General features: G+C 41.3%; 2 protein-coding genes across 3 annotated transcripts in view; one reads left to right on the top strand and one right to left on the bottom strand.

Annotated features, from left to right (window-relative positions):
• Positions 1-7,840: 7,840 nt before the first annotated feature.
• Positions 7,841-50,288, bottom strand: LOC5579924 (endoribonuclease Dicer). Of its 2 annotated transcripts, none has more exons than XM_001652162.2 (10): positions 50,082-50,288; positions 49,107-49,154; positions 48,880-49,031; positions 32,845-33,022; positions 32,130-32,781; positions 31,749-32,071; positions 31,431-31,685; positions 30,919-31,366; positions 21,694-22,366; positions 7,841-10,829 (listed from the first exon to the last, which is right to left on the bottom strand). In XM_001652162.2, the coding sequence occupies exons 2-10, from the start codon at positions 49,119-49,121 to the stop codon at positions 8,549-8,551; spliced, it is 4,977 nt and encodes a 1,658-aa protein (XP_001652212.1). In that variant the 5' UTR covers positions 49,122-49,154; positions 50,082-50,288; the 3' UTR covers positions 7,841-8,548. The 2 variants fall into 2 exon arrangements, with proteins under 2 accessions (XP_001652212.1, XP_021705915.1); XM_021850223.1 differs by lacking the exon at positions 50,082-50,288 and adding an exon at positions 49,260-49,278.
• Positions 50,289-63,604: 13,316 nt separating this feature from the next.
• The window catches only part of LOC5579922 (vang-like protein 1), a 3,605-nt gene continuing 3,204 nt past the window's right edge, over positions 63,605-64,005 (top strand). Inside the window, exon 1 of the mRNA XM_001652161.2 lies at positions 63,605-64,005. This exon is cut by the window's right edge and continues 3,204 nt beyond it. The gene's annotated coding sequence lies outside the window, so the exon portion shown is untranslated.

Genomic DNA, 64,005 nt, shown 5'->3' with positions numbered 1-64,005 from the left:
GCATATAGCTTTTTGGCTATTTTGCCCCAATTCCCCTAAAAACGATTTAGTTCAGAATTAAACAGATATCTCAAAATGAAATTTATTATGTACTGATTTGTTTATTCTGTATCTAATACAATATTTAGCCGCCCTCTACAAACAGATTGCTTGTTAGTTTACATTTATGTCCCTCTTGGTGAATCATACTGTGTAAATATTGTAAACAGTTATTATGGTTACATCTGTTTGACTGAATGTTAAGCATGTTCAATAGCTTTCTAAAATGCATAACATAAAGAAATTATTTTCTTGTTTTATATGTTTTCATAAAAGAGTACGAACAAACTTGAATAACAAAAAGATAAACGCTGAGTCACCAGATAGCATGCATTTATATATTTGTTTGTTTTCATTTCGTTGAATAAGCAGGCCACATAACAAACAAAACATAAATTATACTAATGAAATGGATAAATGAGTTTTAAAAATATTGAGAATTGGGCATTGCAATTACTACATCTTATACAATACAAATGTGCCATATTTAAATATATGGAAGACTTTGTTCACTTTTATGACCACTATTTCTGTAGTAAGGTGTAGAGGTACATAGGCACTTCCAGGATTCACTTTGGCAAGGGGGATTTTTTCAGTTAAATTGTCTGAAACTTTGCAATAAGAAACACTTTTTTACGATGCATACTCTTACCAAATATGAGCTTTGTAGTTTTCAAAAACCCCACTGCCGAATATTGTTATAATAAACATTTGTAAAAAGACAAAATTATTTCCCAAATAATTTCGTGTAAAATGCAATTTTACTCTCATCAAATTTCTACAGTTATGCTTGTGTAACTAACTTAATCCTGAGTGATTTGTTTCAGTCAGAAAAAAAACTGCAGAAGGTTTCTTAGTGGATTCATTTTTGAGTTTTTTACTTGTTTTGTTTATTTTTTTTTTTTTTCAATTTATGTGTAAAAATCTCCTATGTTTTATTATTGAAATACTGTATCATCCACTGAATAAACAATTTAGTAAATAATAAATTTAATTCGGAGATATCTGTTCAATTAATTATGAAACAAATCGTTTTTAGGGGAATCGGGGCAAAAATAGCAAAAAAACTATATGCTCCCACTATCTGCTATCAATGAACGATCATTTAGATCAATATCGTGTACCCAAACTATCGCATATCGTTTGGAAATGTTTGCAATTTGTGATATAAGAAGGTAAATTATTCACAATCCTGTGCAAAGAGCATAATTAATTATCATATATTTTCTATAAATTTCACTACAACTTTTTTTTTGCAAGCTATATTTATGGTTATTTTACTATTTTAGTATTTATTTCAATAAAAAAAAAACACGTTGAGAAAATGAAAAACAAAAAATCCTCCTCAAAGATATTTTACTGTTCATTTGGCCCCATAATCCCCTAAATTTCCATTTTTTTATAACGTTCTCTGTTGAACATTGTTGAATGGACTAGAAATGACGGAGTTCATCGGAAATAATCAATTTCCGGAAATAAAACAATTTAACACAAAACAACATGAAAATCAAAAATTTCCAAGGAATCAGGGCAAAACGGGCACCATTGCTTATCCCAGAGCGATCACACGTTTATGAAACCATCACCAATCGATTCCTGAGAAAATTTCCTTTCGAACAAGCTATAAAACTTATTTTTAGTCTTTCTATTGTGAAAGTTATCAATTTTTTCCACCTTTGGGTTCGGATTTCCCCAATGTGCGTTCGTTGAAAATCGGTGGATCACCTGTGCTACCATGGGAAAGAGAGGGTTAAATGTATAAAAATTGTGTAGGAACCAAAAAAAAACAGTCTTCCAAGAATTATGCTAATTTATAGTTGAGCTGAAAAGTCACCTGAAAAAATCAAATCAAAACGACCGAAATGTCACTTACACCGCTTTGTGTTTGAGCCCCTCAAATATAGTAACTTTTAATTTTCAGCCCAGGATTAAAGTTTTTCTTAGCTTCACTGCACAAAAAAAAAATTGCTAACGTTTGTCCGAACGTGGACGCGCCTCTGATTGAAATAGAAATCGTAATTATCTCCCTTCATCTGTACGAGATATGTCAGGAAATAAATATCTTCCATCTATGAAAATATTTTACAGGTTTTTAAATGATGCTTCTTTTTTGTATGATACTGTTGTTGTTTTTTGTTCTCATTTCAGAATTGAAGCAATTGTTTCCCTGACTGATTTACATTTTGATGATCTGAAGTAAACCATCCGTCCTGGTCCTTATTGAAGATTTTGGCTCTGCCATGGATTGATACCGCTTGAGTATTCAGCATAGTTTTATTTTATAATGTTATTCGAAAAAATAAAGAGGTTTTATGCCTATTTGAGAACGATTTGTAAAGATAAACACTCAAAGTGGCTTTTCCCTCTTTCTAAATTCAAAATTTTAAAAAATAAATTAATACCTTAAATCATTTCTGGTGAAATTCCTAGTGAAGATAATGAAACAACATATACGGTAATACTTGTCGTAATATCACGAAGAATTCTCAAATAACAGTCCTTGTCTGTAATCTGCTCTGATTGTATAAAGAATCAAACTCCTATTAGGTTTCGTTTTGTTTTCTCGATTCCTAATTTTGTTCTATTTGTTACGATGGAAAATAAGGCGGAGAATTATGACTCGTAACAAACAATAACTTTATTTTAATAATTAACAATTAAACGAATTAAAATGTACATGCTCTGCACACAGGTGTACTGCTACTCGTATATGTACGAACTGATGACAGACTTCTTCGGTGACGTAGCAGTTGGCACTGCCGATAGGCGACAGCGTAGAAGAATGTCAGAGTCAGAGCGATAGGGGTGCCCAACACCTTCCCTGTTTAATAAAGCTGATACGGCTCGTAGCGGATCGGTGCACGTCGTTGCCTCGATGATCGTCGCTGAATAACTTCATCTAACTCAGGTTGCCTAACCGGAGTTCTCTGTCGACGTTGCTGCTGATCTGGTTGCATCAAGTTCCGTAGGAATTCCAACTGTAACTCGTTCAATCCATCAGGCTCAGTTGGCGGTTCTACTGCTTCTACAGCAGCTTCGGAGTTTATTGGATTTAAACTCCACGTGTCCAGCAGAATATCGAGTGGAACATCTGGATTGGTTACTTCTGGGTTGCTTTTGCTGCCGTAGCGGTTTCGTAACTGGTTGCTGTGACAGCGGATGAGCCGTTTACGATCAGACAGCCAAATGTTGTACATGACTTGCCCAATACGTTCCACTACTTCTCCTGGTATCCAGCTCCACTCGTTTCCGTGGTGTACTTGCGCATACACTTGTTCCTTGACATCGAAATACTTGGCTTTTGCTCCATGTTTTTCGTTGTACTGGCTGTCTTGTTTGGAGTTCACATCCTTGAAGAATTTGCTTGGTGGTTTCATGAGCTCAAACGATGTTCGAAGAGGTTTGCCGAAAAGAATCTCGGCAGGTGATTTTCCTCCTGGCGCATTTCGACTGGGTGTAGAGCGATAGCAGAGCAAGAAAGTGTCTATGGCTTGGTCTATATCTTCCCCTCCTGCTTGAATTTTCTTAATTGTCCTTTTGAAGGTATCGACAAACCTTTCGGCTAATCCATTGCTCTGTGGATGGAATGGAGCAATTTTCAGATGCATGATACCGTTGGACTCGCAAAATCTCTCAAATGCATCGCTGGTTAGTTGGGCTCCGTTGTCGGAAACTAAGACTTCCGGCATACCAAACCGGCTGATGATTTTACGAAGAATAGCTATGGTGGCTGCTGTCGTGATTCGCTTTGTTGGAACTACCTCGGGCCATTTGGACAGTGCATCAACCAGCAGAAGATAGTAAGTATCGTTGACGGGACCTGCGAAGTCCACATGAACCCTCTGCCATGGCTTTTCAGGCACTGGCCATGATTGCAATTTAGTTTTGGTGTCTGTTTTGGCCACCGCTGCGCATTCATGACAATTTCGAACCAGAGCGGTGATGTGGTCGTCGATATTTGGCCAATAAACGAAATTTCGAGCTAAGGAGCGCATTCGTTCGATCCCCGGATGTCCCTTGTGCAGCTGCTGAAGCACCTTTTGTCGCAGCTTCTTGGGGATAACCACTCGGTCGCCGTACATCAGGACCTTCTGCGCTTCATACAGCGAATCTCGACGTGCGAAAAACTGTTGTACGCTTGAATGCTCACTGGTTGCTTCGGTAGGCCAGCCTTTCCTGATGAAGCTCGTAACTTTACGCAGTGCTTCGTCCTGTGCTGTCTCTTCCGCTATCATTTTGTATGAAACGGGAAGATGTTCGATGGACTGGCCTACAACATTGCAGATAACCTTTTCGATCTCGATGGACGCAATTACGAAATCCTCATCTGGCTTGATGTGAGAATTTATCAGGCGTGACAGAATATCTGCGTGACCAAAATGGTCCGTAGAAATATACTCGATTTGAAAGTCGTATAATAACATGGTGAGCGCCCATCTCTGTAGTCGGTTGGCTGTGTATGGTGGAATACCTTGTTTCGATCCAAAAATGGCCAGCAGCGGTTTATGGTCGGTCTGGAGAGTGAAGCGTCTTCCATAGATCATTCGATGAAATTTGGTGACCGCGTAAACCAATCCCAACGCTTCCTTTTCAATTTGGCTGTATCGGGATTCTGCTGGTGTGAGGCTTCTTGATGCGTGATACACAGCCTTTTCGGAGCCGTCTGGAAATCGATGAGCTATGCGGGCGCCAATGCCCACATTTGATGCGTCGGCTGATACTACTATATCCAAACGAGGATTATAGTGCGTCAGCATGAGAGGAGATTGCAAGATTTCCTTAAATCGATCAAACGACCGTTGACACTCATCTGTCCATTCGAAACTGGTTCCTTGCTTCAAAAGTTCATCCAGAGGGTAGCGAAGCTTTCGCATTTCTCGAATATACTTCCCGTAATAATTTATCGCACCTAAGTACGATCGCAGCGTCGAGACATCGCTAGGAGGTGGCATGTTCACTATCGCTTTCACTTTTTCAGGATCAGGGCGGATGCCCTCCTTGTCTAGAAGTTGCCCCAGATAGTTCACTTGGCGCATGAAGAATCGACATTTATCGATCTTAACGGTGAACCCATATTCTTGAAGGCGTTCGAGTACTTTATATAGGTTCTTCCTATGTTCCTCCTCTGTGCGACCCCCAACGAGAACGTCGTCGAGGTATGGGCAAGTGCAGTCCAGCCCAGCTAACATCGCATCCATAATTTGTTGGAACGCACCCGGGGCGCTTTTGATACCGGGTGATAACCGGTTGAACTGGTAAAGGCCCTTATGCGTATTGATGTTGATCAACTTCCTGCTTTCGTCATCCACCTGGACCTGAAGGTACGCATCTGATAAATCGATATGGCTGAACACTGTACAGTTAGCCATTCGATTGAAAATATCCTCCGGGAGAGGCAATGGGTAATTGTTTGCCTCAAGTGCATTATTCAATCCGGTGGAAAAATCGGCGCAAATTCGAATGGTGCGATCTGGGTTACGCACCACCACAATTGGTGCGGCCCAATCTGCGTACGTTATTGGCGTGATGATACCTTTATCTTGCAGGCGTTTCAATTCATCTTCAACGACGGCCTCCATGTTGTACGAAACCGGTCGCTTTGGCTTGAATACCAGTTGAACGTCTTTTTTGAGCGACAAATGCATCTTTGAGCACAACCCCAACTGATCGGTGAAAACGGTCGGGTACTTGGCTTTCAATGCAGCGACTTGGTGGTCTTCTTGCTTGGCGTCAACCAACTTGCAGAACGACGAGAATGGTACGTCCCACAGCCCAAACTTATCGAGTAGGTCTGAGCCTAGAACGTTAAGAGATAGATTAGTTCTACATACGTAACAGTTACCTTCTCTTTGATCGCCGCTGATGGAAATACAGGCACGGAACATAGCAGCGATTCCCAATTTATCGCCAGATGCGGTCTGAACTTCACAGTCCGGTGGCGATGTTTTCGGTGCTCCGATTTTGAGCCAGTTTTGTCTGGATATAATGGTGATATCAGAACCGGAGTCTAGTTGAAGGTTAACCGGAACTCCGTTGATGGTTGTCTCGACGTATCTTCTGCTCCGTGTGACGTTTTTCACGACGACAATCTTGCTTGAAGGTTTGTTCCGATTCGCTGGTTTTCCTTTTCCTGACTTTGGACGTGATTTTGACGAAAAACAGCTGCAATAGCCTTCCTTGTGGCCCGTTCTACCGCAATCTCGACACTTATGATCCTTGAAGTTGCAGTGGTTGGCAAAGTGCATGCCACCACAAGACCAACACGGTGTCTTCGGTGCCTGATCTTTTGAACGGTTTGATCTCTCCTTTCGATTTGGCTGAGAGTGCGTTCGAACGGCATTCGTTGCAGCCACGGCTGGCGTGGGGGGTTTTCCTCCAATGAGCACCGTATCCTGCTTCAAATTGATCAGACTCTAGCACTCTTCGACGATTTTCTCCAGGGTCATATCGCTGGTCTCGTTCATTCTCGAAAGAAGGCGCATTCGTATGTCCGAATCCTTAGGTGATTTGAGCCCACATACGAAGATAAGACATTTGAATTGATCTTCCTTTAGCTCTTGGAGCTTAAAATCAACACATGCTTTGTTGACTTTACACGAGTAGCTGATAAAATCCTCATCTTCGTCCTTCGTCGTCTGAAGGCACTGATAACGTCGATGGAACGTAGATACCGGTGTACCGAAGATGGTCCTCAGTTTGGCTACAGTTTCCTCAAACGAAAACTCCTTCGACAGTTTGGGGAGGATGAATGACGTGTACCGTTCGTGTGCAGAAGGACTCAGTTTTCGCAGTAACAAGCGCACCTTGGCATCGTCCTCCAGCTGGGCGGCATCCTTCTCAAAAAGATCCGCATACCGTGAAAACCAAGCATCGAACGAGTAACCTTTTTCAAGGTCGTATGCAAATTTCGTGATATTCGTCGCTAAGGAATCCAATATCAACTCGTTGCGGTTTGCGTTTTGGATATTTCCTTCGATTGCCGCCACATGCTGCGACAGCTTTGTCATCAGCGCCTGCTGATTGCTGAGAATTTGCAAAATTGTGTCTTTGAATGGTTGTTCACCACTGCCGGCCAACGAAGATGGCGCCTGTGGCTGCGACATTCTCACACGCGGTTTTCGGCGGCGCGATACTTTCGACCCGAAATTCGATACTCCGCGAACTTCCGCAGACTCGTCGCCACTTTGTTACGATGGGAAATAAGGCGGAGAATTATGACTCGTAACAAACAATAACTTTATTTTAATAATTAACAATTAAACGAATTAAAATGTACATGCTCTGCACACAGGTGTACTGCTACTCGTATATGTACGAACTGATGACAGACTTCTTCGGTGACGTAGCAGTTGGCACTGCCGATAGGCGACAGCGTAGAAGAATGTCAGAGTCAGAGCGATAGGGGTGCCCAACACTATTTACCGCCCTATTTTTGATTCCTCTTAGGATTCTTTATTTCAGGCAACAGGTCTTTAATATCATATGTTTAAGGTACTCTGTCGCTACCAGCCGAGTAAAAACGGAAAGCTTTCTTAGTCTTGTGATAACGACTGACAGACACCCTTTGCTTTCAATTTTCAGCTTAGGAATCCATTGGGTTAAAATTTTTCTTTGCTTCACTGTGCACAAAATATTAGCTAACGTTTGTCCTACCCATGGTTTCGAACGTGGACGCGCCTCTGATTCCATTTGTCCGATACTGTGCGCCTGGTAGTGATGTCTGAGGGGAAAATTCTAAAGAAGTCAATTAACAATCAGGTGGTGTATGAAGTTCGGATACTAATAAAAATGTTACCACGAATAAAGGTAATATAAAACGTGCATATATTCAATCAAATAGCTTTTCTTATTATTGTTCGTGTTTTCCTTCTGAGAAGAAAAACATTTCTTTGACAATCTTAAGCACACTTTGCCTAAATGCATATTCGCAGTTCCGAAGATCATAAACGACCAGCACACGTAGACAAGTATTTGCTTTGACAGCGATTTACCGTTGGCTTGATCCGATATTCAAATTGTTAGATAATGATCTTCTCCAAACCCGCCCTCTTAGAAGCTAATAACAAAGCATGGAAGCCAATCTGAGATAACCTACTGCCAAGTCTTCAATTCTCTTCTATCACAAAAGAGAGTCAATGGTTTCAAGTAAACAGTCAGATTTGGAGTTTCATTCTATTTTTTTTTGTATAGGTATTTCTATTGGAATTTTATTAAAACTATGTTCTGATTCGACTCAAACGACTTAGTACACATTTGATGAGCACTTCCACAGTTTTTTTTACATTAGAGTATTGTAGGACGATTAGAGTATTACAAACACTTGAAAAATGTCGACATTTTGCGACATTGCCTCCATACAATTATGTTTGATTTAATACTCGATAAATCGTTCAAACGCTTTCTATAAAACATTTTATCGCCATTTAATATTAATTCACGTGCGAAAACAGTTCAACAACTCCCATCTGTAAACGACACTAGTACAAAGAAAATTAAACAAAACGAAACATTACTTAGCACTGCGGTAGTGCTTGCGCAACACTTGCAGTGCCGCTTTGGCCGCTGCCCTCTTTGCGTCGTCCTTGTTTTGACCAAAACCATACGCTTCGTGTTGTTGGTTCCTTATCTCGTACCGCAGCTTAACAAGCACCGTGTCCTCGTCCGGGATGGCCCTGCTGAAGGTTGGCTTGCACGACGGCTTGAACTCATACAACTGTCGCACGATCTGGATCGGTGTGTTCTCGGTGAAGGTCAATATTTCATTGCCCATCATGCCGTAAATGACTTGCCAGGTGGCGGCAAAGTCGTTTCCAGAGTCCAAAAAGACCGCAGCTACCAGACTCTCGAACACATCGCCCAGCGCCTTCGGAACGTCTACGAATTCGGCCATCTTCCGGTCTGATTCTTCGACGAGCAAGTTCACCTGATCGGTAATTTCGTGTTTGTTTTGTTCTTGGAACAACACAAACTTGCTAACTGTGTCGGTGAAAGATGCCGACTCTGCCAGGATGTACAAGTGGAGACCATGGCGAACAAGTATGCACGCCAAAGTGACGTTATTCACCAAAGCCGAGCGCAGATCTGTTAACTGCCCGGGACTCATGGTAGGGTTCTGCTCAAAGATGTACATCGAGATGAGGAAATCTAATACCGCATCGCCGAGGAATTCCAACTGTTGGTAGCTTCCCGTAATTCTGTTGGTAGGGTATGACGCATGGGTGAGTGCTTGTAGGAGATAAGTTCTATCCTTGAACTTATATCCCAGAATACTTTCAATTCTTCTGTAGTTCTTGAGGAATGCATCTACTTCACGAATATCAATATGAGTTTTCAGTCGTTGGTTTTCGATCTTGTCAGCAAGGAGCTTCAGGACATTGTGCGTTTTCGGCAGGATTCCGAAATGTGGCAACAGTTTGAAGGAACGCTCGATGCCAACTGATTGCACACAGACGCCTAGCAATGCTTCCATGGCATCCGCCGGTGTCTTGTCCCCCATGGTCTGCTGTGAGAGATAATTTGCCATTGGCGAGGGATCAGGCATGTTGCCATGCAGCTCAAGCTGAGCAATAAAATCATCACTGTTCTTTGCTGTCACCACACCGGTTTTGATTTCCTCCTCTGTTAAGGTCAACCGATATAGCACTCGGGCGGAATGATTCACAGATTGCATCGTTCGTTTGATGTTCTTCGGAACCGTTGCTAGAGGTGGTTGCCAGTCGTTTTTGGGATCGAATTTGTGAATTTTTAGCATTCCAGGTAGTCCGTACTTTATCGCACAATAGACCAGGTTGCGATTGCTTACAATTTGGCCCTTAACTGCAGTGAGGAAGCCTTCGTGCCATTCCTTGTGATATTTAACAAGGTAGAGAGAGATGGAAAACTTCAAAAAAGCATCGCCCAACAATTCGTAGCGTTCCAGGTCAAAAACATCGGACGATGATTTCGTCGTCAATGCCTTGATTATGTTCTTCTGTTGAAGATTGACATTGACCGTATTTGCTGGGGTCAACTGGAGCAGTTTAATGGCAAATTTCTGGTCTACGGGTACATCCAAGATTGCCATAGCTTCTCGCTTCGGACTACCAGCAGCACGTCTATATACGGCTGACGTGTATGCATTACTAATACGCTCTGCGGCCTTTTCACGCATCGACAGATCGGAAAACTTATTCACAAAGACATTGTAGTAGTCCAGATCAAGTTTCGACACTTGATCCCAGTTTCGCTCAATATCCACCGGTTCCTCGTCCTCCTGCCACGGCAGAGGTATATCGCCGGTAATGGAGCACATTTGGTTTCGTGCCAACTCGCTCAAATTCTCTGGAGCCACCAATGACCTCTTCGCTTCTTCCAAATCAAATTCGTCGTCTTCGTCTTCATCTTCTTCAAATTCCATCAGCTGTAGTTCCTCCAACTGCTTTCCTTTCCGCTCCTTGTACTCAACGTCCACGTCTTCGATCGTGTGATTCTCCAAACAGCCAACATTTGCACCCGTTGCCAGATCCACGCGAATGTTTTCCGCCAACAGAAGATAGTGCAATCGATGAAGTGCACTGGGCAGGAGGGTGGCCTTCAACCAGTAGTCAGCTGGAAATTGGTAGTTGTGACACAGTTCGGGAATCAGAATTTCGTTAAAACGCCAATGTTTGCTTCGGGTGCTCTTTCCGTCGTCTTCCACTCCGGGGTTCAACCGGTTGAGGTAACTAGTGATGCCTTTCACTTCAATGAGAAACTGATCTGGCTTAACCACTGCCAAATGGTAAGCTTGGCTGAAATAATTCGCGTAGGAACTGAAAAGAAAAGCAAATGTTGTATCTTCTGCGAGGATCAATTTTGTTTGGCATACAGTCGTTTGGGATAATCTGATAAATATTGAATTTAATCAAATTCCTTTCATTCAGCAAAGGAGTGTTGAGGTGAAGATGCTTCAGAAAACCGTTTAGGCTAAAAACATGAATGATTGGTCCATTAATTCGATCTTATAACACTTCCCCGAAAACCATTACCCCGAAAACCAGTTCACCGAATGCGCCACTTCCCCGACAGTCAGTGATGCACTTCAAGAAATTCTTCAAAGGCGCTCGCAAATTTGAGCCTAGAAATCCATCTTCCTCGTACTGTGTTTTCCTGGTAGTGTTAAGAGGGCAGCATCCGTCATTGATTTCGGCATTTTCAAAAGCAGGTTTTTCGTTCAAAATCAAGAAAATTTGCAAGAAAATGTGTTCACTGTATTTTATTCTTCAACCGAAACACAGTGAACACATTTTCATCGAATATTTTTTAAGTTTTGAGCATTAAAACTGCTTTTAAAATTTCGATAATGACGATGACTACGATGATGGACGAATCTAGCTAATCCAGCAAAGAATCATTATAAAATTTGAATGAAAAATGTAGAAGGAACTTTATTTTTATTATTTTTGTTCCTTATTTATTTTTATTCCCCTCGTACCACCCAAATGGTTAAGTACGGACAACACAAAAGATTAATATGAAATAAAAATCTGTAATGTATCGTAATTGAAAATACATAATTATGTGTGATATCCACTAATTTAAAAATATTTTCTAAAAAACGTGAATACATGACATTTACAATGCCGTAAGCAAGTGTGTATTAAATACAGTCAAACCTCCATGAGTCGATATCTGAAGGGGCCATAGACTCATGGAAACATCGAGTCAAGGAACAGAAATGCTTTGGAATGCTGTTCGAGCAAGTCATCATAGTTACCGTGAAATTTTGTTTAAGTATGGTTCCATGAGTCAATATTAAGACATAGAACATCGACTCATGGAGGTTTCACTGTATAATTGATTTCCCTTTACTTCGTTACACATAATTGAATAATTAGTAGTACCGAGAGACCTATGTAGTACTAGAAGTGGTGCCCCATTCAGAGCCCGGCCACTATACGGACTTTGATGTGACTGTTATGCGAATATTTTTAAGATGGGACAACACAAGTAGGGTTTGTTTTTGTACAAGTTAGGAACAAAGTCTACTTTTTAGCAGTTTTGTATCGATCTTCTGACGATGTTGAGTTGATTTATGCAAAAAACGTAAATCGGTCAAAAGTCGACATGGGACTGTTATGGGATTATAAGCAGTTTGAAAATTTCTTATACTGTTGGGGCAATATGAACACCGGGTGACAAAGTAGAGCTGACACTTCAAAGACAAAGAAATATAACTTCGAACACAAAATTATCCAAAAATATTTAGCATTCAATGCAATGACTATGAAGCAGAACCACAAATCGGATGAAAATCGTCAATTATTGATTAAAACTAACCTGGAGGCAATATTAAAAGCATCTCTACAAAAAATGTCGAAAATTGATTTTGATCATGTTTTCAGTGGCACAGTGAGCTGTCACTATGGTTTCCTGAATATGTACTTCATTTTTCGAAGTTTTGAGAACAATCGCGGGACAATTTTCCTATAAACATTTAGGTGTCCATACTGCACCATCGGGGTGTCCACCTTGCCCCGCTAGCTTGATGGCGCACGCTATGTCTGAACCAGACGATTATAAACATCGGATTTTTCCTCGCTAGAGTTTAGTATTTGGGTTATATTTTAATAATCGGAAAGTTTTAAAATATTCCATCGGTGAAATTTTGATTTTTCCTCTTTTTAGCCATTTTTCATACTAAATCCTATGAAAATCACGTTTTCGATGCATTTCAGCCCATACAAAATGTATGGAAAAAATTTCACCGATAGAATATTTCAAAACCTTCCGATTATGAAAATATAGACTAAATATTGATCTCTAACGGGAAAAAATCCGATGTACATTCCATTTTTGTAATCGTCTGATTCAGACATAGCGTGTGGCGACTACCAAATACCGTGCAGGCACCATATTCTAAACGCTTAAGAAAATCTGAAATTAATTGCATAAGGGAAAGTAGATATTTTCTACTTGGTCGTCGGTATTTACTACCTTCGCATTTGGTAAAGATATATGTTAACTTTAGGCTTAATATCGGTAGCATAAACATAAGGGATCAGACAGAAGACATATTTTTGATAACTGTGTCGATGTTCCTTATTCTGAACAGTCAACAAGCAAGTGTTCCTAATAACAGACAAAATTGTTCCTAATTATAGACACAAATAAATCTTCTTGTTTGAAATAAAAACATTCATATTTATTAATGGTTTATAACAACATTTCAACGAGGCATTTTATCAGCACATCCTCGGGCCTTTTTAGCAGACCTGATCGCTCTCTTTACTGCTTTTTGTTTTTCTTTTTCGGGTTTATCTGCCTCAAGCTTCTGGTAGTACTTCTTGTAATCTTCGCTACTAGCAACTACTGGAGGACGACTACGGATGGTTCGCCTTATACGCCGACTCGTGGCTTGTGTCTTCGATGGAACGCGAAATACTTTATTGAAGCAATCGTTCTGTGCATCAGCAGAAGTAGAAATTGGATGACTGCTTGCAGTAACCCTTGATGGTAGCTTGTCGTTAGAACAGATCTCATCAGTAGTTGTGTTCGGTAGATCTTTTTCATTCGTCAAACGCTTGTTCGAAATGTCTGGCATTTGTTCTGGGACATATTCTTTAACCTGTTCCTGAACGAATCGTGAAAATCCAGACAAATGGTTTTGATAATCACCTGATGACAAAAGAAACATAAATGAAAAATAAATGGTTTTATTTAAATTTGTGTTATTTTACCCATAATTTCTGCTTCGTCAAAACCATAAAATGAATCCGCCTCAACGATATCCGACTGCGTTGGTTTTTCATTTGCAACTTTTTTGATGTGTTTCCACATTTGGAATAAGTTTACATTAGACTGGCCCAGCTCAGTATGGGAGAAAAATAAAGTTGTATAATTCCACGGGGCACCCCCCAGAATTATTCCTTAGGGTTAGAGGAAGGCTTCCTGAAAATTTCAGCTCATTTGGTCGTTCTATGAGCTGGCGCATTTGAAATGAAATTAATATGGGATTTCCATCTCAAACATATGAAAAATAGTACATCCATTACTGTTTGATTCAGGATAATTGTTGATCGCTTTCAATTGAACCCAGAATGTCAAAAACTCTACTTGATATCATAGCGAACAATATTGTAGAAGGTTGTATCATGATTAAAATAATTAAAGTTCGTGTTTTAACTATCTGAAATAGATCTGCAGTACAGCTCTGTATTTCTTCAACACAGCATGATGGTTAACACTAGGCGCATCATAGCCACCTATGACACTGGGCGAGCTGCTGCGCAAGGCGCAGCATATATGTGACTGTACGGGAGTTCTTATCTAAGCCTAACTTTCAACAACTGAAAAGGTAATGAAAATGAGCTTACATCCAAATACGACCTTCTGCAATTATGTTCATTAGGGTATCAACAAGTGTATTTGTCATTCTGGGCCTAATTGAACACGATCAATTAGTATACAGAACAAAACCGTGACAAAGGGTCAATTTTCAATGTATTTGAAATGAATATCCCATACAAACTTCAAATTGAATGCGCCAGCTGGTGGCGCAACCAAATGAGTTGAAATTTCGAGAGACCTTTTTTCTTACCCTAAGGCACATATCTAGGGGGTGCCCCGTTGAGTTTTACAACTTTTTTGTTTTAGGGCCAGTCTAGTTTACATCAATGGTGGGTCCTGCCCAAGAGATGCGTTTTTCATTTTCTTCGAATGTCTTGCGTTGATTTTTTGTGAGATATGATTCCACAACACTCAGGGCAATTCCAGCATGCTCAATTTGATCTTTGGAATACGAAGTGGATACTGCAGGAGCTTCGTCTTGAGTTCCGCTTTCATCTTTTTGGAGAAGCATTCCATAGTTCACTGCATCCGGATCAAATGGCACGAGACCACACTTTCTGAATCCGTTTTGAAGAGTACTTGATAATTTATCAATTTCATTTACAGCTTGTTGAAGTAAGGAAGCAAATTCTGACCGTGGCAAAGGATCTCCAGCTCGTTCAATTCTCCAATCGATCAACATTTTGTTCCACTGAACCTTTAATCCTCTAAAAAAGGACACGTCTAAAGGCTGCAGAACATGAGTTGAGTTGGGATAAAGACAAATGAGAATGATTTTGTTTTCTCGGCAAAACTCGTTCGTTTGATAACATACATGGGACTTATGTCCATCAACGAAAACGATAACCGGAAACGTCATTCCACTCTTTACAAGCCATGGATGAAACACATTTTTCAAGTAATAATAAAATGTCTCCTGTGTCATCCAACCACTATCGCTCTTACCTGCTGTCCAACCATCCGGCATATTTTTCACAATGTCAGCAGGCAGTCGCATTTTGTACGGATACAAAACCAATGGGGGAGCCAATGTACCAGCTGCATTGGCACAAAATAATACTGTGTAGTTTTCCTTTTCGGAATTGGCGTTCGATGTGTGGACATATTTTTCTCCACGCTTGGCAAGAACTGACTCCTTAGTTGGCACGAGATGTATGCCTGTTTCGTCCAAATTGAAAACGGAAGCCGGATTTCGAAGAATATTCTGTAGGTTTTCTGCGCATATGTATGTTGACACTTCGTTAAACCATTTCCGAATCTGCACCTCGGTAACCGAAGTCCGTTGTTTGGACAAAGCGCTCGGGATCCGTCTCGAAATATCCGGATGTCGTTGCAAAAACAACTGAATCCATTTTCTTCCCGGGGTGTTATTTGGGAAGACACCCGATTTTCCGGAAAGAACCATGTACTGACCTACCGATATTCTTAAGCGGTTTGTGTCAATGGGAAAGCCAGCTTTAGCTGACCGCACAATATAATCCACTATGCGATCCTCATCTTCTTCCGATAATATAATTGGCTTTCCAGGGCGTTTATTTATTGTCGGATTTTTCATCTTGGAGTGGAGAGTACTGACAGCAATTCCGTATAGGGCTGCAGTGCTTCTTATCGTAAACCCCTTCCTGACCATAGTAATGGCCCTCTCCAGCTTCCACGGGTCGTGCACGGAGATTTTTTTTTTTGCCGCTGCATACCTGTTCATTATATGGAACATTTAACAAAAATGAGTGCCGATCGTTGAACACTTGATATATTAGAGATTTAACGCAATAGTTTCATAAATTTGTAAATAATTCAAAGATATATTCTTACCGGTGGGTTTCCAGCAGCTACGATTGGAATTTGAATATATTTTCAACACAAAATAAAGCAAATGTATTGACCGGCGTTTTAGTGCACAAGCTAAGCGGCCATGTTTTTTTTTCACGTTTGTCAAAGTCCGCACTTTATTTTTCGTCAATTCGCGTGAAATGTTTCCGAAATATATCTGTGTCACGGATACCCGAAGAGAAAATATATAGCTGATGTAAGTTATTTAATTTTTCGTGCCAAAATTTCGATTAAACGATTGAAATTAATAAGTTTATCCTAAACTGTTCAGAATATGGAACTGTCTATACACGGAAAAAAATTCTGTGGTAAAAATTACTATTGTAGCTGACTACACCCATTCTTGAAACTACCATGGAATTTTAGATCAATTTACTATGTTTACGGTACATCCCACCACATTTCTGGTACATTTGACAGAAATAATTTACAACAATCTGATTTCGAGAACAGACATGGTAAAATCAAGCGCATTTCTGGTCTGCTGAAAATTGCCGGTGCGAGCGCTTAAGTTAACCCCCTAAAATGGTAGTTTTTACCGCACAATTTTTTTGAGTGTAATATGGAGCTCGCACGGTATAAGCTTTTTTAAAACCTTTTTTTTTATAACAAAATATTTTTTTCCTAATTATGCAACCATGTTCAACAAATGCTTAAGAACTCTAAAAAGCATACTGCGCATAAAAAAACAGTATAATATTCATGCCTTTACAGTCAAAATAGGCATATTCCTTAGGGTGTCCATACTACCCCGTGTCCCCCTAAGAGAATGGGTTGTCCGTGGATAGTCATTCTGTTTCGGACTCTCGTGTGATTCGGACGTTTTTTCGATTCGCTCCTTTTTCCGAAGTTCGTTTTGTGTGTAAGTGCACTTTCGCTCCTTCTGCAATATCGCGTTCCCGTGACTGCTCCCCGGCGCTATCATACCTTCTTGGTGTGGCTAGCGTGCGAGCCTCCCTGCAGCACATCAATTGCGACCCATAGCATTCGCGTCGCAACCACAAAGTAGAAGGCGGATTCCGCCTCGAACCCTGCCCCGCTGGCCGACAACGGGCAAACGCTAGAAGCGAAGATGCTTACCCGGCGGCTTACAACAACAGGTTGCTGGCAAACAACCAGTTTGCCTCTCTGCCAGTGCACCAAGTCCTCAGAAGGCGAAGGTTGCCCCTCTGTTCGCGGCGAGGACGGACATCTTGGAACTAGCGGCCCTCAACATCAAGCCGCTGTACCACACCGCCACCGCCCGAAGAAAAGAGACGTGACGCAGTGCGGCAACTGCCTCGCGTTCGGTCACGGGACGAGGAACTGCCACATGAAACCCCGCTGTGGCAAATGTGCCGGCGCGCACGCAACGACGACATGCCAATCAATGGAGGAGGGCATCGAACCGAAGTGTGTCAACTGCGGTTCCAACCACGAGGGCAGCAGCAGTAACTGCCCCAAACGAGCGGAGTTCCTGGTAATCCACCAGCAATCATCCGCCGGCCTCCCCCACCGCTGACTGAGGAGCATTTTCCAACTCCCCGCTACCAGGTGCCCAATCTGCCACCGCTTCCTCCAACCCACCGACAGGCATCCCGCCAGTCGGCCCCCTCCGATCAGCATAGCCTCGCGGCCGCCGCCGCTGCTCCACCGGTGCAGAATGCGCCCCCTCCTAGGTGGGGGAATCCTGGACCCAGTGCTCCCGGCACTCCTCCCTCCGACGACGGCTCCCTGTACACGCCGGTGCAAATGTTGGCATACACCAGGAACTTGTTCCAATGGCTGCCGTTCCGTCGGAACAGATCGATACCACCAATTCGGTTGTATTTGGCCCGTGAGGCCATCACCAGGATCGCAAACAGGAACGCTTGTTCTCTTCGGAACAAAGCCATTGAGAAAAGCATCGACATTGCCATCATCACGGAGACGCATCTCAAGCCTGAGATGAGCGTCTCCATTTCCAGCTATCGACGTGTGAGGCTAGATCGGACCGGCTCTGAAGGAAGAGGAGTCGCCATCGCTTTGCGCCACAACATGAACTGCTGCCTGCTGCTGAACCTGCCGTCATTGAGGCCGTAGCAGTAAAAGTGCAAGCTTCCAACGACCCGATCACCATCATCGCTGCATACTACCCAACGCAAGCGAACCTCAACGATGGGTCGGCAACGGCCCTACGGCAGAACATCACCAAGCTAACTCGGCTGCGCGGGCGGTACGTCATCGCTGGCGACCTCAACGCGAAGCATGAAGCCTTGGGCCCCTAGGCTAGGGGAACCACCGAAGAAACTGAAACGGAGTTATCCTGCAGCAAGGCTTGAAGGAAGGTGACTTCAACATCTTGGGCCCCATCAACCTGTTCATCACCAACATGGTAAGCATCTCCCAACCGGTCGTCTACCAGCAACTCAGCTCGGACCACTATCAGGTGGTGGCGGAAGTTGGGTCCTCGGTCAACCGGCATCTCAGGACTCGGCGCAACTATCATCGTGTCAACTGGGACCAGTACCGGCACTGTGTCGACTACGAGGTTCCACTCGAGTCATCTAATGACGGCAATCGGCAGCTGTAGGCCATCGAAAGGGCGATCTCCCAGGCCAAAGAACGACACGTGCCGGCAATCAGTCAGGTGAGCAACAATGTGCCAATTGATAGACTTAATTATTATTATTATTAGCTTTATTAGGGAGATTTTCAGCCCGTGGCTGGTTCATCTCCAAATATATAGACTTAATAAAGATTTGATCAGACTTCGTAACACCATCCGCAGGCAGTACCAGCGAACTGGGCTGCCTACCCTTAAATCCGATGTAAATCGGATGAACAAAATTATCAAGCCCAGAATGTTGCACCTCATAAAACAAAATTTTGCAAATAAGATCCGCGCTCTCCCAGACTGTGCTCAGCCGATCTGAAAGCTAACGAAAATCTTGAAAACTAAGCCTAGACCCATTCTACCGCTGGTTCCAATAGATAATAATAGCCCAGTAGATCGCTTGATAACGCCTACTAAGAAGGCAGCCGAAATAGGTCGACATTTCGTCAGTTCACACAATCTTGGACACAACATCATCAGTTCGCATGAAGCTGCTGTTAATGAGCATGTAAACAACCTCCATCAGATCCCCAACGCCCCAATTGTGCAGGTGTGGAGGAAACAGTGGGGCATGTCGTATTCGATTGCTCCCGTTTCATTGTTGTGAGAGGTCGCATGCTCGCTACATGCGAAGGGGACACGTCCCACGACAATATAATAGAGAGAATTTGTGCGGATGCCAAGTGCTGGAATGGAGTAACTACGGCTGTCACTCACATTATGTTAGAATTGCAGCGCCTATGGCGCGCCGACCAAGAGTTGGCTGCAGAGGATTAGCCCTGCCGAGGCTGGTCCCTTGTAACATTGTTTAAGTCGGCTAGGAGAAGCAGTTTGCCTAGGCTACTTCTGCTACACGTGTTGTGCTATATGCACTGCCCCCTCCCCGAAGTTGGTTCCGGGGAAATAAGGGTCTGAGGCCAAGGGTAATGTCGGTGCACTGTACTAGTGTGGGACAAAATTTAGATTCTCGCTCCAGGCCACTTTTTGGATTGCATTTCGGTCCCATAACAACTAGCATAGCATAAACTGACTGTACATGTCAATGGTTGCTACTCCGTGATTGATCGGAACTGGTAAGAATTGCACTACGATCCAAATGAATAAGGGATGGGAGTTTCCGCTTACTCTCGAAATGCAATTTTAGCAGATCTAATCAGTGTTGTGAGCAATCACGGTAGTCGACACGTTTTCGCTGATATTCGGCTTCGCTTAAACATTCACAACACGAGCGATCAAACGAATGTCGAAAAGAAAAATGTCAATTGAATGCCACTGACCACGATAGCAATGTTAGGAAGCGTTATGGTGTTGTTTGTTTCTGTTCTGCTTTCACTGTATGTGTGTCACATTCGACATAACAGACAAGATCAAATTATCCATGTTGTTTATGATCCGATGTCTGAATTCTATGCAAAACTTATGATTTATGCAAATTTTCTCGTATCAGACGACATTCAATTGACACTTTTTTGTGTATGTCGACGTTCATTCTACCGCTCTTGCTGTGACTGCTGACCATGGCAACGAAACGAACGTCGCTCAAAGTGTCGAATGTTCACAGCACTGGATCTAATATTATTGATCAATAACGGTGCCGGCCAAGTCCTTACAATCAGTTGGGATTGGGAAGGAATGTTAGGGTGTGATGATTGTTGCTTCTAGAGACCGAGAATACCTCTGCATCTCCACAATCACCACGGGAAGGGTGTTTATTAGTGAGGGAGGAAAAGATCTGGGAGTCACCTCTGGTCGATGATGCGATCCATGGACAAGGGGGAAATATACGACTTATATTTAAAGCTAGTTTTGTATTTTTGTCTCGAGAAGTTTTTGGTAGAAGCTTTAAAAAATACGTCCACATCTATAATGTCGAACAATTCAAAAGATGTGTTTTATTAATGACGAAAACTGAAAATTACATGTATATATTTTAAATAATATGAAACAGGAATAATGCCGACACTTGTAGTGACGAACTATACATAGTTTGTTTGAAAATTACATATGAGTATTACTGTGCATTTTGTCTCGATATGGTAGAAGTTTTAAAAAACACGTCAAAATCCACAATGTCGAACAATTCAAAAGATAATTTTTAATAATGTCAAAAAGAGAAAAACATATGCATATTGAAATTGTACAAGAAAAAAGCATAATGCCGACACTTATAGTGACGAACCATACAAAGTTTGTCCCACTATTACTCAAAAGTTACGCTTTCAAGAAAATATGTGTTATCACAAGCATGAAACGAACTCACCAGTTGGTAATCCATCCTCGACTGAACACAAAACTGACACTGACAGCAAAACTTCTTGGCGTCCCGAAAACAAACCGTCCCGCTTGTGCCCTCCCAAATACCTACCCAGCAAGACGCTCAAAAAAAAAAAATCTTCGGAAACGTGCGCGAAACTGTGAGCAAAATCTATCCGACGACGCAAAACCGAACCGTCCTGCTTGGGCTTCACGAAGCACTACCCAGCAAGACGCTCCAAAACAGGAAAAAAAATCTCCAGCGGCGGAAACACGCGCGAAACCGTGAGCAAAATTTATCGGACGACGCAAAACCGAACTGTCCTGCTTGGGCTTCACGAAGCACTCTGCATTTCGGTCCCATAACAACTGTGCAAAATTTCAGCTCGATCGGTGAAACTATATTGACGCGCCAGCCGTTCGAAGTTTGTATGGGATTTACTATGGGAAAACTTACTTTAGCAAAGAAAAATTGCCAGAGGTCGCCAATTGACTTCTATAAAAATTCTGAACACAGACCTCGATAGGTATTTCTACGACAAAGAATATTGCCGAAGGTTCAATGTAATACTGCAATAGTATCCGTTTTAAATTATGCCAAACGACTGTTTTGCCAAATAACTGTATGCCAAACGGGGTGGACCCCTTCTGCAATTAAATGTATGATTCTTAAACGTAACATAACTTACCCGTACTCCGGATTTGGGAAAGGACTCTCCGGAGTCAGATGTTCATGCACCATAGTGACAACGTATGGCTGTTCCTTGTTGTTCTTGTACCACGGTAAAATGACCTTGTGTCGGTACTTATCGGCTTCGAATTCCATCTTGTTACGAGCTATCGTTGAAATTTCCGAAGGTGGTTCGCTCAAATTTTGAAATTCTCGGATGAGTTTCCAGTCTAGGTGAGTAGAATTTTTCAAAGGCACCACCAGAAAACTGTTTTCCTCGTTGTCGTAATCGCAGCAGAGAAATTCCTTCCACAGTTTTAGCACGTCGCGGAAGACTGTAACATGGAATTGTCTCAGTAGAGCAAGTTCTATTTCGGATCCCCCGTTAGGCAGCACGATGGGAGTCTCCTCTATGTGTACGTTGATTAGTCCCAAAGTCACAAAGAACTTCATCTTTGCTAGGGCCGGGAGAGGTTTCGTAGTCATTAATCCAAAATTATTCTCCGAGCTATACAAAGAGTGGAAAATGTTGACATTATCGTTTGTTGGATCCTGTGCAAACCCAGCTGCAATTCGCAGAACGTAGATGTAACAGGGTTTGCCCGGCTGTGGGAAACACTCTGTTGTTTGCTTTGGATACTGGATAGCGTGCGTTCGTATGCACTTTTGGGTGCCTGCTAGTTTGCCGAGGTCTGAAATCATAAAGAAAAGTTATATTACTCAACCTACAGATAGATTTGGTGAATACTTCATTTCATTCATTCATTTAGTTAACATCTAAACAGATAACACTGAATCAACAATTTCATGACACAATACTCGGTTTGTGGCCGCAACGACGTTTGAGAACTTCAAGAGATTGCAGGTCCTAATCAAGCATAGTCTACGTTTCATGCCCGTAGAGGACTATCGGCCTCATAAGCGATTGCCATTTTTTGATCGCAGCTTCTTGCGGCGGCCATAGTAGGTCCGACTTCCACTGATGAAGCGCCTACGTATTTTACGGCTAACGTTCAGCCGTCAGCAAGGATCGATGGTAGACAAACTCATCAACCACCTGGAACGTATCCCCTTTTATCGTAACACTGCTACCCAGGCGAGCCTTGTCGCGCTCGGCTCCATCTACCTAGTAGCATGTACTTGGTCTTGGACGCATTCACCACCAGTCCAACTTTTGCATCCTCGCGTTTCAAATTTCCAAAATTCCAAATTTTCGGCCGATAATGTTCATATTATCCGCGAAGCAAACAAATTTACTGGATCTTGTAAAAATCGTACCCCGGCTCTCCGCATAACACGTTCTAGCGCGATATAGAACAACATGCATGATAGACTATCATTATTGTGAATTCTATGGACAATATAATATGTTTTTATTCACAAGACAACTCACAGCACATAATTCTAAGAGTTCGTTTATCACACGTTGAATAGATTGATTTCCTGTTCAAAATGTGCACTGGAAGCTTTCAGAGAAAGTTACAATATATTTCAAAGTTCACATGTAAAATTTTAGAATGACCTGATTCTAGGACTTTTCCAAATGGTCGAGGAAATCATTGCTGGAAACATCGAGAAAACGTCAAGTTCTATAGATTTAATGCATTTTGAAGTATTGGCTGGCGTAACGATTAACCGGGAATTGGTTATTTCGATCTAATGATCTAATCGACCGACGGTGGAAATTGTCCGAACCGTATCGAAGCACCCGCCCCTATGACCATTCGAATTTTTTCGGAACCTGTAACTTGTTTTCGATCGACCGAAATCAGGACTGGTAGCGATAAATTGTCTTGAAAATAGGAACTTTAGAAATTACTTGTATGAAAAAAGTGACCAAAACGAAACCAAACAGGAAGCAAAAAGAAACCAGAAAAAAGGTAAAAAGGGACCAAATGCGAAGCAAGAAAACAAAAAAAAAATATATAAAGTTTTCTTCACATGTAATTTCAAAGATTTTTTCAGAACTTTATTTACAGTTTTGCTTTTTTACGGACTTCCTAACGATGTCCTACAAAAGTCTACACTGAAGTAAAAATACTTAACATTTTCAGTAGATTGATTGTTAAATGGTGGTTGAGAATGTGTGCCAAGTGCAAAAATTGACATGTTTTTATAAAATGTGATCAGAGTTCGCTAAACTTCTACACGTATGCAGGCTTGACAGAAACTCCTCGGCGATGCAAAAATGAGGCGATTTTGACGTTTTTCTTAGTAAAAATTGCTCTCGAAATTTCCAACACAGATCCTCAAACGATTCGATTGAGAATGCTAAATATAATGCGAGTATTTGTCTGGTACTTTTTCTCTCTTGTAGTTATGTTCACCTTTACTAACACTTTAAAAGAACTGTTCCGCCTGAACAAAACAGCCCTCGCGTAGTTGTGATGGCACTCGTTGTTGATGGATTTTTTCTTTGTTGTGTTTTGTGTTGCATCTTCCTTGCTCATTTTTCGTTGCCTCTCTGCTTAGTATGTTTTCGCTCCCTCGCAAAGAGGCAAAAGCAGCACGCTGCTCTAGAGTATGTTACGCTGATGATGTTGGGGAGTGTAATCAAGCCTGCCCATATGCGATAACGGAGATATCGCAATAGCAATCATTAGTGTCTGATCACTAATGGCTATGGAAATTATTTCAAAAAATGCTTTTTAAACACGCAGAATAAAACTGCTTTGTTGATTCTAAAATCACAGTAATTAGAAATGACCTGTTATATGCCCTTTGAATTAATCCATTTAATTATTCAATTCAATGCAGCCTTATTTTTGAAACAACAAAATTTCCAGTAGAAATAATACTTTCGGTACGATTTTAATTTTAACTGATTGTATTTGTTGAATCAAAAAATTAATTTAATTGAATTAAAAATTTATTTTTATTGAATCAAAAATTGTGTACGATAAAGTGAAAACGGTTGTTACGCATGTTTACAAACATTTTAGTGAGTCAGAATTCGTGAAGATTGTTTGAAAATCTTTTTTATTACTGTCTTGGACAGAAATACTGAAATACAAAAATGAAAATGGATGATCAGCGATGCAGGTAATTTGCGAAGAATTGATATAATTGTTGTTGAAGTAGTTTAATTATGTTCCTTTTTAGAAAATTTACAATCCAGGCCTCGTCAGATGACACAGGATCGGAATCGTGTTGATATTTTGGCATTCCCAAGAAATAATGAAATTGACACTCTTTCAGCGTGCGGTTTTGTATACCATATTTTTTGAACTTTTATCCCAGTAAGCACACCGTCATATATGATGTGATATAAGAGTACAAATGTGGAGGCGATATACGTACATCTTGCATGCAGCCTTATGGCGCATGTAGGTATATCGTCTCCACATTTGTACTCTTATGCGCTATCGTATACGAGTTTGTGTTTACTGGGATTACATGAATCACAATAAATTGTTGTCCATTCTTTATTGAACATCCATAAAAGTGAAAATAAAACACTAAACAGATCATAAACTCAACAAACACGATTTTTGTTACATCAATGAATAGCTTTTGTTGATTCCACAATATTTCACATTTGTCTTTAACAGCTTGCCTTTTTGAGCATTTTTAGAAAAAACAAATTTATTTTTCAAAAGAAACAAGCAAATTTATTGAATTAAAAAAAGATGCTGGTAAGCCGTGAGTCAACAATAAAATTTGTTGACTCTATACAGAATTCTTTAGACTGCACACACTAATGAAACTTATGATATTATTTCCAAAAAATTGTCATGATTCATGAAAAACCTAAGTATTTTTGGTTGCGTAAAAAGCTTTCGGGCATCGTGAGATATTTACACATCTAATGTGTAGTCGAAGTTAAGCGTGCGGGACAAATTTTGAAAGTGAGGAAATGTTTTGACAGACGATTAACATCTCTCTCATTATTTATGAAGCTGCAAATCAGCATCAAGAGCAGTGCGTGCATTTAAAATTCAGATCAACAGCCAATACATTCTAAATAGTAATGCTTCTGTTGATACAAGACCGCTAAACAAGCAAACTGCTTCGATAGTGCAGTTTTTGGATTATGGAACGATGCCGTTTGAGCCTTTTATCATTAAGATTAAATAAATGAAAAACCGAATTTAGTATTATACCATTTTATTCCGCTATAGTTTGTACCCTTTGGTATCAAGTTGAAAAGCCATGTATTGCCGTTGCCTTGATCTCTGTTGAGTAGCGTCGTAGGCACCTGTTTGCAAACTTCCAGTCTTTCAGCCACATTCAATTTCAAAGGTGAAGAAACCTTCCGTAACATTTTGGTATTCGCCATCGTCATTGTATGACCCTATAAAGACATGTTCTGCTACCTTAGATTTGAAATCGTGAGTTATCCATTTGTCTATCACTCTATCGTCTTCTGAGGCTTTCCTATCTCCGCTCAGTGTTCCTTGAATGACCGTGAGACCGTTTCGTATGACCAACTGACCTTGCCGCAGTAAGGACAACTGATTTTGTAAACGCCAGCCTTGTTCAGTGTGTCAACCGGATCCTTGGTATAGCTCAACGGAGTCTTAAGTTCGTTGTCTCTGCTGGAAAACATCAAATCGATTCCGAAATTCCTTAGCTTTGAACGGAGCTGATTGCTGATGTGTCTGATAGGGTGTTAGGGGTGAGGGTTGTCAAAGCACTCGTATATGTTGTCTTTCCTTTTTGTTGATGATGGCTCTTATCATCATCATCTTCTTCTTTTTGGCGTTACGTCCCAACTGGGACAAAGCCTGCTTCTTAAATTAGTGTTCTTATGAGCACTTCCCCAGTTATTACCCGAGAGCTTTCTTCGCCGATTGACCATTTTTGCATGTGTATATCGTGTGGCAGGTACGAAGATACTCTATGCCCTGGGAATCGAGAAAATTTCCTTTACGAAAAGATGCCCAGCGGGATTCGAACTCACGACCCTCAGCATGATCATGCTGAATAGCTGCTCGTTTACCGCTACGGCTATCTGGGCCCCATCTTATCATCATCATGAGCGATGAACTTTCTTCCCTGATGACAAGTAGATCCAAAAACGGTAGTTTTCCCTCCTCCTCCTCGCAAGTGAACTTGATATCCTTGTGTATGCTGTTGATTGTATTCAAAGTCCTAAGTAGATCCTTCCATTTGATAACGCTGAAAATGTCGTCGACGTATCTCCACCATTTACCCGGTAATGCTTCGTGTTTATTTAAACAAAAACGGGGAGAGAAGGTTTCCAATGGGAGCTCCTTTCGTCTGATTGTTGAAGTTTCCTCGAAATTGAAAGTAGTTCTCGTCCATGCACAATCTTGCCAATCTCCTGTATGTCCTGACCTTTCCTTTCCATGCTGCATCTGTCCTTTGGTGTAATAAAGTCCTCGAGAAGATTTAGGGAATCCTTTACTGGAACGCTGAGAAAAAGAGCCGCTACGTCCAAAGAAACCAACCACTCGTCATCCTCGATATTTTTAACTGACCTAGTGGGAAAGTGATTCTACATACTCTGGAATTTCTTGACTAACCATTTCGCCATTTTTATGAGTGGGGGATCCGTCTGCCGATATGATTTCTTGCATTTCCCGTGATTTACCTAACAGTTCTTAAATTTTAAGTTTCAAAAGAGGGAAGGGGATTAGGACTATAGGGAGCCTATTCTTGGCACTTTTGATTCACTTCGGCAGTTGTTTTTTTTTAAGTTACTGAGCTCATATTTGGCCACAATATGCGTCGTACTGAAGTGCTTCTTATTGCAAAGTTTCAGACAATTCGGCTAAGAAAACCCCACCCCCACCCACCCATGAAAAAGTGAATCATGGAAGTGCCCAAGTAGCTCTGCACCCTACCTAGTTTAAATATAATATACTATAATGTGTGCAAACGATGGATTTCTTCAAGTAGAGTCTAGTACAAGACACTGAAGACGGTCCTTACAGTTGAGGTCGAAATACGCGTATCTGTCAAAGGATACAAACTCTAGCGGAATTAAATGATATAGTACTAACTTTGGAGTTTCGTTTATTTATTTTTGTTTGTTCAATTCCTAATGTTTTTAGAAAATATACAGAGATGTTATATAGATTTCAGAAAGAAATCACGCACTCTTCCAAAATGTTAAGTTAAAATAAATACCATTCATGAATTATATTGGATGAACTTCTGAAGGATTTTTTTGGTAGATCTTGTATAATAATAACAGAGAAAATCGGTAGAAGAATTATATGGAGGAAACCCTGAGACATTTTCTGGAAAAATTATCACAGTAATCCTTGTTGAAATTACTGTGATGTAGACGTTGGAGTGCTCAAAGATTTCAAAGAGCGAATTCTGAAGAGATTCCTCTACGCATCCCGTGAAACACCGCTGAAATATTTAATAGGATAATTGGTGGTGGAATCACTGGAGGAGTTTTTGAAAGAATTCCTGAAGAACCTGTACAACACTCGCGTGATAGTCTCTAAAAGTTTCTCTGGATCCTCTTGAAATTGACAGCACGATTCATTGCAGGAAGAATTAGGAAAACAATTTATCTCAAAGACCATTTTGACCAAATAGAGAGTTTAGAGACCACCAGAAACTTGTCTTATAAAGCTGCTATCAGTCCTGTTGATCAGATGCCAAAGTTATCCCTGCGATTTTGATGGCTGAAGACTTCCGGTTTGCAGGTGCCTCGACGACCCAAATCGATTCTTTTTGGCGTACTGTCCGACAGTAAATTTAGCCTACATCGATCGTGGCCCGACGCCCTTCTGGCCATTTACTTTGCGTTATCTGCGATATCGCACTGTCACATTCTTACATGTTGACTTCTGGACAATATTGTTGGAGTTTGAATCTCCGTCGTTGCTTCCTAGTATTTTTCACTGTACTGCTAATCTTGCGCTGTCTGATTCTACAGAATGCTATGTCTCATCGTTGTTCTGACAATCTGTGCAGTGTGCGTGCCCAAATCTATTAAAATACTTCCAGAAGCATCCACAACCTGAAAGAAACTGCGTCAGTTAGTAATTTCCCTGTCAATGCTTTCAATTCAGCCACGTCAACAGGTTTGGTACAAGCCGGTTTGTATATCTTCCTTTCTTCACACGATTTCACTCGTGCTCACCATCTATACGATTCGGATACCTTCTCGCATGTTTCTGATACCTCTTACCAGTCAACACTCGATATCCTCGACAAAAACGCATACTGCTTCCGACGATACCGATACGCACTGCCATCAGTTGGAACGAAACGCTCTGCTCGGCTTTTTGCGTCATGCCCATAGCAGAAACTCCATAACGTTCTATCTATAACGATACAGTTAACAGATAACTCCAACTGCGTTCATTGTCGTTCCTGACTTCTACAGGCGAACTCAACGCGGCTGTTATAAATTCAGCCGATCCTCGATCATTATGTTATAGTACCTTCTTCGATGTAATCACATGCCTCCGCCGTTGATTTCCAACCGCTGAACCGCTTTGCGGTTCCTGACAGTCCGTTCTGTGGTGAACTATCTGTAGTTCGAATATCCTCGGCTAGTTCTCGATTGCATCTATTCCGTCTTCGAGACATCTCCACTTCTTCATGCGTCTTGCCCATCATCGCGTCTGCGAAACTAATGATCTTCACCTTCCTGGGCAACCACAATGTCAAGCTACATTATACATCCCGTTCGAGGGATGCTACGAAAACACGCCCGCTGTCACTCGCATTGGCTCCTGCCCTTCGTTCGTGTCGTACATCAAGACTCTGGAAATAGCTTATCAGGATCAGACACAGATTGTCGGGAACCTGTATTCTGTGTAACGCTGTGATGATAGCTTCCCAGTTAGCGCTGTTGAATATGCTCTTCACGTATGTCGTGACCACGGCGCAGTATCGAACTGCTCTTCGTTTCTGCTTCGACGCTTTCTCAGTACTGTCTAAATTACGTCCACCTTCGGTATTACTTTGTCGAATCTATTATGTTCTTCGGTTAGGGGCCTTACTGTAGAATATTAGGGATGTTGACAAGTTGAAGTTACAACAAGAACGGAGGGCTTAGCCCGGTCAATCCTTTTATGAGCATCTATCTTCAGATCTACGGTCCTCTCCGTACGGCGTCTTCTGGTGTTTTTTTTTTTTTTTTTTTTTTTTTTTTAAGGCACTCCGTGCTCGTGGCCACTACTGTGCCGGAATCAGTTTATCTGTATCTTCTTTACCGATACAGTTCTATTTTTAGCTAATCTATATTTACATCTGCTTTCACTCTCTTCTGCTCTTTTGCTCTCACACCGAGCAGGTAGGAGAGTGCTCTGCTGTTGGTCCAATCGATTTCCATAAGCCATAGTCAATTGCTCTTGCGGTGGTTCGTTTTGCAGTGTTCCTGAGTCGTTTGAGGCTAGCTGCCTGCGAAGTGAGTCAGTTTGTCTCAGTCACCATCTGATACTGACGGAGGATGGATGTGTTCCCCTAAGCACGGTCCTCCGTGCGGCGTCTTCTGGTGGCTGGACGGGTTATTTTTTTGGAGGGGCTGGGAATTGAATCCATGACCTTCCGCTTATGAAGCGAAAGCGTTACCTCAAGGCTACGGACCCCCCTATCTTCTGGTGGTTGGACGGTTTTTTTTTGTGGAGGGGCTGGGAATCGAACCCATGACCTTCCGCTTATGAAGCGAATGCGTGACCTCAAGGCTACGGACCCCCCCTATGGCCTAACCTTTCGAACATAACAGAATCCAAACTGCATATCCGACACTCACTTTCCGTACAATTCATCAGCCTGTTGAGGATGTTTTTCTAGGAGTTTCCGAAGCGTATCCAGTAGGTCAAGGCTGATTTCAGTGGCTAATAGATCCTTAATTTCTGGAGTGTTACCTTTGTCAAGACATTTCTGCAACATTTTCTTGAATATATCCGAACATGCAAGAATGCATTTTTCAACGACACGTTTAGTATTCCATCCGGACCGGGAGCTATCTTCGTCTACAGACACTTTGCCGCATTTACAAACTCGTCGTTGGACACTTGCCGATTCTCGGCAGTTGGACACCCGAAATCAATTTGCATAACTCTAGCACAGAATATCGAGCGAATTATTGATCAATTCTATTTACAAAGTATTTCCACTTATTCAGTCTATTAGGTATGACTATGTATATAACTAAAGCTCAATAACTTTTGCACAATATTGAACTGAACCACCGTCAAAATTTAATGGAAACACTACGGAAAAGGAAGCAAAAACTTTTCAAGGACGAAAAGCCACTTTCAACAAAGCATATAATAATAATAACAATATTAATAATAATATTCACCTGCATCAAAATCCTTCCAATGACGGAAATACACATCTTTCAAATTGTTAAGCTGGTATTTGCAGTCTATGGGTATTAGATGTTCATTCAGCTCCTTATTCTCATACAGTTTTCGGCACGCGTTGAACGCCGCTGATCGTTTTGCCAACTTGATATTGCGCATGGGATTGCCGGAGATTTTTTCTCGCACGGTGGACTGAAGCGGCAACAAAACTTCCACTATTATTCTGCCGTCCTTCAGATCGATCCGTTCCCAAGTGACGTTAGTATTGGTAAATGCATCTCTCGGCATTCCCATGCAGTAGCGGTTCAGGAGCTGTATGGCCGACAGAGCATCCAGCTTGGCACCCTTGGCGGTGAAAAACGGCGGAATGATCTCATTGTATAGCTCTTTGTGGACGTCCGCATCGAGGGGGTCTGGCCGGTTTATTGTTTTGCCGATAAGGCACTGTCAGGAAAAAAAAAAGATTAGTGAATGTTTGTAAGAATTAAAAAAAAAACAGCTTGGTTACCCTTCGCAACTCCTCTTCAATACTCTTATAGAGTCTGTATTTCTCCAGGAAGATATGACGATTTTCGTTATCCAGCATTACCATATACTGACTGTTCTTCATACGGGCTCTTCCTTTTGACTGCTGATACGACGCAAATGTTTGCGGATGGTCATACTTGACGACAGTGTTGCACATTTGAAGATCAATCCCCTCCTCTAACACGTTGGTTGTTACAATAACGTTTGTTTCATTCTTTTTAAACCGTTCGAGAACCTGTATGAAGTAAAATATTATGTCATGCCTTGATTATTTCACTTAGTAAATGAAAGACATCACCCTTCTATCCTTTTTAGCACTCAAAATTTGTTCAATCGATTCGGGCATGGAACCATTGTTGCCCACCATGAAATCTGGAACAATAAGGTTGGCGTCTTCCGTCTCAGCGAAGTAAATTTTCAGTAAATGGTACAAAACTTTCGCCGAGAACCGTCGCTGGACGAAAATCAGCGTTTTCGCTTTTTTATCACGATTCTCTTCGTACAACTTTTCCAGCTGATCTATCAATTGGCGGACCTTCAGAGAGCTGAACTTAGTCAATTTGGTCTTCATGTCCAAACCACTCATTAATTTTTCGATCTGATGCCTCAGGCTTTCGCAAACTGCAATGAATAAAGAAACGATTATCGATGCGTTTAAACGCTCAAAGTGGGCACTCACAAGTAATACACGACCTCAACGCCAGTCTTAGCATTGAACTATCCGATTGCCTTTTGTCCAGCTCAAATTGGACTATCAAACCAAGTAAAGCTATTGATCCCCCAAAAAGACCAGTATCGCCAAGCTGATAAATCAACTCTGTGAAGAGTTTTCGGATCTCTTTCAGTGGCTTTGGTCTGTCTTTTAGGAGGGCTTTATTTTGATTTAAATATTTTGGAAGGTGAAATTCTTCAATCGTTTGACTGAAAGCGTTGATGTTGTTCACGATGTCAGCCATCACAGGTGACAGTCGAAGGGTTGAATAAGACACCAAAAGTTCATTGGGATCTGTCGAAAATTTGCAGACCTCGGTGAAAGCATCATAACTCCCAACGGTAGCAATTGTCGCGTTAAATGTATTTTCCAAGCGTTCCAATTCTGGAGATACTAGGGCGACACTTTTAATCTGTTTATAGAGTAACATTCCAGAAAGACCGATTACACGTGGGTGGTCAGACTTTGGAACCCTCAGAAATTGTTCCATAATCCCGTGCATAGGATGTTCTCCTACACCATGGTGGCATTCATCAAATATAAGCAAGTTGATGTGTTTAACCGAGAGATAACCATGCTTCAGCACGTCCAACAATATTTGACATGTGCAAACAATGACCTGCAGGAGATATTACAAATAATTAATTTTAACATCGACGGTTATGGAACGCAACTGAATTACCTGGTACTTCGCGAACTCTTCCAGCCATTTGTCCTGTTTCCAAGCATCCACATTTCGATCACTGGTATAGATCGATGTGTCGTAGGTAAGATTATGACTCAGGAATTCGGCCTGCTGCTTAGCTAATGCAACGGTATTCACGACAAAAAACGTCCTTTTACCACCTTCAGTTAATGGCCTGCAATGAATTAGGAAATACATATTTCTATCTGTCGATAACAATTATGTTATGATTCGAGTATAAGGGACTTGAAAATTTGCACCAAATGATCCACATGCCCCACCATGATTGGGTAAGTGGATCACCAAAAAAATAATCTATTCTCAAAACATATATGATATAATCATGTATGGTTAGAACCTGAGAGAGACTCGCGAAGAGGAAAAATATCAACGTCATATGCAGCCCAGATTCCCCTCTCACGAAACGTCAAATGCAGCCCACCGTTTTTATGGTTGAAAAAGTGAAAATTATTGTGTTCAAAGTAAATTGTTATTTAAAACCTCAGTCAGCGGAGCAGTTTTTTCCAAAGTTGCTGATAAATCTAAGCAGAAGATTAATTATTTCTAATGTCTGCTACGTTTGCTGGCATGAAATTACACTCAAACGGCTATTTATGATTCGATGTGATGCAAACTCAATTATTTTTTGCTGAGAGGTTCATGTAAAGGTTTGAACGGCTTGCGCATAATTGTTATAAACACAAAGTGGAATAAGAAAAAAACTCAGCAATCACAGAAAAAGAAGACCGTCTTCGCGAGTCTCGTCTCAGGTTAGAACCAGGGGCGACTCGTAACCTCACTTTTTACCTGTTCTACGACACTATTCGGGGTCGTCCATAAATGACGTAGCTTTTTAGGGGGGAGGGGGGTCTTCACGAATTTGTGACGATGTGTGACGAGGGGGAGGGAGGGGTCCTAACTAGAGGACGTAGCATTTTGAATCACGTCGGTAAAATGAGAGGCGCTGAAAAAATGGCATACAATTATTTTTTTATCAAACTTCTTTTTTCTTTGTTCGACTAAAGTTGGGTTCTAAAATGATGATCTAGCTTCAAGACATTCATATGACAAGATTGAAAAAATTCTAAGAAATTTTAGATTTTCTGTAGTGCAATCAAACAGATTTGTTTAATGTTTTAAATAATTATGTGAACATTATATTCCTGTAATAATAAATTAATATATAAATATATAAATTGAAAAATAAATTAATTACTCGCAAATCGAGGCTTTAACGACTTGGAAAGGAAGTTTTAGTTTTATTCATATTTTCTGTTAGAGCTTATTTCTCAAAAAAACATATGTTCGCTTTGGCAAATATTACATTGAAACAAGATATTCATTCCGTGAATTATCCTTTCAATGTTGTAGAAGATCCAATGTACTCATCGATTTGTTTTGATATATCAGTGCTCTTGATAGAATAGCCTGAATAAAACTTGATGGAAAAGCCTGGACAACAGATTCGAGTGTTATCGAAATTGTTCTATCATTTAATTTTCTTACTAACTCGGTAATTTGAAGAAAGATTATTTTTAGTATTTAATTGTTTTGTTATAGGTCGTGTAAGATTATTTCAGTATGGGGAACTATTCAGTTGAATAACTTGTATATTAATCGCTAAGAGTATCTGAACATTCCTAATATTACAAGTGTAATCTTTTCTACATCTGGAACCTGATTGCTAAATGGATTTGAATTTGGATAATAATGACGAATATCCATTTCAAATAAAATGTATCTTCTCTTGATCATTTTCGTTGAAATCTGTTTCCTAACAACGAATAATTAAAAAACAATCCTCTAATATAACTAAATGTCTTTTCAACATATTATAAAATCTATTGTACCCTAACTCGTTACTGTTAGCTTCATCAATCCAATCCAAGATTTTTGCTTTTTTCTAGCAAAACAAATACATTTAGCCAACAACTTAAACAGGAAAAAGTTCATTTAAAACTGTTTTCCATATTACTTTTGAGCGCTACTGCAAATCAAACATTTATTCGGTAGATTATCCTTACGTTTCAGTCAGTAATTAATATCAACATCTGTATTGAACTCCTGAATTCCAATTTTTTGTTTCAATCCAATTGCTAAGAAAAACAAATAAAAATATGTAGGGTGGGGGGAGGTTGCTTGATATGCTAAGTATTTTCCAAGGGGGGGTATCAGCATTTGTGACGAAATGCTACGAGGGGGGAGGGGGGTGTAAAAAATCAGTGAAAAAATGCTACGTCATTTATGGACGGCCCCTTACAACATATTTTGACTAATTTATGATCTAATGCAAAGCATTTATCCTTTGAATCAACTTTTTAAATCCTTCCCTATTCAGTCGAGACACATTTGTTGTAAAATATCATCAATTTCTATTCGTTGAACAGGTAGATTCGAGGTTAGGGAATCGTCACTCCATTGAAAATCAATCAAGTTTTCATCGAAAATTATACTTTTCCTACCAAAAGAAACAGTGCTGAAAGGTGCTACTTTTTAGCACTCTTTTCGGTGATGAAAAGTAGCACTGTTCAGTACCGCTTTGGGAGGCGTTAGCCAAATATTCCAGTCTTCTCATGCCATAGTATCTGATTCTATATCCGTTGTGTGGACCAGATCCGACACCGGCTGGTGGTTCTGATTTGGGATCGTATCATCCAGCTTTCGTAGAGGAGGCAACAGAGTCAGCTACTGTATGTGCCGTCTTAGCTGTTCTGTCCTCCAATAGGGAATATACAGTTGTGTTTAGAATAATAGAAATGAAAGCCGATTTTCGTACAAAATGCTCAACTTTGGCAGCCTTTTTTTTTCAAGCGGAAAATCTGCAAACCCTGAGAAAGTAACTCAGGGAATGCGGGGATGACGCACCAAAGACGACCCGCTAAAACCAACCCATGCACTGTACTTAAGCATTGAGCAATTCAAGTTGTGTACAGTGCATCGACACGAACATTGGCCGCAGACCCTTCTCCCCGATATGATTCACAATAAGATTAGATAAGATTATTATTCACAGGAATGATAAAACTATATGTTTTTTTTTTTTTTTTGATAACTAGACCTTGATAAGAACCAGGGGCCCAGATAGCCGTAGCGGTAAACGCGCAGCTATTCAGCAAGACCAAGCTGAGGGTCGTGGGTTCGAATCCCACCGGTCGAGGATCTTTTCGGGTTGGAAATTTTCTCGACTTCCCAGGGCATAGAGTATCTTCGTACCTGCTACACGATATACGCATGCAAAAATGGTCATTGGCACAGTAAGCTCTCAGTTAATAACTGTGGAAGTGCTCATAAGAACACTAAGCTGAGAAGCAGGCTCTGTCCTAGTAGGGACGTAATGCCAGAAAGAAGAAGAAGAACCTTGATAAGAACATTCGTGCAATAAACATCGAAAAAATGAACGTTTAAAACTCTTGCCTCACACATATTTTACCTTCTTAGCAGTTTGTTTAAAGCAGGCCTGCCCAACGTACGGCCCGCCACTCCTTTTTTTGCGGCCCGCGAAGGTTTTGTAAATTCTTCTCATATTCGGCCCGTTGACTCTTACCAACTGTTTTAGTTTTTAATTGAGCTTGAAGCAAATTATCGGTAATTATTTACTTTTTAGAATTAAATAATTACCGAATTATTTCGAGTCATTCAAAATTTTTTTGTCTTCAATACATTGCAGCCTTATTTTACATACTGTCTATTGGAGTTTCAAAAACGGCTAAAATTGATTCGCAAGAGATTTGAGGTTCATTATGAAAAAAATTAAGTTTATCAGATTCATCTTGCTAAGATTACAACACTATTCAATCATGACTTCCTTCAATATCATTCGATAAATGAGGGCAGAACAAATATTATTGCCAAACGACCAAATTTTCAAACACAATTGTACTGAATCATAGAGTAATATTCTCCCAGAATCTTAAAAAATAATTGAACCTAATTCTAAAGTGGGGGTGATAAACACAAAATCCATGGCAGGATTTAAAAATTAGACAAGCTTTCAGGGTTGGGAAAAAATCTGAAATTCACTCTACAGTAGCCAAACAAAGCCAATCACAGTCAGCGAAGTCAGTAAAACTCATGCCCATCTCTGCTGTAGGCAAAAAGCTTTGAAAATTGCAAAACACCCGTTGCTAAGGGCAACCCAAAATTACTGTCGAAAAATATTCTATTGCCAGCTGCATTTCCCGCGTTTAGAGCCTCCAAAGACACTAACGATTTAGAAAATTCATTCATCCAACATACACGGGAAAAAATTCTGTGGTAAAAATTACTACTTTAGCTGACTACGCCCATTCTTGAAACTACCATGGAATTTCAGACAATTTTACCATGTTTACGGTACATCCCACCAAATTCCTGGTCCATTTGACAGACATACTTTACAACAATCTGATTTCGACAACAGACATGGTAAAATCAAGCGCATTTCTGGTCTGCTGAAAATTGCCGGTGCGAGCGCTTAAGTTAACCCCCTAAAATGGTAGTTTTTACTGCACAATTTTTTTGCGTGTAGGCTACTTGATGAGATTCACGTTTTTGAACTACTGTACTGGGAAGAGCCACGTGATTTTCGCGAAATTCAAGCCTACTACTATTACCATTCTCAGCACTGCACGCTTTTCGCAAAATCTTAAACAGGATTCTTAGTGAATTCTGGACACGATTTCCACGGATAATATTTTTCTAATTTTCGATCCACAAGAATTCTGTGCCAATTTTCGGATTTTCATACACAAAGTAGGCCAAAATTGTATGGATGGGTCGAAAATTGATGCTTTTCCCCTAGGTAGGGTTCTCACAGAATCTTTAACAGGATTCCACAGACTTCTAGCCAATATTTGCATCGCATTTAATACGTAATTTTCTTAATTGCTGACTAAGATTAAAAAGAAACTCGAACAATATTCTGGAAGATTTCAAGGTAGGATTTCTAACAGAACACTAGGTACAAGTGTTGTGAAATTCTCACAGTTAAAAATAATGCAGATTACACGTCGTGTAAACTTCATTTATGCGATGTAAACATGACGTCATGTAAATTTATGTTTGAAATCATGTAAAAATGTGTTATATCTCATGTAATCACTCAGGATCCTGCTAGATTACATGACATATAATTGAAGTTTACATGACATATCATGTAAAAATCCATGATATTCCATGCTCCAATTATGTGCATTATATGCCTCAGAAATTTACAAGTTTCGTTCGAACTGTGCTGGACAGAATTCTCATTTTAACCAAGATTTTCGCAAAAGTTCCTCATCCCGGGTCTTCTTCTTCTTCTTCTTGGCATTACGTCGTCACTGGAACAGAGCTGGCTTCTCAGCTTAGTGTTAGTGTTATTATGAGCTTTTCCACAGTTATTAACTGAGAGCTTTCTTTGCCAAAGTTGCCGTTTTCGTATTCGTTCGTACATCGTGTGACAAGTACGATGATACTCTATGCCCTTCCATTACGAAAAGATCCTGGATCGACCGGGAATCGAACCCAGACACCTTTAGCATGGCTTTGCTTTTTAGCCGGGGACTCTAACCACTCGGCTAAGGAAGGCCCTTGTCATGAATTCATAAATAATCTTACAAGTAATTTGTAAAGAATGATTGAAAGTATTCGCTTTCGCTCCCGAGACGAACCAACCACGGGCTGAAAGTCTCGTAAATAAAGCTAATAATAATAATAATAATAATAATAATAAATTCGCTTTTGCTTTCGGGGCCTCATAAAAACTTTGTCAAAGATCAAGGACTAGCCAAACTAGTTCAGAAAAAGCTTTACCTAGAATCAGTATCATGAATAACCCTAGAAATCCACATATGGAATTCATAATGAAGCTGTATAGGGTGTCCCAGAAAGTATGGGCAAGACTTCACCCTATTGCCATTTCAAGACTAATGAAGATAAAAATCTGATTTTTACACGTTTGATTACTGTACCCAACAAGAGTAGATTGCGACTTTTTAATGAACAATTTAATCATTACACGGTGTCTTTTTCATGTAACTTTATAACAAAATAATCGGCATGTCTCAAATTTGGTGTAAATTTTTTTTCTTAGCATCACTGTGCACAAAACATTTGCCAACGTTTGTCCTACCCATGGTTTCGAACGTGGACGCGCCTCTGATTGATATCTATCGATTTTATTGATGTTTTTCGGTGAACAAATAAAACATTGTATTATCGTTTGCGTTACGTTTCGGCCTTTTGCACTACTTCGGCCATCTTCAGACGCATATTAATCACCGCAGCTGAAAATCCAGCTGAGAGATCACGTACAACTTTACTATTTACTATTCCTGGAGTGAAAACATTCAATTGTGTACACATGTAGTAGTTGCGGCCTTGAAAATCCGCCTACTGGCAAAAAAAGGCGAAAAAATAAGCAGGAAGTAAAACAAGAAGTGATCAGCAATCTCATCGTACCGGAACTTAAGAATTTCTGGTAATTTTGCCAAACCTGCAGCGCACAAGGGAATCTAATTCCCAAGCCAATCGCCACGTCTCCTCCCGACAATGGCTCCCATGAGCTCGTGTCGAAGCAAATCCGTGAATTATCGGAGGAGTTGTCTAAGCTCCGAAAAGAAGCTAAAGTTTCCCAATCATGGTGCAAAAAACAGCTTGAACGGCTCCAGCATTTTGTTCGAGAGGCTGACAGGGTACACGAACGACAGTCGACACAACACAAGTTCCTTGAAGACATAGGGCAGAAACTTGAATCTATCGAATCTGGTGCCAAGCTTGCCAACATCAACCTACTACAGCAGTGTCAACAATGTCAGAATCCCATGCGTTGTGAGATGTTTCCGACTTCCCGTCAAAAACTCAAAATGGACACTAACACCCACAATCATCATCGTGCTAGACAGCCCAGAAGCTAGGAACGCCATACTTCGAGTATACTACATGAAACATAAGGATGCAAAACTGTGTGTCCTGGATAACAGCTTGCCGATGGAATATCGGTTTACAATGAATGAGGTTTTGTAACTTCAACGAACGGCATATCGATGGTGTCAAACTAATGCTCAACAACAACAATTATCACTTTTTTGGTGTCACCGAAACCAAACTCAGCCAATCATCGCCAGTTGGACCTGTTCGGATTCCTGCACAGTTAAAATAATGAAGATGTCATGGAAACTTCATTTATGCGATGTAAACATGACGTCATGTAAATTTATGTTTGAAATCATGTAAAAATGTGTTATATGTCATGTAATCACTCAGGATCCTGCTAGATTACATGACATATAATTGAAGTTTAAATGACATATCATGTAAAAAATCCATGATATTTTACGCTCCAATTATGTGCATTATATGTCTCAGAAATTTACACGTTTCGTTCGAACTGTGTGGGTTCTACTTTATCAAGCACTCCTTATCATCCGGACGTGGTAGAGGTACCAGAACTTGCGGAGGTGTTGGAGTTTACGTGAAAAAAGGGATCAAAGCAATGCCCATCATGAAATCCTCTCTTGATCTGGCAACGCCTATCAATCAACGACTCGAATTTTTAGCCATTCATTCTAGAATTGAAGAGCTGAACACATGCATCGGCAGCAATATTCAATTTGCACAGCAGTACGAAAAGCTTCAACTAGATCTTCTCGGCCACCACTTTGATCGAATCTTCCTCGTTGGCGACTATAACATAAATGACAGCCTTCCGCAAATGTAGGGGAACTGGGTGTAAAATGCGCCGTTGGGGTAAAACGCGCCACCCTTGTTTTGAACGAACTACGTGCTTTGGGACGTTGTTTTTCACCCGAGATAATGGAAAATGTATTAAAATGCTTCTCTATATATATTTTTAAGTGTTTTCCTGGTAAAAATCGTGAAAAACTTGAAAAAACGTTTTTCGCTGTTTTCGTTGTAATTTTGTGTTATTTTCTAGGCCATTTTTCAGGCCGAAAAACTACAAAATTTTTGAAACTATCACCGAGAATCGACTTGTGCACTCCCATAGTTTGTATTCCATGCAAAAAAAGTGTTGAATCTATCCTCAAAAAGCGTATTGAAGGACTTAAACTTTAATCAACTCGTGGGGCAAAACGGCCACACCTATTTCATAACACAAAAACAGCCGTTTGAATTCAAATTCCAGCAAACGTAATGCCAAGCTGTAGTTACGTGCCAATTTGAACCTTACAAATGCACATTTTTCGAATCAGCATGTATACTATAATCGAACAATAACATCTAATTAAACGCCCTTATGTATGCAACGTATTTGCAAGCATGATTGCGCATGCGTGCGCGCGAACGACTAACGCCGAGATCAGGTGGCGCGTTTTACCCCGAAAAAAATAAAAATGCCGATAAGCAAGCATTTTATAAAAATTGATTTATTAACTCCAGAAAAAAGAAAATGGATAGATGTTTCTACTATTTGATAGAAAACAGGTTTGTCTATGGGATAATGAATAAAAAAAGGCTTATAATAATGTTCTTCATAGTTAAAAACGCTTCCTTCCTTAGAGGGCGCATTTTACCCCCAGTTACCCTACTTGCTTTACAACAAATACACACTGCATTCAACCTTACTGTTCTGCCAACTTCAGCTACAAGGATAACGGAACATAGCTCAACCACGATCGATCTAATGGCTACCGACCAGCCACAGCTCATTAAGAAATCCAAATCGATTAACGCAAACACCATTTCGCACCATGAAGCATATACATTTGATCGCCGATGTGCGAGTATCAGAAGCACCACCCCAACTCATCAAAGTACGAAACCTCCGTGGAATTGACCTTCTACGTCTACAAGCGGACTTCCAAGCGAATGACTTACTCAACATCTACCAAGAAGAAGACATTGACACCAAGGCACAACTTCTAAATACCGAGCTTCATTCATTGATGATCAACACGCCTCCGAAAGAACAATTTGCGTACGCCGTGGATTAGATGAAATCAACCATGCCATTGCTCTGCGCGATCTTGCTTATGCATTGTACGTGCGGAATCCCAATCATGTCAGAGGGAATGCCGAATGGCAAGACTACACTTCGAAGAAGAGTAGAGCCAACAACTTGACCAATACTGCAAAAAAGCACTACGCTGAGTTACAGTTCAGCAGTGATCTTCCAGCCAAACAACTGAGGAGCAATTTGAAAAGAGAAGGCATTCTCAATAATTCAAAATCAAACTTTGCCAATGAAGATTTCAATGCCGAACAACTAAATCTTTTTTTGCTGAAGGACACATAGCACTTCAACATAGACCTTTGGATAAAGCACCGATCATCGAACCTGTTCTGAACGTAACTGAGGAACGTTTCCGGTTCAGGCCTACCAACGTCGAAGAAGTTTGCAGGAGAATAAACGAAATTAACACCAACGCGAAAGGAATTGATGAGATTCCTATCTCGTTCATTAAAATGATTCTGCCACTCCTGATGCATTTATTTAATGCAATTATCAATACTCAATCGTTTCCCTCACTTTGGAAGCAAGCTCTGGTGATACCGCTGCAGAAAACTTCGACGCCAGGTTCGTCAAAAGATTTCAGGCCGATCAGCGTTCTGCCTGCAGTATCGAAGGTGTTCGAGAAGATTCTTCTCTCTCAAATCACCGAACATATTCAAGACGCCAATTGGGTCCTAGAACTTTCAATGAAATCTAGTTTTTATTTAATAACACGAAAGAGCAGGTTACTGCAACTACTTTAGCAATTTTTCCCGCTCAAATAACGGCTATATCATGTTTAATTTAGAAATTGGGTCCATAAATGAACCTTAACACTTTTGATCATGTTTGACGTTCGCTTAGTCGACAAAATATACCACAGGGGTTAAAGTTTTAACACTGGGGTTGTTCGTATCTGACATTTCGGAAGGGACACGGAAAACAAAATTCACCCAAAATTTGAGTTTAAGCCAAGGAGTGTGGCAAAATGTAAAAAAACATAAAAAAATGTTTTTTGGACTTGAACCAACGGAAAATATTAGAAAATTGAGTAAACATGTGTGTTTGACCTAAACTTAAGCGTTTGGCACTAAAATTGGGACAGGCCTTTACTGCCCATACTCGCAATACAGTCCCATTAGGAAAATCATTACGTCGAGTAAAACGCAAATGAACATTATTGCATAAAAAAATCGTAACGCCGCTGCCGGCAGCAGCAAATTTTAGTGGCACCCCTCATCACATTATCATTAGAGTATAAGGAAATGACCTACAATCAAAATATTGTTAATGCGATTATTTTTTATGTACAAATCTAAAATACTTAAGTGGGACTCGTTATCCGAATACTTTTCGCATCATATTCAAATGTACCCGCATATCAGTCCCATAACTTGGGACTCGCTTACTTTGTTATCGCGCACCTTGACACATTTGAAGCCAAGTTTACAATAGATCCAAAGTATTTTTCCTTTTGCTACTATTAGTGTTCACATCTTTTAGTTACAATACTTCTTGTAAAATATTGAACGGTGGATAGTGACAGTCCTGAAGACATTCCTGGATTTGATGAAAGCGTTGCGGCCGGTCGATAGGAAAAGTAGGTAGGGGAATTAGGGGCATAATGGACACGTTAAGCAAATGTTCGTTTTAAGACCCTTAAATGGCAATGTTTTTAATTTACCCCCGGCTAGTTTTCAAGTTTGATGTTAGTACGACGTGCCACATTCATTCATAGTGATAAAAATCAGATCATATGTCAGAAAAGCGAGATAGAAAATTGGGTCGAAAACAAGGCTGGTAAAAAGGTATCGGGCGAAATGAACACCTGTATGAAATTTAGTTATTCCAACACATTCAATGACTGTCAATCATTCCGATATGCAAAAGGACTCTCCCTCAATCATAATAGCTAAAAAGAACCTTTCTGGGTTCATTACTTTGCTCAAAAATTAGATTCTTCCACGGTCTTGCTTATATGCCAATTTGAAACTGAGAAAAATTTTAATTCAAATTTTAAAGAACAATTGAAGCAAAAAATTATGTTTTTTACCGTCAAGCATTTCAAATGCATTACAGATTTCATGCAGTGAATGAACTTTTGATGAAATATGTGTATTATCAGATATTGAGAGGGTGTCCATTTCGCCCCGTATGTTCATTATGCCCCTAATCCCCCTACTATGGATTCACCTGCAGCACGTTTATATTAAATTTAAAACACAGGTACCCAGACGGGCAAGTATTATTTAGCTTGATTTCGGCAGAGCTATTGGATATTTCTTAGATATCCATAATGCTGCCTTCTTATTGAATCTATTCATTTTTCAACATTGGATATGGCTAACGCATAGTTTGACCAGTAGACGATACCAGTGCGCTGCAGTGGTAATTTGCGTATTCCCAAGTTGGCCCAAAACGCCTTCCCTTCCATCATGGAAGATGAACTTACCGGAGATTTCGTTGATAATTGGTCAGAGGACGAGAACTGTAGGTTTGACTTGGAGGATAGCTATTTATTTTATTTTTAGATTAGTCTTTCATAAGAATTAACATTTAGATATTTTTTCTATCAGTTATCGCACCATAAGTTATTTAAAGCAATAACAATATTTGCTATGGAATGAAGAAGGTTCAAAACACTGTAATTTGTAGTATTATTTTTTTAAGGATTAAAAATTACGTGCCAAGATTAAACAAATAATAACAGGAAGAGGTTTGCTTGAATTTCATCGTAAACTACTAGTGGGACTGTTATGCGGGTACTTTCAATATGGGACGCACATGATTTGGTATTTTTTATCGCATTTTGTCCATACAAAAATACAATTTAAGGTATGCTACCTAGAAGTACATTAATAATAAACATGATTCACGAAGAAATCTCAAAAGTGATGAAAATTCAAATGGGACTGTTATGCGAGTATGGGCAGTTTAGCACCCTATCCTGCTCTTCTTGCCAAACACCAATCTGGGTACCGTAGAGCGAACAGTACGCCGATTGCGTTGGTGAAAGTATCCCATGACTTTCTGGGTAATTTCAACAACAACAGATGTACGCTGATTTTTCAATGGCCTTCAACTGTGTCAAACATTACCTGTTGAAAGAAAAATTAAAAAGAGAAATTCGATTCTCGGACTCCGCTTGTAAACTTCTTTCATCGTATCTCGAGCAGAGAAGCCAACGTGTCGTTTTGGGAAGCATCTCTTCAGAAACTCGTACGCTGAATGAAGGGACACCGCAAGGATCGTACCTCAGTGCATTACTGTTTGCTCTGTATATCAACAGTAGACTGGCCCTTGAACAAAAAAGTTATAAATCTGATATGTGCCTTAGGGTAATAAAACAGCTCTCTCAAAATTTCAACTCGATTGGATACTCCACCAGCTGGCGCATTCGTTTCGAAGTTTCAAATATATTGAAAATATATTGAAAATAGACCCTATGTCACTGTTGCGTTCCGTGTACTAGTTGATTGCGATCAATTGATACCAGAATGTCAAATTTACTAGTTGATACCCTAATGAATAATTGCAGAAGGTCGTATTTGGATTTAACGCTCAACGCTCCGTCATCGTAATCATCGTCATCCTCGAAACTTCAAAAGCAGTTTTTCTGTTCAAAACTTGAAATTATTCGATGAAAATGCGTTCACTGTGTTTCGGCTGGAGAATAGAATACAGTGAACACATTTTCCTGTGAATTTTCTCGATTTTGAACGAAAAAACTGCTGTTGTAAATTCTGAAATCAATGACGGATCCTGCCCCCTTAACCTCATTTGCATTAACATTTCAGTTGTGGAAAGTTAGGCTTAGATCAGCACTCCCGTACAATCACCTATGAGCATGCATGCGCCTTGTGCAGCAGCTCGCCCAGTGTCTTCTTCTTCTTCTTTCTGGCGTTACGTCCCAACTGGGACAAAGCCTGCTTCTCAGATTAGTGTTCTTATGAGCACTTCCACAGTTATTAACTGAGAGCTTTCTTTGCCGGTTGACCATTTTTGCATGTGTATATCGTGTGGCAGGTACGATGATACTCTATGCCCTGGGAATTCCTTTACGAAAAGATCCTCGACCAGTGGGATTCGAACCCACGACCCTCAGCATGGTCATGCTGAATAGCTGCGCGTTTACCGCTACGGCTATCTGGGCGCCCAGTGTCATAGGTGGCTATGATGCGCTTAGTGGCTATGTTGAAGAAATTCAAAGCAGTATTGTATGTGCTTAACAAATCTGCTTCAGATAGTTAAAACACCAACTTTATCAATTTTAATCATGATACAACCTTTTACAATATTGTTTGCTATGGTATCAAGTAGTGTTTTTGACATTCTGGGTTCAATGTGCTGTTTCTCATATGTTTGAGCTGGAAATCCCATATTAGGGGTCTATTTTGTAAATCGAGTGGATTCATGTGACTCGCCTGTAGTCATTGTCGATCAATGTAACCAAGCATATTTCAGATGTCACCCGTCGACTCCCATAGTAATCCAGTCACATAATAACCAAAAACATAATAAATTTTTGGTCGACAGTGACTCCAGTCGAGTCGTTTCTGGTCGACTCGACTTATAAAATAGGGCCCTTAATTTCAAACCAAATGCGCCAGCTCATGGAACGACCAATGGAGCTGAAATTTTCAGCATGTCTTCCTCTAACCCTACACACTTAAAAAAAATTACGGATTACGGTGAAATTTCACCGTAATCTCAACAGCTGAAGGTTCGGTGAAAAATCACCGAACAATCTGCAAAATCGTTGAACAAAATCATAAAGAAAAACAAGAAAATGGTTCGACCGGGAATCGAACTCCCGACCTGCCGATCAGGAAGCAGGCTTGCTACCACTAAGTCAGCTTACACTGCTTGTAAGTGGTGTGCAAAAACTGAAACAAAAGGAAGCTCATGCCTGCCAGAGTGGCTGTCACACGATTTCACAGAAGTTCGGTGAAAATAATGCTTTTACCGAACTGTTCGTTAGTATTTCACAGGGTTACAGTAAAATGGTTTGTTTCACGGATTTTTTCCGGTAAAATAGTAGATTTCACTGATTTTCTCCGGTAAAATAGTTGATTTCACGGATTTTGTCGGTAGAATAGTAGATTTCACAGGAAAATCTGTATTTTTACTGTTTACAGTTCAATTTCGGTGATTTATTTCACAGGATACTGCGATTTATTTTAAGTGTGTAAGGAATAATCCTGGGTGCCCCGTGGAATTAAACAACTTTAATTTTCTTCCATACTAAGCTGGGCCAGTCTAATCAACAGCCTGCCAAACGTCGTAAAATGTGAATACCATCCGTACGCAGACGACCTGCAGATCTACGTGTCTGGCCCAATAAACGAAATCAACAGACTCGCCCAGCTGATTAACGAAGATCTCTCCGCGATTGAACGTTGGGCTTTCGCAAACAGGCTGTTTCCGAATCCCAAGAAGACGAAGGCAATAGTCTTCTGTAAAGAGGGTACGATAAATCCACAAGACAATATTCGTTTCTGTGGAGAAATCATCGAACTTTCCAGAGAGATAACGAATCTTGGACTTACGATGGATTCAAACTTGAAATGAAGCAACCATGTTAACAACATTACCAGGAAAGTTTACTGTACCCTTCGTACATTTCGACGGTTCCAGGGAGTGTTACCTCTTCAAATTCACATGAAGCTGACTCGAGCAGTGCTGATGCCGTTCTTTTCCTACGGCGACGTTGCTTTTTATCCTGGGCTTTCAGCGGCGCAAAAAGAGCAACTCAACCGCTGCTTTGAATCGTCTGTGAGATTTGTTTACGAACTTCGAAGACGTGACACAACGGGAATGGTACGACACACAATAGTTGGATGCGATCTTCCCGAGTACTAAGTATCTTTGGCGTATCTGTCATTGCATGCATAGAGCATGTCATGGTAACCATCCAGAGTACATCACTCAACATACATACCACACCATACAATCAGTGGCAATTCCCTAAATTCAAATCTACCTGTTCCATGAATAGAAATTCTTGAATTTTAGCAACAAGTTTGCAACTATTAAAAAGAGATCTGTTAGAAAGGACGATTCCAATGATTTACTGTTTGCTACGTAATCTAATTCTGCCGAATAACCTACCAATTTTTAGATTCGTAGAACAGGTAAAATGTGAGGTTACGAGTTGCCTCTGCAACCAGTATTCGTAAAAGTGTTTTGGTGTATGACGCGTCAACCTGGAACTCGCTACCACTCTCCGTCAGGCAACAATCCACATTAATTTCTCTTAAGGGGGCAGGATCCGTCATCAACTTGATAATTTTCAAAAGTAGTTTATCGTTCAAAATCATGAATATTTTCATGAAAATGTGTTTACTGTATTTTATTCTCCAACCGAAACACAGTGAACACCTTTTCGACGAATAAACTTCAGTTTTGAACAGAAAAATGACTGTGAAGTTTCGATGATGACGATGACCGATCCTTGAACGTTAAAGCAGCACTGAACGGAGGCAACTAGCCGATCACAATTAGCATCTATAGTTAACTTATCTTGCTAACTGGCTTTCCTTATGTATTTTCCTTGAAATATTTTATTTTTTGGCATGATTTAAAGTTGTAAAAACTAACATGTTATCGTTTTGTCAATAAATTACAATTACAATTACACATTTAAAGAATTCGAAACGCTTCTAGACTGTGTCCGGTAATGGGGGTCACTCTTTGAGATTGATAAATCTGGTGCTAATATACATTATATAAAAAAGCAATGTTCAAATTTGTGTTCATATTTTCAAATTGCCTAAATACAATAATACTTGAATTTTGATTTAATCGGCTTAGGTGTCCGGTACTGGAGATCTCCCGCTAAAATATTGAGAATGCTGAATTTTTGCCATGTTTTTTTAAGAATCTGGACCACTATGCGTCCTACCCTATATTTTCCTTATCGAACCTTCTGGTCAAAACAAGAATGAACGTGATTTGCACTGTGTAAGCAAAATTGAACCAGCCAGGCAAAATAAAATAAACAACAAGTGCCACCATTCAACATTAAATATTGGACGCTGTTTGCACTTCATTTGTATGAGTCATAGCCCAACTCTCCAGGTCCAAGCTTATCTCTTATTGTGTAGAAAGCCCATACTCACTTATCCAGATCTTTGCCCATTTCCTTGATGACCATCAGGGCGATATGGGTCTTTCCGGCTCCGGTCGGCAAGTAGATGATTGTATTTTTCTGCATGCAGATTGTCTTCATCGTCCGCTGGTAGTCCCGCGGGATGAAATCGTCTTGCTGTGGCTGTTGAGGAATAAAATGTTTAGACTTTTCTAGAATGCTCAAGACGAACCAAACATCAATGACGTTCCCACTTACCATAATCATATCCATGATGGTTCAGTTGGATACATTCAATGGAGTCAACTGAAAAATTTGTCAAGCGGATTACTTTCAATCAGTTTATGTGTTTAGCTAAATGTTTTAAATAGCAGAGTAGGAAGCCTAACAAATGAAGAACAACTTCCTAACCATTCGATCATTAAAACCAAACTGATGCAATCTATGCTAGAAGTGCTTCAATCGAACATTTATGAATGAAGTGCATTGAAAAGAGAGGAAGTCAACAAACTTGTTCGCCTCTGATTGGTCATTTTATCACAACAAACTCCCTTTCTCTTTTTTCTCGTGGTGGTACAAGTGTTGCCATATACCTACAATTAAAACAGTCTCATTCGAGGTTGTCTTGAAATTAATTTAATTTTTAGTTAATGAACCACAACACGTTTGAGAACAGCTAAGGTTTCATTCATTTATTTCATTTATTTCATAATGCTGAAATTGGCCATTTTGGACACCCACCCACCTCCGTGTAACGCTTTTTGTATGCATATTATTCAATTTTTATATGGGCCGTAACATCGTTAGAACACCCACCCACCCCCTCTAGCGTTATGAAATTTGTGAATGGGCTCTAAAAATTTCAATTTCTCTCGACAGTCTACTTCGATTTTCCCCCATTTGAGTCTAGTTATATCTGTTTTCTATTTTATATTCTCCTTCCTTTTCTCATAATTCCTACATCAATGTTGTTGGTTTTTAGTATAATCATTAATAATTTAGAATTTATGTTTGAGTCATTGTGGTGTGTTAATAAATACGATGTATTTTCATTCGATTGAAAGAACAAAATATATCTTAATCATTTATTTCTCAGGCTAAAGCGGCAAAAAAAAATCTGATAACCATGTCAATAAGAATGTTCGGGAATGTACTCGAACACAAACGAAAAGGCCAAACAGATGAAGCTACTTTTGCAAGAAAGAGAAAGGATGAATTTCAAAGATAACTTACCAAGAGATGAGAAATTTTCTATTTTTTCCGCAAATTGAACCGCAAACAATGCCGGTTAATTACTATTTTCGAACTTTAACAATCTGGCACAACGTCTGAACGAAAGCGAAAAACAATGAACGATATTTTCACGGAAGAAACCACGAATGAAAATTCGATTACGGTACGGCCTAGCACGATTAAATTTTGCTAACCAAAACACAGCACTGCATATGACAAGAGATCGCACGAGGGACAAGCCACTTGGTAAGATGTCACTTGTCAGAAAAAAAAAATGTAGCGGGATTAATGTGACACTAGGGTGGATCAACCGTTGAACCTGGCAAGTAGGTGTCGCGTGTCGGTCAGTGTAGACGCGCACGCGAAAATCCTTTGGAATTTGACATTTCATTATTACTTACTTACTTATTTGGCTTTACATCAATTATCTTGATAAAGCCTCGCCAACAATATTTCGCCAATTCCCTCGGTTCATGGCCGCTTCTCTCCATCCTCGACTGTGACCCACGCTCTCCAGGTGTACCTGATCAATCCACCTAGCTCGCTGCGCCCCACGCCTTCTTGTTCCGACCGGATTCGTGGCGAACACCATCTTTACAGGGTTGTTGTCCGGCATTCTTGCAACATGCCCTGCCCAGCGTATCCTTCCAGCTTTAGCTACCTTCACGATACTGGGGTCGCCGTAGAGTTGAGCGAGCTCGTGGTTCATCCTTCGCCGCCACACGCCGTTCTCCTGCACGCCGCCGAAGATCGTCCTTAGCACTCGGCGTTCGAAAACCCCAAGAGCTTGCAAGTCCTCCTCGAGCATAGTCCACGCCTCATGCCCATAGAGGACTACCGGTCTTATGAGCGTTTTGTACATCGTGCATTTGGTGCGGGGGTGGATCTTTCTTGTGTTGTTCTAGCAACACAGATCGTATGAGCAAACATAAAATAATAATAGTACGGTTTTGTTCAGTGCATATTTTTCTGACGTTTATCTTCACTTGTTTTTTCATTCTCGAACATTCCAAAATAAAATGTTACCGCGTGTCGATGTGAAAAGTTCCTTTTTTCCGTTTTAAATAAATACCTCCGTTTTTTCGTGATAAACTGCGTGTTTTCCGAGTGATCCGAAACCTGACTCTGCCCAACAGGTTATGGGCCCGGCGGAGCAGATGTTTGAAGTGCGCGAAATCGGATTTAAAGTCGTTTAAAGTTGCGTCGGATTATCGTATCGGATCGTTTTCTTTGCCATGGCAACCGGTGAGAGAATGGTGTCCTTCCCCAAGCTGAATGGGACGAATTACGACAATTGGAGCTTCCGGATGAAGCTGCTCCTTTTGAAGGAAGGTAATTGGACCGTGATCAGCGAGGCGAAGCCAGAAGAAGAATCAGCGGATTGGAACAGCAGAAATGACCAGGCGATGGCCACGATTGGTTTGGCAGTGGAGGACAGTCAACTGATCCACATTCGGAAGGCCAAATCAGCTGCAGAGGCATGGAAAAACCTGGAGACCTTCCATGTCAAGCGTACACTTACAACGAAGGTGTCACTCATGCGGAAAATCTGCCGTCTCAGACTTGAAAGAGGCGGAGATATGGAGGGACACATAAATCGTCTGACGGAGCTCTTCGATAAATTAAACGATTTGCAAGAGGACAAGATACTGGACGATCACTGGCTCGTTGCTATACTGTTCAGCAGCTTACCTGATGAGTACGAGACGCTAGTAACAGCCCTGGAAGCACGCCCAGATGAAGATTTGACACTTAACCTCGCTAAAGGCAAGTTGTTGGATGAGTGGCAAAAGCGGAAAAATCGTTCTGAAGACGATGACGATCCAGAGACGGCATTGTATGCCGGATCGAGTGCAAGTAGCGTGAAGTGTTTTTTCTGTAAAAAGTCCGGACACAAAAAATTTGAGTGCGAGAAATTTAAGGATTGGAAGAAGAAGAAGGACGTAAAGCAAGAAGAAGAAACGGTTCACAGTGCAGTGAATGTGCAGGATGAAGATTGTCAGTGGGCATTTGTCACAGCGAGTGTTGGCTCAGCTGGAGAACTGTGGCTGCTTGATTCGGGTGCTACATGCCACATAGTGAATCATCGTGATTTTTTCGATTCCCTCGATGAATCTGTGCGGGAAGTGGTATACGTGGCTAACGGTGCGAAGGTGGTGGCTAGAGGCCGCGGGTGCGGAATGATGAAAGTGATGGATGACAGAAAGAGATACCGGATCATCAATGTTGAAGATGCTCTGTACGTTCCGGAAATGAACACTAATTTGTTGTCGGTCAAGAAGCTTGTGCGTAAAGGTTTTGTGGTGACATTTGACGGTGATGGAGCATCGATCGCTCGTGACGGTGTTATCGGTGCATACGCTGATCTCAAGCACAATTTGTTTGTCATGCGAGTTTCCGGTGAATCTGCATCTATTGCACAAAAGGACAGTGACTGTGTTCACGGTTGGCACCGTCGGTTGGGCCACAGAAACTGCGATGCAATTTTGAAATTGTGTGAATTGGCTAACGGGTTCGATGTCGCAGAGTGCAAGTGTGATGAAGTTTGTGAAGTGTGCATAAAAGGCAAAATGCATCGAAGCCCCTTCCCGAAGGAGTCTGAAGGCAAGTCGTCAGCAGTAATGGATCTGGTGCATACAGATATTTGTGGGCCGATGAGAACGGCGACTTTGGGCGGTCGGAAGTACTTTCTCACCTTCACGGACGACTACAGCAAATACACTGTGGTTTACATAGTGGGGAGAAAATCGGAAACGTTGGAGAAAATTAAAGAGTACGTGGAAATGGCAAAAACTCAATTTGGACGAAAGCCAAAAGTTCTCCGATCTGATCGAGGAGGTGAATACATCGGTAAACAGGTGAGAAACTATCTCAAATCAAATGGTATAATTAGTCAGCTTACAGTGCCATATTCGCCCCAGCAAAACGGGGTGGCTGAAAGAAAAAATCGGTACCTTGTTGAAATGGCACGATGTATGCTTATTGATGCTCAGTTGGATGATCGTTTTTGGGGAGAGGCGGTAGTTACGGCAAATTACATGCAAAATCGCTTACCGTCTCGCTCCATCGGATGTACTCCCCACGAGCGATGGTTTGGGTGTAAACCGAATTTGAGTGATATGAAACCATTCGGTATAGATGTTTATTGCCATGTGCCCAAGGAAAAAAGAGGAAAACTGGACGAAAAAGCGGTGAAGTTGAAATTTATGGGATATTGTGAGGGAACTAAAGGATATCGTTTGGTAGATGCTCGGACTGGGAAAGTGACTATAAGTAGGGATGTCCGTTTCCTAAATACATTCGATCCTATTACTGAGCCTGAAGGAAATGAAGTGGTTATCCCTTTAAATGTACCGCTCCCTCGTTCACATCCTATTGTACGTGATGATAATGGAGCTGTAATAGACGACCCCGATGATTTTTGGGTTGATACTGAATGTGTTTTGGATGATGACCCTAATGATGACGAAATTTTTCAGGATATCTCGAATCAGCCGCTTGAAGACCCGTTAGAGCTGGCAGTGCGCCGGTCTGAACGAACAAATAAGGGTGTTTTGCCGCAAAGATACGCATGTACAGCAGAGAAATCAGAGATCGAACCACGGAATTTCACTGAGTCCCAAAACAGTGCTTTCAAGGACGAATGGCGGCATGCCATGCTTGAGGAATTACAGTCAATTAAAACAAATGACACCTGGGATGTTGTTGATCTGCCACCAGGGAAGCGAGCACTTGGAAGTAAATGGGTGTATAAATTGAAGCGGGATTCTGATGGTAACATTAAGCGTTTCAAGGCCCGACTTGTTGCTCAAGGCTTCAACCAGCGGTATGGAAGCGAATACGACGAAATCTTTGCGCCTGTTGTACGATTGACAACGTTTCGAACACTCCTGTCAGTTGCAGCGAAGAGAGGGATGACAGTCCAACAGTATGATGTGAAGTCTGCTTTCCTCTACGGCAACCTTGAGGAGGAGATTTTTATCCGCCAGCCTCCGGGGTTTGTTGTCGATGGCGCGGAAAACAAGGTGTGCCGTCTTAAGAAGAGTTTGTACGGGCTAAAGCAAGCTGCTCGGTCCTGGAACAATCGGCTTAATGAGGTTTTGGTCAACGAAGGATTCCAAAGATGCGATTCGGATCCATGTCTTTATCGCAAGAAAGTTGGAGATAAGCTGTGTTTCGTTCTTGTTTATGTGGACGATTTGATCATTTCGAGTGATGATAAAGCTATCGTGGACTCTCTGGAGCAAACTTTGAAGAACAATTTTGCCATTAGTAGTCTGGGATCCATTCGGAATTATCTTGGTGTTGAAGTAGAGCAGGATGCAGGAGGAGACTACTATATAAGCCAGCAACGGTATATCGCCGATGTCGTTGCAACTGCTGGTTTAGGGGACGCGAAAGCATCAGCGATACCACTTGATACCGGATATGAGAAACAAGAGCAAGATTCAAACTTTCTGCCGGACAATCATGAATACCAACGAATGATTGGCAAGTTGCTGTTCTTAGCCGTTAATTCTCGTCCAGACATCGCTGCATCGGTATCAATTCTTAGTCGAAAAACAAGCAAGCCTTCTCAACGAGACTGGAACGAGGTGAAGAGGATAGTACGCTACCTTAAAGGATCCGCGAATCTTCGACTTCGCTTGAGCAACAAAACTGATGAATCGGGACTGGTTGGGTATGCTGATGCCGATTGGGCGGAGTGTCGTGATGGTCGTAAGTCGAATAGTGGTTTCGTGTTTCAGTACAATGGTGGTACGATTTCTTGGTCGTGTCGAAAACAAGCCTGTGTATCACTTTCGACAGCCGAGGCCGAGTTTGTGGCTCTTGCAGAGGCTTCACAAGAAGCGATATGGCTTAAACGGTTACTGGTCGACTTGGGAGAAACCGTGACATTAGTTCTCATGAACGACGATAATCAGAGCTGTCTTCGAATGCTGGACTGTGACAAATTCAGCAACCGCACCAAACATATCGACACCAAGTATTACTTCACCAAGGATCTAAAACTAACTGGAGTAATAAAGTATCAATATTGTCCGAGTGAAGTTATGCGAGCTGATCTTCTGACAAAACCGCTCGCAAGAATCCGGCTTGGGGTATTGAGAAAGCTGTGTGGCCTCGATGCCACGAGTTGAAGTAACATCGCCTGTGTTGAGGAGGAGTGTTGTTCTAGCAACACAGATCGTATGAGCAAACATAAAATAATAATAGTACGGTTTTGTTCAGTGCATATTTTTCTGACGTTTATCTTCACTTGTTTTTTCATTCTCGAACATTCCAAAATAAAATGTTACCGCGTGTCGATGTGAAAAGTTCCTTTTTTCCGTTTTAAATAAATACCTCCGTTTTTTCGTGATAAACTGCGTGTTTTCCGAGTGATCCGAAACCTGACTCTGCCCAACATCTTGACCGCAGTTTCTTCTGGAGCCCATAGTAGACACGACTTCCGCTGATGATGCGCCTTCGTATTTCCCGACTAACATTGTTGTCAGCCGTCAACAAGGATCCGAGGTAGACGAACTCGTCCACCACCTCGAAGGTATCCCCGTCTATCGTAACACTGCTTCCTAGGCGGGTCCTGTCGCGCTCAGTTCCGCCAACCAGCATGTACTTTGTTTTCGACGCATTCACCATTAGCCCGACTCTTGTTGCTTCGCGTTTCAGGCGGGTGAACAAATCTGCCACCGTTTCAAATTTTCTCCCAATAATATCCATGTCGTCCGCGAAGCAAACAAATTGTCCGGATCTCGTGAAAATCGTGCCTCGACTGTTAAGTCCGGCTCTCCGCATGACACCTTCAAGCGCAATATTGAACAACAGGCACGAAAGTCCATCGCCCTGTCGTAGTCCCCGCCGAGACTCGAACGAACTGGAGTGTTCGCCCGAGATCTTCACGCAGTTTTGCACACCGTCCATCGTTGCTCTGATCAATCTTGTGAGCTTCCCGGGAAAGCTGTTCTCGTCCATGATTTTCCATAGCTCTATGCGGTCGATACTATCGTATGCCGCCTTGAAATCGATGAACAAATGGTGCGTAGGGACGTGGTACTCACGGCATTTCTGGAGGATTTGCCACACGGAAAAGATCTGGTCCGTTGTCGAGCGGCCGTCGATGAAACCTGCTTGATAACTTCCCACGAACTCGTTTGCTATAGGTGATAGACGACGGAAGCACTTTATAGGCGGCGTTTAGGATGGTGATTGCACGATAATTTTCACACTCCAGTTTGTCGCCCTTTTTGTAGATAGGGCATATAACGCCTTGCTTCCACTCCTCCGGTAGCTGTTCCGTTTCCCAGATTCTGACTATCAGCCGATGCAGACAAGCGGCCAACCTGTCCGGGCCCATCTTGATGAGTTCGGCTCCGATACCATCCTTGCCAGCGGCTTTGTTGTTCTTGAGCTGTTGAATGGCATCCTTAACTTCCCCCATCGTGGGAGCTGGTTGATTTCCGCTATCCGCTGTGCTGACGTAGCCATCGCCTTCACTGTCCTGACCTTCTGTGCCTGTGTTCTCTGCGCCATTCAGGTGTTCATCGTAGTGCTGCTTCCACCTTTCGATCACCTCGCGTCCGTCCGTCAAGATGCTCCCATCCTTATCCCGGCACATCTCAGCACGCGGCACGAAGCCTTTGCGGGATGTGTTGAGCTTCTGATAGAACTTCCGCGTTTCTTGAGAACGGTACAGCAACTCCAACTCTTGGCATTCCACCTCTTCCAGGCGGCGCTTTTTGTCCCGGAATAGGCGGGTTTGCTGTTTCCGCTTCAGTCTGTATCGTTCCACGTTTTGCCGCGTATTATGCTGCAGCATTGCACCCCGCGCTGCATTCTTCTCCTCTAAAACCTCCTGGCACTCCTCGTCGAACCAATCGTTTCTTGAGCTCCGTTCCACATATCCGACAACGCTTTCGGCAGCGTCGTTAATGGCTGCTTTGACTGTCCTCCAGCAGTCCTCAAGAGGGGCCCTATCGAGCTCGCCCTCATCCGGCAACGCTGCCTCAAGATGCTGCGCAAACGCATTGGCGACATCCGGTTGTTTCAGCCGCTCGAGATTGTACCGGGGCGGGCGTCGGTACCGTACATTGTTGATGATGGATAGTTTTGGGCGCAGTTTCACCATCACCAGGTAGTGGTCGGAGTCAATGTTGGCGCCACGATAGGTTCTGACGTCGGTTATGTCGGAGAAGTGCCGTCCATCGATCAAAACGTGGTCGATTTGCGATTCTGTCTGCTGAGGTGATCTCCAGGTGTACCGATACGGGAGGCTGTGCTGGAAATAGGTGCTACGAATGGCCATGTTCTTGGAGGCGGAAAAATCTATCAGTCGTAGGCCGTTCTCGTTCGTCAGCCGGTGGGCGCTGAACTTTCCAATCGTCGGTCTGAACTCCTCCTCCTGGCCAACCTGAGCATTCAAATCTCCTATGATGATCTTACGTCGTGGCTTGGGCAGCGGTCGTACTCGCGTTCGAGCTGCGCGTAAAATGCGTCCTTGTCATCATCAGTGCTTCCGGAGTATGGGCTATGCACGTTGATTATGCTGAAGTTAAAGAATCGGCCTTTGATTCTTAACTTGCACATTCGTTCATTGATCGGCCACCACCCGATCACGCGCCTTCGCATATCACCCATCACTATAAAAGCTGTTCCCAGCTCGCGTGTGTTGCCGCAGCTCTGGTAGATGGTATGATTACCTCTAAACGTTCGCACCAATGCCCCTGTCCAGCACACCTCCTGCAGCGCTACGATGTCGAAACCGCGGGTCTTCAGTACATCGGAGAGTATGCGAGTACTTCCAATGAAGTTGAGAGATTTGCAGTTCCACGTACCGAGTTTCCAATCGCTAGTCCATTTTCGTCGCTGTGGTCTTTGCCGATTGTTCCGGTCCGTATTCTCTCGTTGACGTTCCTGTGCTGATGTGTTTTTACGGCTGGCTCGCAGGGCCTGACACCAACCCCCTAGATTTCCGGAGGACCATTCCCCCTAAATGTTCGGAGGGCCATAGTGCGCAGTTTAGCTTAGAGTCCTTCTCTGGCACTCGGACGATGATCAGCCGCCCCTGACATGGGGAACAGACGCTGTTGTGAGCCGCTCCTAACGTGGAGTACAGACGCTCCAGGTTTGCAAAAGCAAACCCCCCCTTCCCTGTCAGCATACGACCAAAGTTCCCACCGGGGGTTGGTTACCCGATCTTCCCCAAGGTTACTCGTACCCCGGCCAGTACCACGAGGAGGTAGGGATAGGAGTTGCTGGGCAAGAGGCTAAGGACCGCACAAAGGGGTCTATTTTATTCCTGCAGGTACGCGAGGTACCAATGGTACGCCATACCCAGCCATTTACCGCGCCACATTTCATTATTAATAATTGTTATTCCTTCCCGTGCAATTTTCGCTTCGCTTCGCAATTCGCATCTATCCTGGCCGCATTCAGTATACTGAAACTAATGTTGGATTAATTTCAACCACTGTATGGTTCTTAAAATTACTATTCAGAATTATGTTAAAAAGTAACAGGTTTGTCTTTACAAGTACTGCAATATTGTTAAAATTACTATGCCAGCGATGGATAAATTTTACTACCACGGAGAGTCAAGAGCACTATTGTCCAGCATTGGCGATAAACTAAAGATCGTTAATTTTTAATGAACAATGTTATCATTTTTACCATGTGCATGGTAATTTGAACAACAAAACGTGGTAATACTGCCTCTATGAACTTATCTGTTTCTCTCCGTCATCTTGTGAAAGGTCATAAAAAGAATTAGTTTTGTGTTTTGGACGTAATATCAAAAAATGTTTTCATAGTATTTCACCCATGCTGCTATTGATCAAGAGTTGGTAAGAAGTATTCCAATTCAATACACAATTTATACAACAATTCGCTCAACAACTTATTTTCATTCCGCAGATCGTATCGTGAAAATTCCAGGCTCATATAAGTGATTCAAAACATAATGAAGACTATTTTATTCTACTTATATTGGTGAGTATTCTATCACCCATCGATTTATTACGTTTTGTGAATTATTTATCGCTTTATCAACCATGCATATGTTTTACAGTAAATTCGAGCGACGAGGAAAAGATGCTACAAGTGCCACCATATTCAATCAGAGACGGATAAAGGCAAATAGGGACATTAAACCCAAGGAACATTTGCCTATTTTATAATAATTTATTAGGCAATTTTTTACAACTACATACTGAATAGTTGCTTTATTATATTACTTTGCAGCTGCTACGCACACATTGTTCAAGCAAATCTGGCGAAATTATTGGGCTACGTATCATTTAGTGACTGTAGTAATATATTGAAATAATGTTTATTAAGGTTTCACTTAGCCTAATAAGGATTGATGATTCAACAACGCTAATTTAACAAACAACATTATTGCAGTTTAACTCAGCATCATGTTTAACAACATTTTAATAATTTCCATGTGAAACCTTTGTTCAGGCGTTGTTCAAACAAATTTGGAGAAATTATAAAGCGTGTCGTTGTATATTGACTTTATTCTACAACTTCAAAATCGCTTTATAAGCATTTATCTCAGCTTTTATTCAACTGCCACAAAATAAATTGAAAACAAATAAATGACTAAAAATCGCTAACACCGTATACATCAAATGCAGTGTACGCTTATACCATGCATTAATAACCACTTTCAATAATTACCTGAATACTGGATTCAAACTCGAGACCATTCCATCGTCAGTGGTATAGCTTGCCATCTGCGCCATTCTTGAATTCATATATCAGCCTTCCAGTGCCCAATATAAACCTCTTGTAGCTGAACATTGTTCATGCTTGAGCTTCTGTTCAATAATGTCTAATCAACACGTGCTATGCTGATCAACAACTGAACAAGCGTATTACTTCTGCTGCTGTTCAGTACTGATGCGAGCTGAATTCAGTCGGCTATTTATAGCGCACAGTGAGAAAATTTATGTCAATGCTGGTCAAAATTAAAGTTTATTCACAAAGTAAAAACAGTCTGAAATAATTAATCAAATTTCATAATAAGTTTTAACTTGTTAAAACTTTAACTTAATTGTTCATCTAACTATACTAAAATTGATATATTTCATATATAATATTTTTATTAGATTAATATTTTGAGTATTCGTCGTACTTTTTCATATATTAAGCATTATAGAAGTATAAAGTATGTTTCAACCATTTATGTGTTAAATGTGCTCTTTTTGTTTTTCAAAATAATCCTTTATCAGAAGACTGATTCAAAATATTTTCTTAACATAATAGGGTCTTAAAGCCCTGTCCCAATTTCAGTGCTAAACGCTTAAGTTTAGGCCAAAAACACATGTTTACTCAATTTTTTAATGTTCTCCGTTGGTTTAAGCCCGAAAACCATTTTTTATGTTTCTTTAGATTTTGTCACACCCCTTGGCTTAAACTCAAATTTTTGGGTATATTTTGTTTTCCGTGTTCCTTCCGAAATGTTAGATAGGAACAACCCCAGTGTTAAAACTAAAAGCCCTGTGGTGTTTTTGACGACTAAGCGAACGTCAAACATGATCAAAAGTGTCAAGGTTCATTCATGAATCAAATTTTTATATTAAAGTTTAAACATGATATGGACCAATGCACGAGTTCACTAATTTGACGTTTGAGCGGTGCCGAATTCACTAGTTGCCATAGTCACGTAAATAACACGGCACCGCTCAAACGTCAGAAAGTGAACTCGTGCATCGGTCCATAGTCCTTATTTGAGCGGGAAAAATTGCTGAAGGAGTTGCAGTAACATGCTCTTCCGTGTTATTACATAAAAACAAGATTTCATTAAAATTTTTAGGACCCAATTGACAAACAGGAATAAAATTCCCTGCAGAATGAAAGAGAGGCAGATAGAAAATAGTCATAGATTACTAAAATTTAGTCATTCTGTGACGACCCGTGTTTCTGAGTGTACATACGAATCACAGGGTCGGCGCAAGGCAATGATGATAAACATCGTGAACATAAACTAGACTGGTCCAAATCACAACACTCCTCGATGTATTGTCATATTCATCACTTGTCTTCACAGTTACAGTTCAAGTCTTGAACAGTTCTCATTGGACAACACAGTCTACACAAAGTTTCTCTTCCTGCACCGAACACTCCTGCTTCGTCAAGTATACCACAAAGTCACAAAGAGTTTACAGAGACAATCTAGGATGTTACACTTAGCATCGGTTTCCCTCGTCATAACAGTCATAAAATTCTTCTTCTTGGCAGCACTCCTCCTCAACGGGAATGCTTAGCTGTAGTTTTCCGGTGGTTGCCGCTCTTCCTCACATCTGCCGCGGTCTTCAAAACGTACAACTATCCACAAAGTTCTGCCGCAGCTGGCATTTCTCCGCTACGATTTATAATCTGGCACCTGGACTTCACAAAGTTCACTCGCAGTCCCTTCTGTGCCAGCTTTCGAACTGAAAGGAGTCCACTGTCCAGCTCCGACACATACAGCACGTCTTTCACCACAACTCTATTCACTTTCCCGTTGTCAGTGACGCACTGCAACAAGCCTTCTCCAACACCGGCGGATTTGATCACTGAGCCATCCGCCAAGTTCACCTCGATCTTCACGCTTTCGTCGATTTTCTGGAAGAATTCGCGGTCACTGGTCATGTGGCTCGAACAGCCACTGTCCACGTACCAGCCGTTCCGCTTCCGCTGTCCGCCAACTTTCTTCACTTTCACTAAGTAGTCGGCAATCTCTCCGGAAGTGGCCTGGTTTCCGACAGTAATAGCACACTCGCTGTCTTCTTCCACTGCCTTCGTTAAACACTTTCAGCGCACTATCGCTGCGCTCACCGGGCATTTCGCTTCTCCATCCGTCGGTGGTACTCGTCCATCAGCCACTGCTTCACGAATTTCAGAAACTGGTCGTCATCTGGCCGGCTTTCCAAAGGCGTCACCAACCCGTTGTATGACTCTGGCAGACTGCGATACACCATCGCCACTTGCAGCGAACTCTCGAGCTTCTGCCATGCACACGATAGCGATCAAACAATTCTTCGATCGCGAACAGGTGCTTCTCCATGTCCGCACCTTCTTCGTAGTTGAAACTACACAACTTCTTCAGAAGCGACACTCGCGACGTCGCCGTAGCCTTTTCGTGGTACTTCTTCAGCTTCTCCCACACTTCGGCAGCGATTTCGCGTCCTTCACCAAGGCTAACTAATTGTCTTCCAAATTTAGAACGATCAAGGCCTGTGCCTTCTGATCTTCCTTGGACCACACCGCACTCACTGGCATCGGTTTTTCTTCGGAAACCACGGCTACGGCAACTTTTCGCGGCACAAAATGGCAATGTTCAGTTTTGTTCGTTTCTTCGGCTGCGGGACAATATGGTGCACATTAGACTGGCCCTTTAACAAAAAAAGTTGCAAAACTCAACGGGGCACCCCTTAGATATGAGCTTTAGGGTAAGAATAAAGCTCTCTGAAGTTTGTATGGGATTTTCGTTTAAAATATATTGGAAATCGACCCTTTGCCACTGTTTTGTTCCGTATACTAGTTGATAGTTACCCCTTCAGTGGTTGAACTTTAGACTTAGATCAGTACTCCCGTGCAATCACATATATGCATGCGCCTTGTCCATCAGCTCGCCCAGCGTCATAGGTGGCTATGATGCGCTTAGCGGCTATGTTGAAGAAATACAAAGCAGTATTGCATGAGCTTAACAAATCTATTTCAGGTAGTTAAAACACCAACTTTCTCAATTTTAATCATGATACAACCTTCTACAGTATTGTTCGCTACGATATCAAGTAGTATTTTTGACATTCTGGGTTCAATTGAACGGGATCAACAATTTTTCTGAACCAAACAGTAGATGATGTGCTGTTTCCCATATGTTTGAGCTGAAAATCCCATATTAAATTCAATTCAAATGCGCCAGCTCATGGAACAACCAAATGAGCCGAATTTTCCAGGAAGTCTTCCTTTCACCCTAAGGAATAATCCTGGGGGGTGCCCCGTGATATCATACAACTTTATTTTTCTCCCATACTGAGCTGGACCAGTCTAGTGCACATAACAGCCTAACCGGCACTTTGGCCTCATACTGGGCTTAAAACCAGACGGACAACGGCTCCACTAACCACTTTTTTCACTGTCCCGGTCGCAGCTGTTTTTCCACACAGCAGCAGCTCGACCACTAGCCAAAATGAGCGCAATTGAACGAATTAGCTCCCACCGACCGGCACCACAAAGGAGGATCGTTCTCGAAACGATTTCACTACGCGGCTTTCCGAGGTAAACTTTTACCGGTTCTTTTTTTGATTTGAAACTATGCATTGTGGCAATTCTTTTTTAGTTTTATTACTGACAGTTATAGAATTTACAACGTCGAGTTTAAAACAAAATTGAGAACTGAGAATTGCGACCTGCGTATACATACTTCCCACCTTTTCTAAATATCGAACATTCAGAAAACTGACGTTTCAGTACATCGATTGCATGCAAACCTGTCATCGTAACCAAATCAAACGAGTAGAAAAGAGACAGAGGGAGAGAGGTGGTAATCAAACAAGAACTTGATGATGCAGCCGTGTTGGTGGTGATTGGTGGCCTTTCTTTTCCAGCTTTGCTTTCTTGCACTTGTCAGTGAACTCGGCATTCGCGTTCCTTGCATGGTCACCGAAGCACACACAATACCATAGGCATAGAGTTGCCGTCGGTCGTCAGCGCTGCGTACGCGTCCGTTCGTTTGTACACCGTTCCTGTCCAACCGAAAATGGAGTAAAACAAAGATGGAGGAAATTTTTTCGCACTGCCAAGAAATATTGCATTTTCCAATAGTTCTGTGATAAATGTTGAGGACTGGATCGATATATTATGGTGTGTTTAGTCTTTAGTAACATTGGAAGCATTTTTCCCCGGAGGAAATTGTGATTTTGTGAGGAATTCAGGA

This window comes from Aedes aegypti, chromosome 3 (genome assembly GCF_002204515.2).
Source record: "Aedes aegypti strain LVP_AGWG chromosome 3, AaegL5.0 Primary Assembly, whole genome shotgun sequence".
Classification (NCBI taxonomy): domain Eukaryota; kingdom Metazoa; phylum Arthropoda; class Insecta; order Diptera; family Culicidae; genus Aedes; species Aedes aegypti.
Note: the sequence above shows the minus strand (reverse complement) of the source record. Positions and strands in the feature narration are given on the sequence as shown.

Bases quoted from the DNA above. Each gene is read 5' to 3' on its own strand.
- LOC5579924 (XM_001652162.2), bottom strand. The intron at 32,782-32,844 runs GTAATTCAGTTG...TATCTCCTGCAG, and splicing joins AAGAGTTCGCGAAGTACCAG to GTCATTGTTTGCACATGTCA. The intron at 10,830-21,693 runs GTAAGTTATGTT...TTTTCTTTTCAG, and splicing joins TTCCCAAATCCGGAGTACGG to TTCCTACGCGAATTATTTCA.